Genomic DNA, 72,089 nt, shown 5'->3' with positions numbered 1-72,089 from the left:
TGATTTATCTTCTGTTACTAGTACCAGTCCAGATTCTAAAAGGTCAAAAAGAAAGTCAAAGTCCAAACAGACTAAGACTATTCGAAAACTTAAAAAGGAAATTTCAAAACTTAATAATGTAATCAAAAGTAAAGAGAAATCTCCTGTTAAGAGTACATGTTGTCTTCCAAAGAGAATTGAAAAGTGTTGGAAACCCAAAGTCTGTGAAAGTGAAAGTGTTTTGAAATCTGTCAAAGACAAGTTGATCTGGATTGGTAACAAAGCTTTTGTATGGAGAGTAAAAGATTCTCCTATTGAACCCACTGAAAAGTGGGTTCCCTCCAAGAATTAATTGTGTAGTTGTTTGTGTCTTGTGTAGCAGGGTAGTAAGTGGTATCTGGATAGTGGCTGCTCAAGACATATGACTGGATGCAAAGAACATCTTGTAGAGTTTGTAGAAGAGAAGGGTCCTCCTGTGAGATATGGTGATAATTCTGTTGCAAAGACAGTTGGTTATGGTACTGTGAAAGCTGGTAGTGTTACTTTGATGAAAGTTGCCTTAGTTGAAGGGTTGATGCATAATCTGCTAAGTGTTAGTCAAATTGCTGATGAAGACTGTGAAATAAGAATCAGAAAGAAAGCTGGTATTATTTATGATCCAAAAGGTAGGCCAACACTTGTGGCCTGGAGACATCAGAATGTGTATGTATTGGATCTGAATTCTGTTAATTCTGGTATTGAGACATGTTTGTATTCTCAGACTGTAAATGAGCTAAATTGGCTGTGGCATAAAAGACTTTCTCATCTTAATTTTAAGAATATAAATGAGCTGTCTAAGAAGAAATTGGTGAGAGGTCTTCCACAGCAACCCTTTAAGAAAGATAAGCCATGTTCTGCTTGTATTATGGGTAAACAAACCAAAACCAAGTTTCCTTCAAAAACCCTGGCTACCATTTGTGATCCACTTCACATGCTTCATATGGATCTGTTTGGTCCAATGAATACTAGTAGTTTGGGTGGAAAAAGGTATACTCTTGTGATTGTTGATGAGTATTCCAGATTTACTTGGGTTATTTTCTTGGCTGCAAAGAGTGATGCTCCTGAAGAAATCATCAGGTTGATCAAAAGAGAGCAGGTTCAAAAGGGTATTCTTGTTAAACAGTTAAGAAGTGATCATGGTACTGAGTTCAAAAATGTTACTTTAATTGATTTTTGTGAAGAATCTGGAATTGGTCAAAACTTCTCTGCTGTAAGAACTCCTCAACAGAATGGAGTTGCTGAAAGAAGAAACAGAACCCTTATTGAAGCAGCTAGAACTATGCTATGTCAATCGAATGTAGCTTTAAGGTTCTGGGCTGAAGCTGTAAACACAGCATGTTACACTCAAAATAGGTCACTGATTGTGAAGAAACATGGTAAAACTCCTTATGAGTTATATCACAAAAAGGTGCCTACTATTCATTATTTTCAAGTTTTTGGGTGTAAGTGCTACATTTTAAATCAAAGAGATCAGCTTGATAAGATGAAGCCAAAGTCTGATGAAGGTATTTTTATGGGATATTCTTCTGTATCTAAAGCTTATAGAGTTTACAATCAGAGGAGAATGAAGATTGAAGAATCTATCAATGTTTCTTTTGATGAAAGCTCCTTAGAAATGGATCAATCATCCAATTCTGAGAATTCTGCACTTGAAGAAATGTCTAAGTTAATTTCAGAGAACATTGTTCAGACTCTGGATTCAGAGTCTGAGTCTGATGAACAGTGGTCAGACTCTAAAAATATTATTGCTGAAGGTGTTCATACAGAAGAATCTACACAAGAAGAAGAGATTGTTGTTAATCAAGAGAGTGGCCAATCATCAGATACCACCTCAGATCCCATTGTACCTATCAGAAGATCTTCAAGAAGCATAGTTCATCCAAAGCATCTTGATGATTATGTTGTGGATACTACAGGGTTACCCAAGACTAGTTCTTCTAATCAGGCTGCTGTGTCTGAATCTGCCATAGCTAATTTCTGTTTGTTTTCAAGTTTTCTTTCACTTATTGAGCCTAAGAAGATTGATGAGGCACTAGGTGATGATGACTGGAATGAGGCTATGACTGAAGAACTTACAGAGTTTGAAAGGAATGAAGTATGGGAATTGGTTCCAAAGCCTGATGATAAAACTATCATTGGCACAAAATGGGTATTCAGGAACAAGGTGGATAAAGATGGTATTGTTATCAGAAATAAGGCAAGGTTGGTTGCTCAAGGGTACAGGCAAGAAGAAGGGATAGATTATGATGAGACTTTTGCTCCTGTGGCTAGAATTGAAGCTATCAGATTGTTTTTGTCTCATGCTGCTCACAAAGGGTTTAAGGTATCTCAAATGGATGTGAAGAGTGCTTTCTTGAATGGAGTTTTGCAAGAAGAGGTGTATGTGAAACAACCTCCTGGTTATGTAAGTAAGAAATTTCCAAAACATGTTTACAAATTGAAAAAGGCATTGTATGGTCTGAAGCAAGCTCCAAGAGCCTGGTATGATACCTTGTCAACATTTCTTCTAGAAAATAATTTTTCCAGAGGAGCTATTGACAAGACTTTGTTTGTCAAAAAGGACAAAGGTGATGTGCTACTTGTTCAAATTTATGTAGATGACATTATATTTGGGTCTACTAATCCTAACTTGGGAAAATGGTTTTCTGATATTATGTCAAAAGAGTATAGAATGAGTAATTTGTGTACATTAAACTATTTTCTTGGGTTGCAAATAAAACAAAGTTCTGAGGGTATTTTTATAAACCAGAGTAACTATATTGCTAACATGTTAGACAAATATGGTTTCAAAAATTGTTCTTCTATAAGAACACCAATGAGCATTTCTGAAAAACTTGATAAGGATGAGTCTGGTAAACCCACTTGTCAATCAACCTATAGAGGTTTGATTGGATCTTTGTTATACTTAACTGCAAGTAGACCTGATATAATGTTTGCTACATGTCTTTGTGCACGTTACCAATCTGACCCTAAGGAGTCTCATTACAAAGCTGTGAAAAGGATTTTTAGGTACTTAAAAGGTACCCCTAACCTGGGTCTTTGGTATCCCAAAGACTCAGGGTTTGATCTAATTGGTTACACAGATGCAGACTATGCAGGTTGCAAGTTAGACAGGAAAAGCACTTCTGGTGGATGTCAATTGTTAGGTGGAAAACTGGTTAGCTGGTCTAGTAAGAAGCAAAACTCTGTTGCTACTTCTACAGCAGAAGCTGAATATGTTGCTGCAGGAAGCTGCTGTGCTCAATTACTTTGGATGCAACATCAACTTTTGGATTTTGGGTTGACATTGTCCAACACTCCAATCATGTGTGACAATGAGAGTGCAATTGCTATTACTGAGAATCCAGTGTTTCACTCAAGAACAAAGCACATTGAAATCAGACATCATTTTATAAGGGATTGTGTTGAAAAGGGCAAAGTGTATTTGAAGCATATTGGTACAAAGGATCAATTGGCAGATATTTTTACTAAGGCACTTAATGAAGAAAGGCATTTTTATCTTCTTGGACAACTTGGAATGTTAAATCCATCTAGTGAAATGTTGTCTAGTGATGACTCTTCCGGAGTCTGATGTTTTAATGAGTCTGGATGAGGTAATGCTATTTCAGAGTCTGAGATGGTGTGACTCTGGTGTATTTTTGATGTAATTTTGTGTAAATTATTTTCTATCTTGAGTCAAATAAAGTTTTTTTTTCTTGTTCTGTTTTAGGTAAGTTTATTTTTCTTTATTCTATTTCTTATAATAAAAGGGTCAAAACTGTAACTTTTTGAGGAGGTAAATGGTAAAATTTTTGGCGGTGTCAGAATTATTTAATAGGGTTTAAATTTTAAATTTTTTTTGTCAAATCAGTCGATCATCTCAAAACCCTCATCTGTTTTTCGAAATTCTCTTGCGATTACAATGGCGAACATGAAATTCATCCCTTTTGTTCTGGAACCAACTGAAAGGATGCATCGAGCAAAGGATTTTAGAGGTAATAAGGAGGTACAGGTATCGGTGAACAATAGGGTAGCTTGTGGTAGAATTCCAGAAGGGTTTGCTAATGAGGGATATGAGGAATTGATGCTGTTTATGAGGAATCATCCTTTGAAGGATGCCTTCTTTAAGACAACGGTGATGTATCCTGAGATGCTGGCTGAGTTCTGGTACACTTGTAATGGGAACAGAGAAGCAAGGTCAATTACTGGTACTTACAGGAATGGTAACAACACCTTAACAATTACTGAAAATCATTTAAGGGCTGCTTTAAACCTTCCTTTTAATGAGAATTTTGTTCGAACAGCAGCAAAATCTGCTGTACGAAATTGTTTTAACCTAGTTGGTCAGCCCTTAACCAATTCTAGTGTCAAAATCAGTATGTTCAGTCCAAGGTGGATGTTTCTATTGTCAAATATAATCAGAAGTTTGAGTTTTAAATGTGGGAGTCTAACTGAAATAAATGATTTTGAGGCTCATATTTTTGATGCCATGGTAACAGGGAGAAATATAGACTTTGCACGTCTGTATTTTAATGAACTCTTAGTGCTTACTGAAAAACCTTTAAGAGATCACAATGTGCCATTCATAAGATTTATGAGTCTAATGTTTGAACAAGCAATGACACCAATTTTGTACAATGGTTTGCAAACCTTTAATGTCTATGAGTACAGGTATTTACCTGAATGCAGTGTCAAAATGTTTCATAGGCACATTGTTGATGGTCAAGAAGTCCCTCTTACAGCTGCTATGATGCATTGGGTCAATTTGGGCCGTGCAGACCAACCTGCAGATCCTGAGCAATCAGAATCTGAAGGGGCATCTTCTTCAGGATCTGAGCAATCAGAATCTGAAGAAGGTCACAACAATGGTCAACAACATTCAACAGAATCTGAACATTCAGTTTCTACCCCCCCAATTACTCCACCCCATATTGTCAATCAAACAGAGCAGGCTGAAGATATGGTTGAAGAAACACCACTTCAATCTAACCCATCTTCACCCACTGCTACTGAGCAAATATCTTCATCAAACAACCTTATGAACTCACCAGTTCATACAGAGAATACCACCATACTTGAACCCTTAGATGATTCAGCACCTGTGAATTCACCATTACAATTCACTAGGCAAGATGGTGCTAGTACTGTTTCTTCACCTCTGCTAGAGGTTGTTGCAAGCAGTGCTTTGACCTTAACCAAACCTGATAGGTTAGTTAACTTGGATACCCACATTACAGTTACTGATGCAACCCCCTCAGTTAACTTACAAACAGAGGTCCCAATCCTGGACTCATCAAACCAAATTCAACAACCTACTGAAATGGCCAAACCTACTTCTACCTCAGACTTAAGTCTGTCACTACCTTTCCAGAGCATGTCATCCTTACACACTCTTGCACAGGCTGCCAATGCCACACTCATGTCACAGGGTGTGGTACAGGCCTCAACACCTTCTTTATCCAAGGATTGCTTTTCTTCACAACAGGAAAGTCATGAGGATATACCAACCATACCCACATCTATTGACACTGCAGGTCAGACTGGGGCACCAGTTGAATTGGTTGGCTTGAATAAGGCTTTGACTAATTTGACTAAGAAGTTTGATGACAAACTATCTGTTGTGCAGTCTGATCTTTCTAAAAACTTTAATAATAATTTTGTTTCAAAATCAGAGTTGATGGAGGTGAGGAGGTTGGTTGGGGAGTTGCAGGGTGGTGCTGGTAATTCAAATTCTGTGGTGATGTTTAATGACAGGTTGGATGTATTGGAAAAGAAAGTTGATGGGGTAGAAAGTTGTTTTACAGGGTTTGCTTCTGATTTGGTTACTTTAAAAAAATCAACAAGCTGAAATCTGGGAAATCATATCTTCTCTTCAGGTGGATGATGTCAAAAAGGGGGAGAAAAGAAAGAGAGTTGATGATGCAGAGGTTGCTGGTGATAAGAATAAGAGAGCTGCTGTTGAGGGGGAGAATCAAATTGAGGGGGAGCACATTGTTGTTGATGAGGTTGTGGTTTCAGAAAATGTGGTTGAGAATGTTACTGTTGGTGATGAAATTGTTGCTGGTGGTGTTAAGGATAAGGGTAAAAATGTTGCAGCTGTTGGTGAGATGATTGCAGAATCTGCTGGTGATATTTCTGAAAATCCTGCGGTCTTGAATGATCTGAGAGCTAAGTTGAATAAAAGGTTTAGATTTAGAAGGTATGAAGGAGAAGTGTTGAAGGTTGAAATTGATAGGACTGAGTATGATGGAGTGTGTTTGTTTCTGACTTTATCTCATGCTTCTGATAAAAGATTAAGGGTGAAGTTGAATCAAATATTGAGGTTAGGATTTTGTGAATGGAGAGGAATTGCATTTGGTTTGAGAGGTTGTGAAGGTGACAGGGTGATTTTAAGTGAGGTGTTTAAGAGGATTTTTATGTTTGTGCATCTGGTGTTTGAAGAAGGGTTTATTAGTTTGAAGGATTATGAAGTTTTCTGTGAAGCCTTTAATTTGAGAAAGAAAGAAAGAAGGGTCAAGAGGATAGTTGATACATATGCTGTTCCTGAACATATGGAGTTTATAGATGATTTTTATGTTGAGTATTTGGATGCATTGCTGGTTAAAACTTCTAATGGAAGGAGAATGTTGATTAGAGTGGATCAGTTTGAGGATGCTAATATTGAGCTGCTATTAAGTTTGATGACAAGGTGTGAATCTCTGCAGACCTTACCTTTTCGAAGAAAGTTGTTGATGCACTTGTACAGCAAGATCAGTATGATGAAGAAGATCTCACACATGAAGCATAAGTGCAAGCTGATTGAAAGAGAGGTCAAGAAGTTGATGGGTTAGTAGCTTGAATTGTTTTGACATCATCAGATAGGGGGAGATTGTTGGGAAAGTTAATCTGATGAGTCAAAGTATTTTGCAGATTTTAGAGTCTGATGATGTTAGAGTCTGAGGAGCAGATGATGTTAGAGTCTGAAGTTTTCAAAAGTCAACTGCCGAATGATTTCTTGTTGATAAAGCCATTTGAAGATTCTGGAAGATCTCTTTTATATTTAGAAGATATATGATGATGCGTTTTTGTGTTTATCTTCCAGAATTAATCTCCTTAAGTTTAGCTTTGATCCTTGTATATCTTTTCCTATTTTGTAGAGTAGTTTGTTAAGAAACCAAATCTGGAAGATTTGGTTCTTCTTGTATAAATACACGTTTATGTTTGCAGTTTTTAGACATATATATCAAAAACACGATTGTGCTTAATATATTATTGGTTTTCTTCTAATTCGTGTTCTCTTAATTTTCTGCACTTTAATTCCTATTGTTTGTGTGAAATTAAGAGTCTGGTGTTCATAGTTGAATTACTGTGAACTAATAAGTTAAACGATTTGGGAATAAGTTTCAAGGATAGTTTCAAATAAAGTGATCGGTAAAAGGGAAAACACAAAGTTTTGGGATGATATTTGAGTTGAGAATTCTTTGTTGAAAACCAGGTGTTGAAGACTTTATGCTCAAGAATTGGAGTAGAATGTTACGGTGAAAAACAGAATATCATGGGGCGAATCAAGGTGTAACTTCATTTGGAACTAAGCAAGTAATCCGAGAGGCACAACCTTAAACGAACTAAACGACTTGCCTGCAGAAATATAGCACTTCCGATGCCGAGCAGGGACTTAGATGGCTCGGCATGGACGCTGGGTTCGAAGGGCATCTTCACTACCAAGAAACTGTCATGTTTGATCGACTGGTGCTCATTGTCTAACACTGAAGTAACCTGCAGGTACCATGTGTAACAATCTCATTCCGTTAAAGTTAGGAATATTTGTTTGGAGGGCAAAGCTACAATGACTCCCGGTAATAACGCAGCTTGACAAACGAGGTATAGACTTGGGTCGGTCCGTTCCCCCACTTTCGATGAGGACATTGAATCTATTGAACAAACACTTATCTTTCTTTTGCAAACACGCATATGAAATATGGGATAAAGTGTTTAAATGGTGGAATATAGGTCAGGTAATCAACCTCAACATTCATGACATGTTCGAATGTAAGAACTTGAGGATTAAGACAAAGAGTGGTATCAAATTATGGAAAGCTGTCGAATGGTTTGTGGGTTATCAAAATAGAAACCAAAAGATTTTTAGTAACAATTGGTGGTGCGGTGCGGTCCTCCTAAACAAAATACAAATTAAAAGTTTTGAGTGGATTCTCAACCGTACACACTTAAAAAACTTAGACCGGAATCAATGGCTCATGAACCCGTCATTTTTTATCTGAACTTGTGAGAAGCTGCTGAGCGCGTCCGTTTTGTGTCGAAACAAGACACTGTACATAGGAGATATAGTTTTGAGTTGTTAAATTATGTATAGTTTTATAGCTGTTTCAAACATACAACAGGTGTATAGTCATTCAAGAGCTTTGTTGATCTTCTTGAAGCAAGTCCTCATGTTTATGCAATTCTTTTCTTATTTTAGTGAACACATTCCATTTGCTTTAAAAAAAAATGGGCAATGGTAAATAGTAAAAGTGATATTGTATTACTTTATTGAGAATTTCGACATTTTATGTTATCTTTTTATCTATGTTGCCTTTTTAGATTATTATCACATTTATCACATTCATATGCCACACAAATATTTGATCTTACATAATTTAAAATAAACTTAAACAATTTTAGTTTTGCAATTGCTTGTATAAATTTTTTTGTAATAAATATACGATTAGTATTTTAAGCAATTTGTAGTATCATGAACAACAAGCCTGTCACAAACCTAAACCACCACAAAATCAAAAGGAGATGGAAAAAAGACACAAATTAAAATTTTAAATAAGAAAATAAGTTTCATTGTTAAATTTTAAAGTGGAGTTTGGGCCTTGATTCGAGCAAATTAAAGCCCAATAGGCTGAAGTACTAGGGTGGTTGGTGACTGGTGTACATGTTCTTTTTATGTGGACTGGACTGTTGGGCTTACCAAAAGCCAGGGTTGTGTGTGTGTGTGTTTTTTTTTTTTTTTTGTCAGCAGCTATGATAAACTAGTTTTATGAGCCCGTGTGTTGCACGAAAATGTAAAAATTAAAGAAATTATCAATTATAAGTGAATCGTTTTATGAGCCCATGATGTGAGGATATGTTATATATTTTTGCGATTGGCTTATAGTTTTTAGTGTTTGTGCGTTGTAAGAAAACGTAAAAAGTAAAGAAATTATCAATTATAAGAAACAATCATTTTATGAGCCCGTGATTTGAGAATCTATTATATATTCTTGCAATTGATATAGATTTATTGAATGAGACGTATTAAGTTGGATGAGAATATTGATATTGATAAGTATAACATGATATATATAAAAGTTATAAAACAACAAATTTAGCAATTCATGACGATGTTTGTTTCTTGATTTTTTGAGTTTTTTTGTTTAGAATCAACCACTTTAATCAAAATCAAAGTGTATCATATAAGTTAAATGAACATATTAATTGACATATATTTAGATACTAATACTAATCTTAAGAGATGCAAATGTCTTGCTAGAGAGATCATTTAAAGATTTATCAAATAAATATTTAATTAGGCAGGAAAAATAAATATAATGTAATGTATTCAAGTGATGTGCAAATTTTAAGATTTACTCCTTTTAACAACCTAGTACATGTTATTTTTTTTATATTTTATATTAATCAAATGGTTAATGAATTATATATAAAATCATAGTTCTGAAATGGATAATAATTTGGCCGGCTGGTGGTAGCTACAGAAACAAAGAAAATATATCACTCAAAGTTGAAAATACTACGAAATAATAGATATTGAGCTATATTTACATACCAATTTCTGTGTTATTAGTAATATAATTATAATTATCTTCATGATAAAATAAAATTAAAATAAGATTCTCAAAACTAATATGGTAATTTTTTTCTATAGAAAAATATGGTAAGTTTATTCTAGAGAAAAATATGGTGTATAGAAAAATATGGTAAGTTTATTTATGAGAAAAATATGGTTGTTACACGTGGCATAATTAAAGGAGGTAGTTACATGTGGCATAATTGAATCTGATAATGACACGTAGGATTTATAGCACGCGCTTTATATGATGTATAGAAGATAGATAGATAGATAGATAGATAGATAGATAGATTCACTAAATTTATGTATACAAATTTTAAATATACAATGCATAAAAATACTGAATTTATAAAAAAATTTAAGTAGATATATATCAATGGCTTGACCACTGATAAATCTACTATCAAAACTGGTAAATATATAAAATTATGCATATAATATAAGTTTATATATATCATCATCCATTGCAAAATAGGGACCATCTGTGTTTGTAGCTTTTTTTTTTTTTAAGCGTGTTCTGTGTATTGTAACATTTGACAAAATGAAGAATAGATTTAGGAATAAAAAAATATATCATCAAATCTATCACAAGTATATTAGTTGAGTAAAAACGTAAAAGGATAACTTAGACATATAGTGATTTTACTAGTGAAATGACATGTGAAATCACGGATTTTATTTAAACGAAACAATTAATAACATTTTTAGGTATTTAGTGAACGTAAATGTTAAATTCATTTATTTTAATGACTGATATTTAGTGAACGTAAATGTTAAAGTCATTTATTTTAATAACCCGTTTGACTAAAAAACTTGTCGTTGTTTTTACAAATATATAGAGACATGTATTTTCGCATACATATGTAACATAATTAATTTCGTAAAAAGAATCCATATTTAAATTTTAAATTATATAATAATTATAATTATAATTTTTATATTAAAAGTAAATAATAATAATAAAGTTCGTTCAAAGTTGAGTATTTATATTTTTAATAATAATAATAATTATTATTAATAATAAATACTTTTTAATTTTTAAAAAAAAATTAAAATTAAAATTTAGAAGATATTAGTATTTTATTTTATAAAAGATTTCGTATTATTTTTTTAATTAAATTAATATATAATTATGATATCATTATTATAAAAATTAAAAAATAATTAGCTTAATGATGACATCATCATTTTAGAGCTTTATATGACTATATAGATATAGATTATTATTATTATCATTGTTTTATTTTATTTTTTGTTTTTGACAAAATAACAATTCGTATTAAATGAGAGAACCTTTATCGATTAATGAAGAATCTTAACTGACAAAATAAACCGAATTAGCTCGAAACAAGTAAATGTCACAAAACGACGCTAACTCCAACCAAACCAAACAAATACCAAAATTGTTAACACAAAGCGAGCATATAGCCAAGATCTAAGCCACTAAACAAGTTAGGAGAACAAATAGATGCCAACATACAAACTAAGACTTTAACTCAAATTTAGAAAACAACGAAACACCACTAAAAACGTAAAATAAAGAGGGTCTTTTCAGTTCCTTTCATCCGGGCGATTGTAAACCCATCAACCTTGGAATTCTTTGACGGTATTGTAGTACTGACCATCAAGTTTAGAGTTCAAGTAAGTAAAAAAAAAAAAAAAAACTACAAAACTAGTACAACCGGTGTTGGGAAGGCCGGTTTGATGATGTCACCATCAAACCGGTGTTGGAAATGCCGGTTTGATGATGTAGCCATCAACCGGTGTTGGGAAGGCCGGTTTGATGGCTTACGTTGATTTTTTTTTTTTTTTTTCCCCGCCAAAAGCTCATTTAATTGAACATGCATCAAGTTAGTTACGGAGTATCAAACATGCATGTATCAAATAGTTTACGTTAGTTTAATATATAATTCTTTGTATATATACAAACTTTATATGGGATAGTTAAATTATATAGCAAAATGAATACAAATACACTGTTTAACAAAATTTTTAAGTGAAGATTTTTATAATAAAATTTACCTGGTGTTTGCTTGTGGGTTCTCATTGCCCTTTTCGTGTTGACTTTCATTGTCTGTATCACTGTATGCTCACTCGTCATATGATACGTGCTCAAATAAACATTAGTAGAAATTAATTAAAAAGGTAAGTTTGTTAAAATTCCCCTATAGTATCAGATCACCCGTTGCCCTCGTCTCTTACATGAAGATTAAAATTAACATATTCACTAGTAGAAAACAATCAATTAGAGACGACATTTTTCCCTCATTGGGGACGACATGTCGTCTCCAATAACAATTTGGGACGACATGGTCGTCCACAATGGGTCGTCCCAAATGATCCGTCGTGAAAACTTTTTCGGCACGTCCTCATTTTTTTCTGGACGACCGTGGGTCCCACTTTGACTTTTCTGTTGACAGATGAAGAGCCTTTTTCCGAACGACTTTGGGGGACGACATGTCGTCCCTAAAGAAATAATATTAAAATATTGTCGTATTGCCAACAAATTAAAATAATTATTAAATAAATTACATGAGGACGACCTTTAGGAATGACATGTTGTTCTTAAAAAAATTAATAAAATACTAATAAATATTAATATTTCTTGGCAAAACATTGGGGACGGCCATGTCGTCCCCAATAAGCTGCTGTATTATTCAGGCAGTTTTAAATCTGCTGTATTTCCAGCCATTAAAACGGCACATTTATAAAAAACAAAACCTGCTGTACAAAACATAATATATAGTCCAAACACAACCATAACATTAATTAAAAACATGTCTCCAAGTTATACAAACCGAGTATCTAAAGATTACATTACGAAACAAATTAAAGTTTACGAACCAAATTTCGAGTATCAAACAAACAGAAACAACACACTTACCTTTGTTCTTCATCATCTTCTTCTTGGTATACTTCATCACCTTCGCTTTCAAACTCATCATCTTCGCCTTCACGTTCACCCTCATTACCTTCGACTTAACGTTCACCCTCATGATAATCTTGAGTTGAATTAGGAGATGGGAAAAAAGATTGCCATTGTGTGGGATAGCCATACCATTATACGCAAAGTATTGTATACGGTGGCCTTTTACAATCGTCGTCGTTAGTGTGTTGAAATGTCCCGTTCATATTGATTATAAACGTTCCATATTAATTGATTTCGTCGCGAGGTTTTGACCTCTATATGAGACGTTTTTCAAAGACTGCATTCATTTTTAAAACAACCATAACCTTTATTTTATCGATAAAGGTTTTAAAAAAAACATTACGTAGATTATCAAATAATGATAATCTAAAATATAGCGTTTACACACGACCATTACATAATGGTTTACAATAAAAATGTATTACATCGAAATAAGTTTCTTGAATGCAGTTTTTACACAATATCATACAATCATGGACTCCAAATCTTGTCCTTATTTTAGTATGCAACAGCGGAAGCTCTTAATAATCACCTGAGAATAAACATGCTTAAGACGTAAAAAAAAATGTTGGTGAGTTATAGGTTTAACCTATATATTATCAAATTAATATAATAGACCACAAGATTTCATTTATTCAATAATCTTACACTCGCAAGTGTATAAAAATCATTCTATTATGAACACCTGGTAACCGACATTAACATAATGCATATAGAATATTCCCCGCATACTCGCAAGTATGTCATAAATTGGCAATCGCAATCACCATATAAATCGAAGTATTAAAGCATTCCAATTTTCAGAATGGGGTTTGTTAGGCCCATAGATCTATCTTTAGGATTCGCTTCAATTAGGGGTCATTTCCCTAATTCTTAGGCTACCAGACTTGAAGGGGCAATATTCGGTTTAATAATCCAACCATAGAATGTAGTTTCGCATACTTGTGTCTATTTTGTAAAATATTTATAAAGCTGCATGTATTCTCATCCCAAAAATATTAGATTTTAAAAGTGGGACTATAACTCACTTTCACAGATTTTTCCTTCGTTGGAAATAAGACTTGGCCACTGATCGATTCACGAACCTATAACAAATATGTACATATATATCAAAGTATGGTTTAAATATATTCACAACATTTTTTATTACGTTTTTATGATTTAAGTTTGTTAAGTTAGCAGTCCTCGTTAGTAACCTATAACTAGTTGTCCACAGTTAGATGTACTGAAATAAATCAATATATATTATCTCGAATCAATCCACGACCCTGTGTATACAAGTCTCAGGCTAGATCACAACTCAAAGTATATATATTATTTTGGAATCAACCTCAACCCTGTATAGCTAACTCAAACATTACTGCATATATAGTGTCTATGGTTGTTCCGAAATATATATATAGATGGGTCGATATGATATGTCAAAACATTGTATACGTGTCTATGGTATCCCAAGATTACATAATATGTATAATACAATATAAATTAGTTAGGATATGTTTAGTCTAGATTTGTTACAAAATTTTCGTAGCTAAAACTAGCAAATTTATCGAATTTTGTTTTACCCGTCATTTCTTCGTTTCAAATCCGTTTTGAGTGATTCAGGTTGCTATGGTTTCATAATGAACTGAAATTTATGAAACTAAACAGAAAAAGTATAACTTTATAGTCGGAAATACAAGTTACAAGTCATTTTTTAAAGAGGTAGTCATTTCCGTCGAAAGAACGACATCTTGATGACCATTTTGAAAAACATACTTCCACTTTGAGTTTAACCATGATTTTTGGATATAGTTTCATGTTCATAATAAAAATCATTTTCCCAGAAGAACAACTTTTAAATCAAAGTTTATCATAGTCTTTAATTATCAAACCCAAAACAGCCCGCGATGTTACTACAACGGCGTATGTCCAGTTTTACGGTGTTTTTCGTGTTTCCAGGTTTTAAATCATTAAGTTAGCATATCATATAGATATATAACATGTGTTTAGTTGATTTTAAAAGTCAAGTTAGAAGGATTAACTTTATTTTCGAACAAGTTTAGAATTAACTAAACTATGTTCTAGTGATTACATGTTCAAATCTTCGAATAAGATAGTTTTATATATATGAATCGAATGATGTTATGAAAATAATTACTACCTCATGTTTAGTAGGTAAACCTACTGGAAGTGACAAAAATTGATCTAGCTTCAAAGGATTCTTGGATGGCTTGAAAGTTCTTGAAGTAGAATCATGACACGAAAACAAGTTCAAGTAAGATTATCACTCGAAATAAGATTGTTATAGTTATAGAAATTGAACCAAAGTTTGAATATGAGTATTACCTTAAATTAGAAAGATATCTTACTGTAAATAAGAAAGATTTCTTGAGATTGGATGATCACTTGAAATGGATTAGAAAGCTTGGAAGTAGACTTGTAAACTTGAGAGTAATCTTGATTTTATGAAACTAGAACTTATAGAATTTATGAAGAACACTTAGAACTTGAAGATAGAACTTGAGAGAGATCAATTAGATGAAGAAAATTGAAGAATGAAAGTGTTTGTAGGTGTTTTTGGTCGTTGGTATATGGATTAGATATAAAGGATGTGTAAGTTTGTTTTCATGTAAATAATTCATGAATGATTTATAATATTTTTTTATAATTTTGTGAGATATTTCATGCTAGTTGCCAAATGATGGTCCCCACATGTTTAATGACTCACATGGGTTGCTAAGGAGCTGATCATTGAAGTGTATATACCAATAGTATATACATCTAGAAGCTGTGTATTGTACGAGTACGAATACGGGTGCATACGAATAGAATTGTTGATGAAAATGAATGAGGATGTAATTATAAGCATTTTTGTTAAGTAGAAGTACTTTGATATGTGTCTTGAAGTCTTTCAAAAGTGTACAAATACATCTTAATACACTACATGTATATACATTTTAACTGAGTCGTTAAGTCATCGTTAGTCGTTACATGTAAGTGTTGTTTTGAAACCTTTAAGTTAACGATCTCATTTAATGTTGTTAACCGATTATTTATTATATCTAATGAGATGTTAAATTATTACATTATAATGATATTATTATGTATGAATATATCTTAATATGATATATATACATTAAAATGTCGTTACAACGATAATCGTTACATATATGTCTCGTTTCGAAATCCTTAAGTTTGTAGTCTTGTTTTTACATATGTAGTTCATTGTTAACACACTTAATGATATACTTAATTATCATTTTATCATGTTAAACATAGTGTATCTATATCTTAATATGATTCATATGTATTTAGTAAAACGTTGTTATAACGATAATCGTTATATATATCGTTTCGAGTTTCTTAATTCAATAATCTCATTTTTATGTATATCACTCATTGTTAATACACTTAGTAAGATAATTACTTATCATAATCTCATATATATATATATATATATATATATATATATATATATATATATATATATATATATATATATATATATCATGTAGTTTTACAAGTTTTTAACGTTCGTGAATCACCGGTCAACTTGGGTGGTCAATTGTCTACATGAAACTCATTTCAATTAATCAAGTCTTAACAAGTTTGATTGCTTAACATGTTGGAAACATTTAATCATGCAAATATAGTTTTCATTTAATATATAATCATGGAAAAGTTCGGGTCACTACAGTACCTACCCGTTAAATAAATTTCGTCCCGAAATTTTAAGCGGTTGAATGTGTTGACGCATCTTCTGGAAATAAGTGCGGGTATTTCTTCTTTATCTGGTCTTCACGTTCCCAGGTGAACTCGGGTCCTCTACGAGCATTCCATCGAACCTTAACAATTGGTATCTTGTTTTGCTTAAGCCTTTTAACCTCACGATCCATTATTTCGACGGGTTCTTCGATGAATTGAAGTTTTTCATTGATTTGGATTTCGTCTAGCGGAATAGTGAGATCTTCTTTAGCAAAACATTTCTTCAAATTTGAGACGTGTAAAGTGTTATGTACAGTCGCGAGTTGTTGAGGTAACTCAAGTCGGTAAGCTACTGGTCCGACACGATCTATAATCTTGAATGGCCTGATGTATCTTGGATTTAGTTTTCCCCGTTTACCAAATCAGACAACACCTTTCCAAGGTGAAACCTTAAGCATGACCATCTCTCCAATTTCAAATTCTATATCTTTTCTTTTAATGTCCGCGTAGCTCTTTTGTCGACTTTGGGCGGTTTTTAACCGTTGTTGAATTTGAATGATCTTCTCTGTAGTTTCTTAAATTATATCCGGACCCGTAATTTGTCTATCCCCAACTTCACTCCAAAAAATCGGAGACCTGCACTTTCTACCATAAAGTGCCTCAAACGGTGCCATCTCAATACTCGAGTGGTAACTGTTGTTGTAGGAAAACTCCGCTAACGGTAGGTGTTGATCCCAATTGTTTCCAAAATCAATAACACATGCTCGTAGCATGTCTTCAAGCGTTTGTATCGTCCTTTTGCTATGCCCATCAGTCTGTGGATGATAGGCAGTACTCATATCTAGACGAGTTCCTAATGCTTGCTGTAATGTCTGCCAAAACCTTGAAACAAATCTGCCATCCCTATCAGAGATAATAGAGATTGGTATTCCATGTCTGGAGACAACTTCTTTCAAGTATAATCGCTCCAACTTCTCCATTTTGTCATCTTCTCTCATTGGCAGAAAATGTGCTGATTTGGTGAGACGATCGACTATTACCCAAATAGTATCATAACCACTTGCAGTCTTTGGCAATTTAGTAATGAAATCCATGGTAATGTTTTCCCATTTCCATTCTGGGATTTCAGGTTGCTGAAGTAGACCTGATGGTTTCTGATGTTCAGCTTTGACCTTAGAACACGTCAAACATTCTCCTACATATTTAGCAATATCGACTTTCATATCCGGCCACCAAAAGTGTTTCTTGAGATCTTTGTACATCTTCCCCGCTCTGGGATGTATTGAATATCTGGTTTTATGTGCTTCCTTAAGTACCATTTCTCTCACATCTCCAAACTTTAGCACCCAAATTCTTTCAGCTCTATATCAGGTTCCGTCTTTCCGAATATTAAGGTGTTTCTCCGATCCTTTGGGTATTTCATTCTTCAAATTCCCTTCTCTTACAACTCCCTGCTGCGCCTCCTTTATTTGATTAGTAAGGTTAGTACGAATAATTATATTCATAGCTTTTACCCGCATAGGTTCTCTGTCCTTTCTACTCAAAGCGTCGGCTACCACATTCGCCTTCCCCGGATGGTAACGAATCTCGAAATCGTAATCATTCAATAACTCAATCCACCTACGCTGCCTCATGTTTAGTTGTTTCTGATTAAATATGTGTTGGAGACTTTTGTGATCGGTATATATAATACTTTTGACCCCATATAAGTAGTGCCTCCAAGTCTTTAATGCAAAAACAACCGCGCCTAATTCCAAATCATGCGTCGTATAATTCTGCTCGTGAATCTTCAATTGTCTAGAAGCATAAACAATTACCTTTGTTCGTTGCATTAATACACAACCGAGGCCTTGCTTTGAGGCGTCACAATATATCACAAAATCATCATTCCCTTCAGGCAATGACAATATAGGTGCCGTAGTTAACTTTTTCTTCAACAATTGAAACGCTTTCTCTTGCTCATCCTTCCATTCAAATTTCTTCCCTTGATGCGTTAATGCAGTCAAGGGTTTTGCTATTTTGGAAAAATCTTGGATGAATCTTCTGTAGTGTAGTGACCCGGAAAATTTCGACTAATTTTAAACCAAACTCTCAATACGATTTAATATCTTTGACACGATAAGCAAAGTCTGTTAGGTTGAGTCTCAAAATTTTTGAACTGTATTCATATATTCATTTGACCTTCGACTGCTCTCGACGATTCACGAACAATTAATTGTAAATAGATATGTGTGTATGTATATATAAATAATAATTCAAAATATAATTTGAAATACTATATGTTATTGTTATTAATAATTTAATTATATAAAAATAGGATATTATAATAATTATTATATAAAACTTATCTACATATAAATAAAGTGTATTAAAAATAAATATTAGATGATTGTAATACTAGTTTGATGTTCCGATTGATATTAAACAAGTTAAATTTGAACTTTTATAATTTTAAAATAAACGGTGATCTGAAACTGAGTTCTATAAATTTTAGGCTTACTAAAAACGTATTTAGGATCTAGTTATTAAATTTTAACACTTTTTATATTTTACCCAAAATTGAGAGGGACAGTTGATGTAATTTTTATATAATAAATTAATCATCGAATTTTATACCATAATGACTGAAATAAATAAAAGAATTTAATTTAAAAATTTGGAATTTTTCTGAAAGACTTTTATCCGCCACTAATTATCAACGGGATACGAAATAATAGCCCGTGAAAACTGTCGGTAGAAAGAAAACAAGAAATCAGGCTGCTGAACTATTTCATTTCAATTCATGAATCATTGGTTGGTTTTACTATTTGTCCTTTTTGTTTCTTACTTCACTGAAAATAAGTTTACGGAGTATATATAATATACATATTCTTATGCATTCCATACAAAACCAAAACTTGCATCACTATCTGTATTTTTTTTGTTTGATTCCTTCTGTCTAAAATTTGTTACACTTATCCATCAAACTTTTAAACTTTCTGCATTTTGTTTCTTATATCATTATTTGAGTAATAGATATAGATATTTATATATATTGTGGGATAGGGAATATGCATATACATAGGTACAACATCTTCTGCTTCTTTGATTCTCCCTCTAAACTGAATCACCAACCTACAATCATTCCACCAGCACCACTCTTACTTCTGATTGTTTAACCAATAACACATTACAAACTCATTTCTCTTCTTTTGCTTTTGACCTCACCCATGAGACAAAATAAACCAACACTACCTTGTTATTGTTTAATCACCAACACTACCCTGTTATTGTTTAATCACCAACCCAAATAAATCCTTAACAGATCAATGTTTCTATTAAGCCTCCGGTCGACTCACACCATCATCAAGAACACCATAACTCCAATAACCATTTAACCATCGACTCTTACTGTTTCCTGATGGCTGAAACAAGTCACCAAAAAAAATCTACAAACCATCTTCGGTTTATAAAACCCACCACCTTTCACACCTCAATCCCATGATTCATATAACCATTAAATTATTGTTACCTATTTTGTTGAACCAAGAACACCTTCCACCACTCAATCCACCATCGAGCTCCAACCTCTCCATCACCAGGACAAACAACCGGTAATACCCATCTCACTATCCCCACTCTCTCTCATTCTCTCTTCTCTCTCTTACATTTATACAACTCGTCAAAATTCTTTGCTTCAAATCATCATCGAACACCTATGACAACTACTATATTTCTGTTACAGCTGTAGCCGTGTCCCCAAAACCACCCAAAACCCGTCACCACAAATCGATGCTACTAGTTTCTGTTTTGACCCACAACACAAACCCACTTGATTGAAACCCAACTCTTTGAACACTCTTTTATAACTATAGTTTACAGTCGTAAACCATACTATGTAACCCACCGTCACCTCACCCATTTAGCTTATGTTGCTTATTTTCTTTTCTGTGATGATAACGAACCTTGGAGGACTGTTGTATATTGTTTCTTCTTCGACTGAATTGAATCAAACCTCAAAAACCACGAACTAACCTGCAACTGTTTCTATTACTGATCGAAACCTTCAATCTTCTTGTTTCTCTCTTACCAGCTCAAACACCACCTGCTAGTTGCTGTTTACCGCTACTATATTATGTTTCTATTTTAAATCTCGAACTCTTGCTATCGATATTGCTGCTGCTGCTACAGTATACCTATAAGAAAGATGATGAACAGCTGGGTAACGTGAAGATGATGATGGAAAGTTGTATGATAATGACCATTTGTTGTTTCTCTTTCCAGACAAAACCCCACAATCCATTAGTGGGTTAAAATGAAATATGCTAACGGGATTTTAATCCATACCTTTATAACTTGGCCCAACTTCCTTGTATTAATTCTAAAACTCGGCCCAACTTTACAAGGCAGTCAAGTTCCATAACCCATATTCAAATAACACGTTAATATAGTAATGGTGATGAAACGATGATGGCGATATGGTGAATCACAGAGATAATGACTGTGAAAAGATGAACAAACGAGGATGATGTCGTGTAGATTAGATGATGATGAAAAGGTTAAGTGGGTTTGAATTTAAAAGAAGAAAAAGGAAACAGAAAAGAAAGGGTTAAATAGATTTAATTCAGGATTAATTCATAAAAAAAGTAAGCGAAGCAGATGGTTAAGGGTGTGGGTGATTAAGCGAGAGGTCTTGGGTTCGAGCCCGGGCAGTAGCGTTTTATTTTTTTTAAAGCTCCTTTCTCCAAAGGTTGTACTCTTTATTTATTATTAGTATTATTATTATTATTACTTTTAGTAATATGATTCTTATTATTATTGATATTATTAGGATTATTATTATTATTATTATTATTATTATTATTATTATTATTATTATTATTATTATTATTATTATTATTATTATTATCATCATCATCATCATTTTTTATTATTATTATAAGTATTATTGTTATTAATATCATTTTTAATATCACTATTAGTAAAAATATTATTATTATAGATAATATGGTTATTATTATTACTACTGTATTATTATCATTCTTATTATATAAGTATTAAAATTAAAAGTTTTATTAAACTTATCATTTATAATAAGATTATCTTTATTATTAAAACTATCATTATTACTATTATCCTTAATAGAATTATTAATATTATTATCATTATTATTGTATTAGAATTATAATTATTTTTTATCATTAATAACATTATTTTAGTATTATTATTAATATATTAACAAACAGATGATATATATATATATATATATATATATATATATATATATATATATATATATATATATATATATATATATATTTTTAATACATATAACATAACAAAAATTAATATTCTTATTTATTTAAAATATATAAAATGAGTACATAAAACATATAAGGTATTAATATGATAATGATATAGCTAATAAATTTATATATATATATATATATATATATATATATATATATATATATATATATATATATATATATATATATATATATATATTATATAAATTTGTTCGATTACAATTATATGTGTTAATATATATACATGATATAGGTTCGTGAATCCGAGGCCAACCCTGCATTGTTCAATATAGTCATATGTATTTTTACTACAAAATACATTAGGTGAGTTTCATTTGCCTTTTTACCCTTTATATTTATGGGCTGAGAATACATGCGCAATTTTTATAAATGTTTTACGAAATAGACACAAGTAATCGAAACTACATTATATGGTTGAATGATCGAAGCCGAATATGCCCCTTTTTGCTTGGTAGCCTAAGAATTAGGGAAAATCACTAATTTTGAGAATTAGTGCACGCCTAATTGACGCAAATCCTAAAGATAGATCTGTTGGGCCTAACGAACCCCATCCAAAGTACCAGATGCTTTATTACTTCGATGTTGTTTTATCATGTCTGAAGGATTTCTCGGAATGATAGGGGATATTCTTATATGCATCTTGTTAATGTCGGTTACCAGGTGTTCACCATATGAATAAAATTTTTGTCTCTATGCATGGGACGTATATTTATGAGAACTGAAAATGAAATCTTGTGGTCTATTAAAATGATGGAAATGAATGTTTATGATAAACTAATGAACTCACCAACCTTTTGGTTGACACTTTAAAGCATGTTTATTCTCAGGTATGAAAGAAATCTTCCGCTGTGTATTTGCTCGTATTAGAGATATTACTTGGAGTCATTCATGACATATTTCAAAAGACGTTGCATTCGAGTCGTCGAGTTCATCAAGATTATTACTAAGTCAATTATAGTTGGATATATTATGAAATGGTATGCATGCCGTCAACTTTCCATGTAAAGCAAGTTTGTCTTTTAAAAACGAATGCAATGTTTGTAAAATGTATCATATAGAGGTCAAGTACCTCGCGATGAAATCAACTATTGTGAATCGTTTGTAATCGATATGGACTTCGTCCAGATGGATTAGGACGGTCTCTACAGTTGGTATCAGAGCGGTGGTCTTTGCGAACCAGGTCTTGCATTAGTGTGTCTAACTGATAGTTGTTTAGATACATTAGTGAGTCTGGACTTCGACCGTGTCTGCATGTCAAAAGTTTTGCTTATCATTTCTAGTCAGAAATCATCTGCTTATCATCCTTAGGAAATTACCTGCTTATCATTCTTAGTCTAGACATGTCTTACTGCCTCTATTGCATAGACAGTGTATAGATAAATTCATATCTTAGCGTATCTGTTATTGTTACCTTTGCCTGACAGCTTCCGTAGATTCCTCCGTAACTTATGGGATTTTAGTATTATGTATGCATATGTAAAGTATGTATTGAAGGGTACTAATCTACATCCTATAATCTATTTCTTATCGAAAATCCTTCATCTGATCGTACGAGGTGAATTCCTCAACCAGTTCGAGTCCCTCAGATTCCGATAGCTATTCCGATAGTTATTCCGAGAGCTATTCCGACATGGATATTCACCTAAGCTCTGAAAGTAGTGTAAATGAAATGAATCAACCAAACTAGTCATTATCTATTCTGGATGAATTGGGGCTGGGTTCGTAGCCTACTTAGTTATTGGAGACAAGAAGAAGGTGATCCCTTTCATCCACCATATTGTCCTCTTAGCGAAGAACCTGAAGCATTTATCGGTGAACCCATTCGAAACACCATTTCCACACTCATTTCCAGGGCATCTCGTCATGACTATATACTATCTCAAATTCTAAACCTTATTCATTCACTTGTTCCGACCGACAATCATCCCGAAATAATGGAAGAAGTCAACGAGCTCCGTGCTCGAGTAATCAATTTGGAGAATATGGTGCAAAACGTACCAGCTTCAGCAATATCACCGGAACCAACAGTACCAGCAACATCAACACCAGTACCACCAACAAACCCAAGTTCAACATCTCACACCTCAACATCTCTTTATGTACCTCGAACATAATCATCAATCTGTGAATCGTTCTACATCATTTATCTTCGTTCGACATGGCGATTATGTAATCTCTAATGTTTTAGAGACTATATATTCTTGTTCTAACGGTAAATCAAATGAGTTTAATATTATATTGACTCATTAAATCCATGATTACATATGAAGATAATATATATATGAAAGTATATTTCCATAAAGAGTGTAATTAAAAATTCTTTCGTACAAACTGTTAATGGTGAAAATATTTTAACGGGTAGGTAATACCCGAGGAATATTTAGATTTCACATTAATAAGTTACACTGTACATTCTTCGAATCTGATTCAACAATTATTTACTATCCTACTTACATCTACCGATATACGAATCAGTTCACCACAGAATAACCATTTTCATTCAATTTCATATTTGGATTTTGACCTATCAGAATCCAACAAGTGGCATAATGAAGAAAACATTTGACAAAATAAAATTTGTTAGAAACAGACAAATTAACTATGAGGAATTTTGTTAAGAATTCACGCTAACAAAATCCTAGCTAACTGTTCCTAGCTAACTGTTAATTCCGTATTACATTTATTTATCGCAATTTATTTATCGCAATTTAATTCTCGCAATTTTAATTCTCGCAATTTTACTCATCGTCATTTAATTTCTGTAATTATTTTACGCACTTTAAATATCGGAACACTTATACAAGGTTTTGACATATCATATCGACACATCTATATATATTATTTGGAATCACCATAGACACTCTATATGCAGTAATGATCGAGTTCTCTATACAGGGTTGAGGTTGATTCTACAATAATATATATACTTTGAGTTGTGATCGAGCCTGAGACATGTATACGGGTCACGATATGTATTAATTAATTTGAATATTATATATTAAACTGTATATGATGTAACATCCTCAATCGGGCCTAGATGTAAGATTACTAGATTGCCCTTAAGTTAGTATTGTGTTATTATATGCTTTTATTTTTATTTAATGTTTACTATTAAATAATAATGTGGTTAGGACCAGGTTGTGACAAGGGTCACAGAACAGGTTTGTTTATTTATTTTGGACTTCGTTTGGGTTGCCAAATGACGTACGAAAGATATCAGATAACTGATAAATACCCGTGTGTCACACAGTGTGGGATTTTAACCCACTTTTGATGACTTGTGTAGTGCATTTCTTGCACTTTCCAGACCCTTCCCAAATATTACCCCCGTACCTAAATTCTTCCCTTTTGAAACCCTAATTGCTAAAACTAGTTCTTGAGCTCAAATTGTTCTTGGAATCGTGTTCTTTGTTGTCTACTGATTCTAACAAGGTAAGAAACATGTGTTTTTGTGTTCAATTCGTGGTTAAATTCATAGTTTTGTGTAAGTTTTGTAAAAAGCTTGATTTTGTGTCAAAACCCATGAATTTGATGTTGTTATAGTCCAAACTTTGTGGGTTTATAGTCTATAACATGTAGTGATTGAGTTGTGGTAAGTTTTGGTGTCGAAAATGAGCTCTAGATCGAGTTTTGGCGATTTTAGCTTGAAGTCCGTAACTTGTGTTCAGCTTCTGAAGAAGATGAACACAGTCGGCCGACTGTCGGTCGACAGTCGACCGACTGAGGGTTGAACCGGCCGATTAACGAAGACAACCGACCGACTGAGATTTACATTCGGCCGATTGATGTAATACCAAGTGAGTCGACCGACTGAGAAGGTCAGTCGACCGATTGTGTCGACAGTCGATCGACTGTAAGAGTCAGTCGACCGACTGAGTGTACAGGGCAGAATATTTTACCAAAGTGTTGAGTTTTAGCCGTTATGCTGCCCGTTTGTATATTGATGATTTTGATGTAAATTTTGAAAGTGCACAAGTGTTAAGGAGAAAAATTTTAGCGGACAGTTTTTCTGACAAAAATTTTTATATTGTGTTATTTGGTGTTAACGGACAGAAACTAACTTGTGTATATGTTTTCTCAGGAGAAAAGGAGAAAGAGAAGGTTCAGTGATTAGATAGCTGAATACCTTCTCGTTTGCTGGTATTTGGTGAGTGGGACTAACTGGAGAATATAGTATATTGTAGCATGTTATATTATGATTGCCATGCTTGTTAGATATACTTATTGTTGTGATTAGTTAGTACCTTGTGATGACTGCATGTTAGTTGATGCTTGTCTGCTGGAGCCCAGTGCATCCCTATCTTGTGGTAGCCTAATTCGATAGGAGAGATCAACCTGCGGGTTGGGTTCCTCATGTGGTAGCGTATTTGCATCCGTGTAGTATATGTTTGAATGACGCGTACATCGCGTGTGGATGATTTATGCAGCACGGTATGTAGGAGGAACTTCCGGTAAACCCCAGCCCGATCAACTGGAGGTTAATGGTTTGGCCGAACCGCCGGAGTCTCTGTAGACTGCAATACTGGGTGATGTTTGTGTGTTAGACTATGTGACATGATTAGTATAACACTTATGTATACTATGGCCTGTAGTTAGTCGTACTCACTTAGCTTCGTGCTAATTCCCCTCCATCTCCTCCCTGCAGGTTGTTAGCTTTTGTAGATAGTGCTTTTGGGAGAAGACGGGCATGATGATGTTATGTTTGACAGGGTTAACTCTGATGTGGTCTTTTAGAATATGAACCGTGTACCTTTGAAAATAGAATGTATTTACGTCTCTTCCTATTAATATGTAAATTGTTTTAATGACACGTGACATCGGTTTGTACAAATGTTGATATCGTAATTAATTAATATTATGCTTCCGCCACGTATAAAAAAAAAATAGCGGTGTCACATATGAATTATTGGACTGTTAACTGTGGACTATCGACTGTGGACTAATAACATTGGACAATTAAAATAAATTAAAATATTGATAATAACATATGAAACTAAACATTTCTTCAAGTTTGCCACTTGATTTCATCTTAAACCTCATTTGTATCTTGACGATTACAAACTACGTTCAAACCTTTCATAATTCTTGAAAACACCTCAATCGAGAGGATGAACCAGCCCCACTTCATCTACGGAAGGAGAGATTTATGCATATAGCTATACATCTGAAAAACTCTCGGAAACTGAGTAAACGATTAACACGTAACCGTTCTAATTCCTTAGTGTTATTATTACCCAAAATAACTTGTTAATCCCTTTCAAAGTAGCAAATTTTGTCACAGCTCCAACAAGTCAACTTCGACTTTTCATTCGAAACAACCTTATTATAACTTTGATATATATATATATGCGTGCTCTTTTATTGTTACCAGGGAATCTTTCATATTCCACCATATTACCATCAGCGTTTAATCATCTAAAAATACAAATCTCTTGAAACCACCTCAGATTGATAATCGATGATTCAGATATGGCTGCATTAAATGCAGAGGAAACAGTAAAATTGTAGATGGCCTAAATAGCCAAGAGTTTGATGATAAATAATGGAGTGTTGGGAACGCTCGATAGAAAAATTGATATAGAAAAACGGATTAGGCTAACCATGAAGGAGACCAAGGACAAATACAAGGACTAAACCCTATATTCAAAGAATCCAGGTAATTCTGGATCCGATGAAATCTTTAGAGAATATCTTGCTCCGAAGTCATGTTAAAATCTTGCGGAAATTTTTTTCTTCATCAACCTTCGAACTTAGAAATTCCAAAATATCATCATAAATATCTTTGATATTTCTGAGGATATTTTCATAAATATTCTCGTTCGAAAATATATACCTCTTCGTGCTATCTGTATTCCATTATATTGAAAACTTCTGTAAAATCTAAGTATAAACTATGAATGAATTATGGAGAAGTGTTGGGAATTAAAGCATGGGTTAGTATAATATAATGACGCCCGGCCAACGTGATTATATTACAATAAGTCATGCCGAGTTTCTAATGAAACGTGATGATGGTTCACAGTAGATCATACCATCATCATGTGTCATGTTACATAACTCTTTCATTCTACTTAACCTCCGAACATATCAAGAAAAATATATTCTTGATAGTTCTATCTTCTGTAATTCTGGTAATTTAACCAATCAAATCGTGCTATTACAAATTCTTCTGCTTAGTATATTATGATCATTCAAAATTTCATACATATGAATTCTGGACCATTATTCGCTTGACTTGGAGTCGGGAAGAGAAAACAAGAGCATGGAGCTCCGAAATATAAAGGAAAATATAAATCCAATCACAAAAACAGAAATCACAAACCGTGTATATCAATGCGTATAGCAACATAAAGACGCAGGAGAATTAAAAACACTATAATCCCAAGGTAATCATAGGCGTAAACAGATTCCTCCGGTGGTAAATGAAAAAGAAGAATGACAGAAGCGATAGTCAGGAAAATAACAAGGATCAGAACTGGATTAAGCATTTTCACAATCTTTTGGATGTAAAAAAAAAAATAGGAATGGTGAGAATAATGGAACGGAAGAGTTTAATTTATAATGGAAAAATCCGACAGAGTAATTGAGGTAGATCACCGTATCTAATTATAGAGATCTTAATTTCCTTATTCGCCGAAGAATCAGATCTTATAGATTTCGAAGATTTTATTTAATTCCTTGCATCTCGGAAATCAATCGTGACTACATCACCGGTTAAGACAAATCTGCATTTACTAATTTCACACTTTTGTGATAGCTTCATTCGTACTCTTCGAGTAATAGAATTATCTTATCCATATTACTCAACAGTAATAAAACTCTATTTATCAGCTCATATTCGCCATGAAAACATTTTTATTGTTAGCCATGACGACCACACTCAAATTTTGGGACGGAATTTCTTTAACGGGTAGGTACTGTAGTGACCCGGAAAATTTCGACTAATTTTAAACCAAACTCTCGATACGATTTAATATCTTTGACACGATAAGCAAAGTCTGTTAGGTTGATTCTCAAAAATTTTGAACTGTATTCATATATTCATTTGACCTTCGACTGCTCTCGACGATTCACGAACAATTAATTGTAAATAGATATGTATGTATGTAAATATAAATAATAATTCTAAATATAATTTGAAATATTATATGTTATTGTTATTAATAATTTAATTGTATAAAAAGAGGATATTATAATAATTATTATATAAAACTTATCTACTGTGACGATCGCTTCAAATCTATATGGACGAACACGTCATTCATTGATTTCATTGCGAGGTATTTGACCTCTATATGATACGTTTTGTAAACATTGCATTCTTTTCAAAAGGTAAACAATAAATGAATATCAATTTCTAAGGTTTTCAACGTTTGATGATTTCTACATATAGACAATCACCATAAATAATAGTTTACCATAATACATCCGTTGACAATGAAGTCAAAATAAGATACACGGTGATGATTTTGTGAATGCAAAGTTTTCTTGAATAAAGCATGTATGACTCCATGCACATAGCTTGTATCACATATAAGCGAACAGCGGAAGACTTCTAGAAACCTGAGAATAAACATGCTTAAAAGTGCCAACACAAAGGTTGGTGAGTTCATAGTTTTAATGTTGCGCATAATCTGTATATAAAGGTGAATCACAAGTTTTCAGTTGTTTCATCCAGAAACGTTTATCAAAATATTCTACGAAATTGAGCACCCTGGTAACTAAACTTAACGTATATATAATTTGTACCCTTTGTATAATCATCTTAAAAATACACGCAAACCAACGTGTACGCTTCTCAAATAGCATACGTCCGTTAAAAGGCTAGTGCTCTAGCTCGGACGGGGATATCAAGCCCTATGGATCCATATACTACTACTCGTGCCCACCAGTTCTTATAACTGGCAGTTAACAGTTACCAAAGCTAAGGGATTTTCGGTTCAAACTCAGTGTAGAATTTAGTATGTACTTTGATGTCAAAGCAGAGGGGTATAAAATAGTTATTAATTTTAGCAGGAAATACTATTAAATACGATACAATTTTACACAAGATATTTATTTATTTATAGAATGGATATACTTAAACCTTGCTACAACACTTATAGGCAGTGTACCTAATCGTACAGTAGTGTAGTTTTTAGTAAGTCCGGTTCGTTCCACAGGGAAATCTTTAAACAAAGCTCAACGCTATATTAGTTTACTTTTATAAAAATACAAATATATATATATAGGTAATATTATTATTATAAAGGGGGGTTTTTTACCGTTTAATGACCGGTTTGTCGATTTTAAGACTTTAGTCGCAGTTAAAACCTAATGTAAAATATAAAATAAATACAAGACTTAAATTAAAGCGTAAAGTAAATAACGATAATGAAATTGCGAATAATAAAAATGCGATAAAATAAAATTGCGATAATTAAAAAGTACGATAATTAAAAGTGCGATTAAATAACAAATAATAAAAGTGCGATAATTAGAAGTGCAATTAAATATAAAATAAAGGAAATTAAATATGAAATAAAAGAATTATGCTTATTTAAACTTCCGTAATCATGATGTTTGACGTGTTGATTTTAGTTTTATTCCCATGGGTTAATTGTCCTTTGTCCTGGATTATTCAATATGTCTGTCTGGTTTTTGTCCATAACAGTCCATCAGTCATAAATATAAATTGCGAGTGTCCTCATCAAATTATTATTATACCCGAAGTTAAATATTCCAACTAATTGGGGATTCGAATTGTAACAAGGTTTTAATACTTTGTTTAATGAATACACCAGGTTATCGACTGCGTGTAAACCAAGGTTTTACTACTTTGTTAACAATTACACCAATTACCCTTGAATGTAATTTCACCCCTGTTTTAATTATTCTAGTGGCTATTAATCCATTCCCGTGTCCGGTTAAATGAACGATTATTCGTACATATAAATACCCCGCCCATCGTGTCCGATCGAGTGTATATGGTAATTTATAGGGACGCCCAATTGTAAATCTTTATATTAACATTAACAAACTTTCATTTAGTTAAACAAATATAAAGCCCATTAATAGCCCATAGTCTAATTTCCACAAGTGTCGTTCTTTTGTCCAAACCCCAATTATGGTACAAAGCCCAATTACCCAATTTTAGTAATTAGCCCAACATCATGATTACTTCGTTTTAAATAAGCATAATAATAACTTAGCTACGAGACATTAATATAAAAAGGTTGAACATAACTTACAATGATTAAAAATAGCGTAGCGTTACACGGACAGAATTTCGACTTACACCCTTACAACATTTGCTAACATACCCTTATTATTAGGATTTAAAATTAAAATTAAAATTAAAATATAAATTATATATATATATTACGTATATATTGAGAGAGAGATTGAAAAATAGAATATGAAATTTGATCAGAATTCGGTTTGCTTTATAGCCAGAGTTGAAAATTGGGGCTCCGCGACTCGCGGCAAAATGCCCTTCAAACTCCGCGAGTCGCGGAGATAGAAATTACAGCTCAGTCCTTGGAGTTTTCTCTGCCGACGGTTTTATATATATAAATATAATATATATATAATTAATATAATTAATTATATATTATATTATATTTATATACATAGTTAACTTGTAATTTTTAGTCCGTTGCGTCGAGCGTTAAGAGTTGACTCTGGTCCCGGTTCCGGATTTTCGAACGTCCTCGCGTACAATTTAATATTTTGTACTTTGCGTTTTGAATCTTGTACTCTTGTGATTTCGAGACGTTTCTTATCAATAATTGGAACCTTTTTGATTGTCTTTTGTACTTTTGAGCTTTTTGGTCGTTTGCGTCTTCAATTCGTCGAATCTGTCTTTTGTCTTCACCTTTTATTATTTAAACGAATATCACTTGTAAATAGAACAATTGCAACTAAAAGATTGTCTTTCTTGAGGAATAATGCTATGAAATATATGTTCGTTTTTAGCATTATCATACTTGTATCCATTGCGTTTAAAATAAAGTGCATGTATTCTCAGCCTAAAAATATATATTGCAAAAGCAATTAAAAAGGGATCAATGAAACTCACGCATATAAATCTAGAATTTTCAGTATTTATAAACAGTCGCATGTATTCTCAGCCCAAAAATATATTGAGTAAAAGGGATCATATGAAACTCACCTTAGCAGCATATAAAGTCGTTCACTAAAATGTGATCGAAACACGGATTACCAAATAACCGTAGATCTCAACGTATCAATATTGTGATTTAATATTATAGGAAGGTACGTAGACGCAACGGAGATGATAAACACTAGGTTTGTCTTGCAAATAGTACCCATGAATATTACCCATAACCTTCATAGTTATAACTCATACTTTCCTTAGTTCTATCCTGTTCGAAAACCATTTTGAAAGTGACACGCTCATGACCTCGTCGTAGTATTTTATGTATAATACTACTAATAATAATAAGATTAATAATAATATTAATCTTAATAATACTTTAAATAATAATAATAATAATAAGATTAATAATAAATATTAATCTTAATAATAATAATAATATTAATTATAATAATAAAAATATAAATAATAATATAGAGTAAAAAGAGAGTGAAATAGATTTAGGATATAAACTGGCCAAATGATCGAGCTTTATAATGTCTCCTGGAAATTCCTGCCATGCTATCACATGGCATATGTGAGGGGAACCCATGCGATCGCATGGCCCCTGGTGACAGCTCAAAGTTGCTTATTTTCTTGCTTGTCGACATAATATTATATAATATATATAATATATTTAATTTAAATAATTAATTATATATTATATTAAATTCACATGCATAGTTGACTTGTAATTTTTGTTCCGATAAGTCGTACGTTGTCACTCGACTTATGTCCCAGTTCCGGTTTTTCGAATGTCCCTTCGTACGCTGAGAAAACTTGTACATTACATTTTGGGACACGTACCTTAGTCAAAATATAGCCTTAAATTATCCCTAAATTATATCACTCAAATATAACTTATACATTTGAGTGTTTTGGTCATTTACTTCTATAAATCATCGTCTCGCTATTTGTTAAAATACATTTTAAAATAGTGTTTACTGTAGCAAAGTTACTGTAGCAAGTCAATTTCACTGTAGCAAATAGCGATTTTCGAAAACACTGTAGCATTTTGGGTACTGTAGCAATTTGAAAATACTGTAGTAAATTAGTGTTTTACTGGTTCATCTTAAACGCTTTATTTAACTTATCTGAATATCAATCGAATCAATAAACGAATGTTACTATCGTTTACTAAATAACTTGAAATTATATATATGTATATATCTTTTTAATATATATAAATCAGTTTTTAAATACACATTGGAAGTTATTTATAAATAAATTTTAATAATAAATATTTCAACTTATCATATATATTCAAATAGATATTTAAACCAATAAGTTTAATGTACGGTATCAAACAATTAATACATTGTTACCTTTTCAAGTTATAGTATATATATATCTATTTACATATAATTGTTCGCGAATCGTCGAAAACAACCGAAGGGTATTTAAATATATAAAGGTAGTTCAAAAATTTTGAGATTCAGTTTTACAGACTTTGCTTATCGTGTCAGAAATGTTAATCATACAAAGATTAAGTTTAAATTTGGTCAGAAATTTCCGGGTCATCACATCTACATATAAATAAAGTGTATTAAAAATAAATATTAGATGATTGTAATACTAGTTTGATGTTTCGATTGATATTAAACAAGTTAAATTTGAACTTTTATAATTTTAAAATAAACTGTGATCTGAAACTGAGTTCTATAAATTTTAGGCTTACTAAAAATGTATTTAGGATCTAGTTATTAAATTTTAACTCTTTGTATATTTTACCCAAAATTGAGAGGGACAGTTGATGTAATTTTTATTTAATAAATTAATAATCAAATTTTATACCATAATGACTGAAATAAATAAAGGAATTTAATTTAAAAATTTGGGATTTTTCTGAAAGACTTTTATCCGCCACTAATTATCAACGGGATACGAAATAGTAACCCGTGAAAACTGTCGGTAGAAAGAAAACAAGAAATCAGGCTGCTAAACTATTTCATTTCAATTCATGAATCATTGGTTGGTTTTACTATTTGTCCTTTTTGTTTCTTACTTCACTGAAAATAAGTTTACGGAGTATATATAATATACATATTCTTATGCATTCCATACAAAACCAAAACTTGCATCACTATCTGTATTTTTTTTGTTTGATTACTTCTGTCTAAAATTTGTTACACTTATCCATCAAACTTTTAAACTTTCTGCATCTTGTTTCTTATATCATTATGTGAGTAATAGATATAGATATTTATATATATTGTGGGATAGGGAATATGCATATACATAGGTACAACATCTTCTGCTTCTTTGATTCTCCCTCTAAACCGAATCACCAACCTACAATCATTCCACCAGCACCACTCTTACTTCTGATTGTTTAACCAATAACACATTACAAACTCATTTCTATTCTTTTGCTTTTGACCTCACCCATGAGACAAAATAAACCAACACTACCTTGTTATTGTTTAATCACCAACCCAAATAAATCCTTAACAGATCAATGTTTCTATTAAGCCTCCGGTCGACTCACACCATCATCAAGAACACCATAACTCTAATAACCATTTAACCATCGACTCTTACTGTTTCCTGATGGCCGAAACAAGTCACCAAAAAAATCTACAAACCATCTTCGGTTTATAAAACCCACCACCTTTCACACCTCAATCCCATGATTTATATCACCATTAAATTATTGTTACATGTTTCGTTGAACCAAGAACACCTTCCACCACTCAATCCACCATCGAGCTCCAACCTCTCCATCACCAGGACAAACAACCGGTAATACCCATCTCACTATCCCCACTCTCTCTCATTCTCTCCTCTCTCTCTCTTACATTTATACAACTCGTCAAAATTCTTTGCTTCAAATCATCATCGAACACCTATGACAACTACTATATTTCTGTTACAGCTGTAGCCGTGTCCCCAAAACCACCCAAAACCCGTCACCACAAATCGCTGCTACTAGTTTCTGTTTTGACCCACAATACAAACCCACTTGATTAAAACCCAACTCTTTGAACACTCCTTTATAACTATAGTTTACAGCCGTAAACCATACTACGTAACCCACCATCACCTCACCCATTTAGCTTATGTTGCTTATTTTCTTTTCTGTTATGATAACGAACCTTGGAGGACTGCTGTATATTGTTTCTTCTTCGATTGAACTGAATCAAACCTCAAAAACCACGAACTAATCTGCAATTATTTCTATTACTGATCGAAACCTTCTATCTTTCTGTTTCTCTCTTACCAGCTCAAACACCACCTGCTAGTTGCTATTTACCGCTACTATATTATGTTTCTATTTTAAATCTCGAACTCTTGCTATCGATATTGTTGCTGCTGCTACAGTATACCTATAAGAAAGATGATGAACAGCTGGGTAACGTGAAGATGATGATGGAAAGTTGTATGATAATGACCGTTTGTTGTTTCTCTTTCCAGATAAAACCCCATAATCCATTAGTGGGTTAAAATGAAATATGCTAACGGGCCTTTAATCCATACCTTTATAACTTGGCCCAACTTCCTTGTATTAATTCTAAAACTCGGCCCAACTTCACAAGGCAGTCACGTTCCATAACCCATATTCAAATAACACGTTAATATGGTAATGGTGATGAAACGATGATGGCGATATGGTGAATCACAGAGATAATGACTGTGAAAAGATGAACAAATGAGGATGATGTCGTGTAGATTAGATGATGATGAAAAGGTTAAGTGGGTTTGAATTTAAAAGAAGAAAAAGGAAACAGAAAAGAAAGGGTTAAATAGATTTAATTCAGGATTAATTCATAAAAAAAGTAAGTGGAGCAGATGGTTAAGGGTGTGGGTGATTAAGCGAGAGGTCTTGGGTTAGAGCCCGGGCAGTGGCGTTTTATTTTTTTAAAGCTCCTTTCTCCAAAGGTTGTACTCTTTATTTATTATTAGTATTATTATTATTACTTTTAGTAATATGATTCTTATTATTATTGATATTATTAGGATTATTATTATTATTATTATTATTATTATTATTATTATTATTATTATTATTATTATTATTATTATTATTATTATTATTATTATTATTATTATTATTATTATTATCATCATCATTTTTTTTATTATTATAAGTATTATTGTTATTAATATCATTTTTAATATCACTATTAGTAAAAATATTATTATTATAGATAATATGGTTATTATTGTTACTACTGTATTATTATCATTCTTATTATATAAGTATTAAAATTAAAAGTTATATTAAACTTATCATTTATAATAAGATTATCTTTAATATTAAAACTATCATTATTACTATTATCCTTAATAGAATTATTAATATTATTATCATTATTATTGTATTAGTATTATAATTATTTTTTTATCATTAATAACATTATTTTAGTATTATTATTAATATATTAACAAACAGATGATATATATATATATATATATATACATATATATATATATATATATATATATATATATATATATATATATATATATATATATATATATATATATATATATATATATATAACATAAAAAAATTAATATTCTTATTTATTTAAAATATATAAAATGAGTACATGAAACATATAAGGTATTAATATGATAATGATATAGCTAATAAATTTACATATATATATATATATATATATAAATTTGTTCGATTACAATTATATGTGTTAATATATATACATGATATAGGTTCGTGAATCCGAGGCCAACCCTGCATTGTTCAATATAGTCATATGTATTTTTACTACAAAATACATTAGGTGAGTTTCATTTGCCTTTTTACCCTTTATATTTTTAGGCTGAGAATACATGCGCAATTTTTATAAATGTTTTACGAAATAGACACAAGTAATCGAAACTACATTATATGGTTGAATGATCGAAGTCGAATATGCCCCTTTTTGCTTGGTAGCCTAAGAATTAGGGAACATCACTAATTTTGAGAATTAGTGCACGCCTAATTGACGCGAATCCTAAAGATAGATCTATTGGGCCTAACGAACCCCATCCAAAGTACCGGATGCTTTAGTACTTCGATGTTATTTTATCATGTCCGAAGGATTTCCCGGAATGATAGGGGATATTCTTATATGCATCTTGTTAATGTCGGTTACCAGGTGTTCACCATATGAATGATATTTTTGTCTCTATGAATGGGACGTATATTTATGAGAACTGAAAATGAAATCTTGTGGTATATTAAAATGATGAAAATGAATGTTTATGATAAACTAATGAACTCACCAACCTTTTGGTTGACACTTTAAAGCATGTTTATTCTCAGGTATGAAAGAAATCTTCCGCTGTGTATTTGCTCATATTAGAGATATTACTTGGAGTCATTCATGACATATTTCAAAAGACGTTGCATTCGAGTCGTCGAGTTCATCAAGATTATTACTAAATCAATTATAGTTGGATATATTATGAAATGGTATGCATGCCGTCAACTTTCGATGTAAAGCAAGTTTGTCTTTTAAAAACGAATGCAATGTTTGTAAAATGTATCATATAGAGGTCAAGTACCTCGCGATGAAATCAACTATTGTGAATCGTTTGTAATTGATATGGACTTCGTCCAAATGGATTAGGACGGGTCTCTACATGTAGTATCCAGTCAATCCTAAAAATTGACTTATATGCTTCGGAGTTTTTGGGGTTTCCCAATTTTCAACGGTTTCAATCTTTGCCGGATCCACTTGAATACCTTCTTTGTTCACTATGTGACTGAGGAATTGAACTTCTTCCAACCAAAATGCACACTTTGAAAATTTAGCGTACAGTTTTTCTTTCCTCAACAACTCTAGCACTTTTCTCAAATGTTCTTCGTGCTCTTGATCATTCTTTGAGTAAATAATTATGTCATCGATGAAAACAATGACAAACTTGTCAAGGTATGGTCCACACACTCTGTTCATGAGGTCCATGAACACAGCTGGTGCGTTAGTAAACCCAAACGGCATAACCATAAACTCATAATGACTGTAACTTGTTCTGAAAGCAGTCTTCGGAATATCATCCTCCTTCACCAGCATTTGATGATACCTAGAACGTAAATCAATCTTCGAATAAACTGATGAGCCTTGTAGTTGATCAAATAAGTCGTCGATTCTCGGTAGTGGATAACGGTTCTTGATGGTAAGTTTGTTCAACTCTCGGTAGTCGATACACAACCTGAATGTACCATCCTCTTTTTGACAAAAAAAGGAGCTCCCCATGGTGATGTACTTGGTCGTATAAAACCACGCTCTAAAAGTTCTTGTAGTTGGCTTTGTAGTTCCTTCATTTCGCTGGGTGCGAGTCTGTATGGAGCACGAGCTATTGGTGCAGCTCCTGGTACAAGATCTATTTGAAATTCAACGGATCGGTGTGGAGGTAGTCCCGGTAATTCTTTCGAAAATACATCAGGAAATTCTTTTACAACGGGAACATCATTGATGTTCTTTTCTTCGGTTTGTACTTTCTCGACATGTGCTAAAACAGCATAGCAACCTTTTCTTATTAGCTTTTGCGCCTTCAAATTACTAATAAGATTTAGCTTCGCGTTGCTCTTTTCTCCGTACACCATTAAGGGTTTTCCTTCTTCTCGTACAATGCGAATTGCATTTTTGTAACATACGATCTCTGCTCTCTCCTTTTTCAACCAGTCCATGCCAGTTATCACATCAAAATTCCCTAACTCTACTGGTATCAAATCAATCTTAAACGTTTCGCTAACCAGTTTAATTTCTCGATTCTGACATATTTTATTTGCCAAAATTAATTTACCGTTTGCTAATTCGAGTAAAAATTTATTATTCATAGGCGTCAATGGACCACTTAATTTAGTACAAAAATCTCTACTCATATAGCTTTTATCCGCACCCGAATCAAATAAAACATAAGCATGTTTTTCATCAATAAGAAACGTACCCGTAACAAGCTCTGGGTCTTCTTGCGCTTCCGCTGTATTAATATTGAAAACTCTTCCGCGGCCCTGTCCATTAGTATTCCCTTGATTTGGGCATTCGTTTCTGATATGACCCGACTTTCCACATCCATAACAAATAATGGCAGTATTATTTGTTCCGACATTATTTGTTCCTTTATTCTTGTTAGCCATTGGTCCTTAAACTTCACACTTCGTCGTACCATGACCCTTTCTATTACACTTAGTACACGATGTCGTACAAAGCCCACTCGGATGGTATCCTTCACACCTCTGGCATGGTTTCTGCCTTTGGTTGTTATTGTTGGGATTGTGGTTGTTGCGATTGTTGTTGTTGTTGGAACGGTTATTATAGTTGTTGTAGTTGTTGTTGGGATTGTTATTGTTATTGCAGTTAAAGTTGCGGTTGTGGTGGTAGTTATTGCGTTTGTAATTGCGATTATTGTTGTTGTTGTTGTTGTATTGGTGACTCTTGTCACTGTTTTCTTCCCACTTCCTCTTGACTTGTTTCATGTTGGCTACTTCGGTTGCTTGCTCTTTAATTCTTCCCTCAATCTGATTTATGAGTTTGTGAGCCATTCGACTTGCCTTTTGTATGGAGGTAGGCTCGTGTGAACTCACATCTTCTTGAATCCTTTCTGGTAACCCTTTTACAAATGCGTCGATTTTCTCTTCTTCATCTTCGAATGCTCCCGGACACAATAGGCACAACTCTGTGAATCGTCGTTCGTACGTGGTAATATCAAACCCTTGTGTTCGTAACCCTCTAAGCTCTACCTTGAGCTTATTGACCTCGTTTCGGGGACGGTACTACTCGTTCATTAAGTGTTTGAATGCTGACCACGGTAGTGCGTAAGCAGCATCTTGTCCCACCTGTTCTAGATAAGTGTTCCACCATGTTAACGCAGTACCCGTGAAGGTATGTGTGGCATACTTTACTTTGTCTTCTTCAGTGCACTTACTTATGGCAAACACCGAATCAACCTTCCCAGTCCACCGTTTTAATCCGATTGGACCCTTGGTTCCATCGAATTCCAAAGGTTTACAGGCAGTGAATTCTTTGTAGGAGCATCCTACACGAGTTCTCATGGCGTTAGTTCCATTGCTGGATTCAGAGTTATTGTTATTTTGCATCGCAGCCTGTACTGCGGCTATGTTTGCTGCAAGGAAAGCACGGAAGTCTTCCTCGCTCATGTTCAAATTCTGACGAGTCGTCGGTGCCATTTCCTTCAAAAATAGCCCAAAAGAATTAAGTTAATCATATAGAATATTAAGAGTAGTCAATAGTATTTCGTAGCATAATATGAACTCATTTATAAAAGCTTTTTCTTCATATTAGCGTTTTATAGTTTTAATTCGGGTAGTACCTACCCGTTAAGTTCATACTTAGTAGCTAATATACAATTCAACTACTACAATTCTATATGAAAAACTGATTATAATAATATTTAGCGTTCAAACTTTTATACAATATTTTACAAACTTACAATACCGCTATTATACATATAGTATGAAATATAGCACACAATAACTTTGATACAAAATAGTTGTGACAACAATCCTAGTTAATACGCAAGTCGTTCAGCAAAGGCAATAAAAACACGTAATTCATAAGTCCAGAAACAAGTCATGCATTCTGATTTTACTAAGACTACTTCCCATCCTTGGTCTTGTGGAACATAACCGTTGTGGCCGTTGACAAGACAGCATGTTGTAACGTCCTCAAAGGGACGAGGTTTTCGTAATGCCCAACAGCCCCGTAATAATCTAAAAAGATTGTTTCTCACCCCAACTACTGAATCCGTCACTTGTGGGAAGGTTTTATTTAAAAGTTGTAATCTGATGTTCTTTTTCTCACTTTGGTGAGAAGCGAACATCACTAACCCGTAAGCATAAGATGCTTCTTTATGTTGCATGTTAGAAGCTCTTTCTAACTCATGAAATCCTATGTTGGAATATGTTGAGTCAAAATAGGTTCTTAACCCGTAGCGTAAAATTGCATTTGGGTTTCCCGCATTTAACGCTTTAAAGAAAACACGGCGTAACTTATGGTGTCCCCAATGTGATATACCCCATCTTCCAAATGAAAGCCTTATATAAATTAAGGCATGCCTGGAACGTTCATCAAATGTTCTACACACTAATTTCGCCGTAAATAATTGTGCCGATGAATTCTGACCGACTTTAGACAAGATTTCATCAATCATGTCCCCGGGTAGGTCTTCTAAAATTTTTGGTTGTCTAGCCTTAACATCCATTTTTGTTTTAATACTGTAAAAATAGACGAGGGTTAGATTCGTAAAAGATAATTATCAAATAATACAAGAAATTTTCACATACAACAAAAAAAGTACAAGCACACTTATTTTACACCTCATGATTACAACTCTTTATTCCGACTCACTAGTTTCTTCCTCTTCGGACCTGTTTCGTTTTGCTAATTTTCTAGGGATATATGATGTTCCTCTAATACGAGCCGTTGTTTTCACAAATGGTTTAGAAAAACCTGGTGGCTTAGAGGTTCACGGGTTATTGTTATAACTTAAGAAATACGGGTGTTGACGATACGTATAAAGTTCATCGGGGTTGGAATCAGGTTTCTCTATTTTGATGCCCTTTCCCTTATTATTTTCTTTTGCCTTTTCAAATTGGGTCGAGGTAATTTCTATAACATCATCGGAATCCTCATCGGGATCCGATTCATCGAAAAATTGGTAATCTTCCCAATATTTTTCTTCCTCGGCGGAAACACCATTGACCATTTTTAACTTTGGTCCATTGTTTGAGGATTTTCTTTTGTTTTTCTGTGGTTCCTAATATTTTCTCCTCCGGAACCTCTTCTTCTTCCGGTTCCTCTTCGGGAATTTGTGAATTTTCCCAATATATATTCGACTCTTCATGTTAAGAGATTAATATATCACATAATATTTACATGTTACAATTTGTAGTTTCCAACAAAAAAAAATTAAGCAATCATTTTAAAAAAAAATTACGGTCGAAGTGCAGATTTACTAATGCATCCTAACAAACTCGATAAGACACACTAATGTAAATTTTCTGGTTCTCTAAGACCAACGCTCTGATACCAACTAAAATGTTCCGTTCAAAATGATTATAAACGTTCCATATTAATTGATTTCGTCGCGAGGTTTTGACCTCTATATGAGACGTTTTTCAAAGACTGCATTCATTTTTAAAATAACCATAACCTTTATTTTATCGATAAAGGTTTTAAAAAAAAATTACGTAGATTATCAAATAATGATAATCTAAAATATAGCGTTTACACACGACCATTACATAATGGTTTACAATAAAAATGTATTACATCGAAATAAGTTTCTTGAATGCAGTTTTTACACAATATCATACAATCATGGACTCCAAATCTTGTCCTTATTTTAGTATGCAACAGCGGAAGCTCTTAATAATCACCTGAGAATAAACATGCTTAAAACGTAAAAAAAAAATGTTGGTGAGATATAGGTTTAACCTATATATTATTAAATTAATATAATAGACCACAAGATTTTATTTATTCAATAATCTTACACTCGCAAGTGTATAAAAATCATTCTATGATGAACACCCGGTAACCGACATTAACATAATGCATATAGAATATTCCCCGCATACTCGCAAGTATGTCATAAATTGGCAATCACAATCACCATATAAATCGAAGTATTAAAGCATTCCAAATTCCAGAATGGGGTTTGTTAGGCCCATAGATATATCTGTAGGATTCGCGTCAATTAGGGGTCATTTCCCTAATTCTTAGGCTACCAGACTTGAAGGGGCAATATTCGGTTTAATAATCCAACCATAGAATGTAGTTTCGCATACTTGTGTCTATTTTGTAAAATATTTATAAAGCTGCATGTATTCTCATCCCAAAAATATTAGATTTTAAAAGTGGGACAATAACTCACTTTCACAGATTTTTCCTTCGTCGAAAATAAGACTTGGCCACTAGTCGATTCACGAACCTATAAAAATATGTACATATATATCAAAGTATGATTTAAATATATTCACAACATTTTTTATTACGTTTTTATGATTTAGGTTTGTTAAGTTAGCAGTCCTCGTTAGTGACCTATAACTAGTTGTCCACAGTTAGATGTACTGAAATAAATCAATATATATTATCTCGAATCAATCCACGACCCTGTGTATGCAAGTCTCAGGCTAGATCATAACTCAAAGTATATATATTATTTTGGAATCAACCTCAACCTTGTATAGCTAACTCAAACATTACTGCATATAGAGTGTCTATGGTTGTTCCGAAATATATATATAGATGGGTCGATATGATATGTCAAAACATTGTATACGTGTCTATGGTATCCCAAGATTACATAATATGTATAATACAATATAAATTAATTAGGATATGTTTAGTCTAGATTTGTTACAAAATTTTCGTAGCTAAAACTAGCAAATTTATCGAAATTTGTTTTACCCGTCATTTCTTCGTTTCAAATCCGTTTTGAGTGATTCAAGTTGCTATGGTTTCATAATGAACTGAAATTTATGAAACTAAACAGAAAAAGTATAAGTTTATAGTCGGAAATACAGGTTACAAGTCATTTTTTAAAGAGGTAGTCATTTCCGTCGAAAGAACGACATCTTGATGACCATTTTGAAAAACATATTTCCACTTTGAGTTTCACGATGATTTTTGGATATAGTTTCATGTTCATAAGAAAAATCATTTTCCCAGAAGAACAACTTTTAAATCAAAGTTTATCATAGTCTTTAATTATCAAACCCAAAACAGCCCGCGATGTTATTACAACGGCGTATGTCCGGTTTTACGGTGTTTTGCGTGTTTCGAGGTTTTAAATCATTAAGTTGACATATCATATAGATATAGAATATGTGTTTAGTTGATTTTAAAAGTCAAGTTAGAAGGATTAACTTTATTTTTGAACAAGTTTAGAATTAACTAAACTATGTTCTAGTGATTACATGTTCAAATCTTCGAATAAGATAGTTTTATATATATGAATCGAATGATGTTATGAACATCATTACTATCTTAAGTTTAGTAGGTAAACCTAATGGAAGTGACAAAAATTGATCTAGCTTCAAAGGATTCTTGGATGGCTTGAAAGTTCTTGAAGTAGAATCATGACACGAAAACAAGTTCAAGTAAGATTATCACTCGAAATAAGATTGTTATAGTTATAGAAATTGAACCAAAGTTTGAATATGAGTATTATCTTGAATTAGAAAGATATCTTACTGTAAATAAGAAAGATTTCTTGAGATTGAATGATCACTTGAAATGGATTAGAAAGCTTGGAAGTAGACTTGTAAACTTGAGAGTATTCTTGATTTTATGAAACTAGAACTTATAGAATTTATGAAGAACACTTAGAACTTGAAGATAGAACTTGAGAGAGATCAATTAGATGAAGAAAATAGAAGAATGAAAGTGTTTGTAGGTGTTTTTGGTCGTTGGTATATGGATTAGATATAAAGGATGTGTAAGTTTGTTTTCATGTAAATAATTCTTGAATGATTTATAATATTTTTTTGTAATTTTGTGAGATATTTCATGCTAGTTGCCAAATGATGGTTCCCACATATTTAATGACTCACATGGGCTGCTAAGGAGCTGATCATTGAAGTGTATATACCAATAGTATATACATCTAGAAGCTGTGTATTGTACGAGTACGAATACGGGTGCATACGAGTAGAATTGTTGATGAAAATGAATGAGGATGTAATTGTATGCATTTTTTGTTAAGTAGAAGTACTTTGATATGTGTCTTGAAGTCTTTCAAAAGTGTACAAATACATCTTAATACACTACATGTATATACATTTTAACTGAGTCGTTAACTCATCGTTAGTCGTTACATGTAAGTGTTGTTTTAAAACCTTTAAGTTAACGATCTCATTTAATGTTGTTAACCCATTGTTTATTATATCTAATGAGATGTTAAATTATTACATTATAATGATATTATGATGTATGAATATATCTTAATATGATATATATACATTAAAATGTCGTTACAACGATAATCGTTACATATATGTCTCGTTTCGAAATCCTTAAGTTAGTAGTCTTGTTTTTACATATGTAGTTCATTGTTAACACACTTAATGATATACTTAATTATCATTTTATCATGTTAAACATAGTGTATCTATATCTTAATATGATTCATATGTATTTAGTAAGACGTTGTTATAACGATAATCGTTATATATATCGTTTCGAGTTTCTTAATTCAATAATCTCATTTTTATGTATATCACTCATTGTTAATACACTTAGTAAGATACTTACTTATCATAATCTCATGTTAACCATATATATCCATATATATATATATATCATCATGTAGTTTTTACAAGTTTTTAACGTTCGTGAATCGCCGGTCAACTTGGGTGGTCAATTGTCTACATGAAACTCATTTCAATTAATCAAGTCTTAACAAGTTTGATTGCTTAACATGTTGGAAACATTTAATCATGCAAATATAGTTTTCATTTAATATATAATCATGGAAAAGTTCTGGTCACTACATGTGTTTCATTAATAAGTTTTCAGTAAGTTTGTATGATCTTCATTTTATGTTCGTCGTTGAAATGTGCGTTTAATTCAGTAAGCTTGTATGATATCCACCTCGTCGTTATCAGTGTGATTTAATTTCAGTAACTTTGTATGATTTTCGTTTAATGTTCGTCGTTATAATGTAATTTAATTCAGTAACTTTGTATGATGTTGCTCGTAGTTGAAATGTTTTAATTTCAGTAACTTTGTTAGAAATCGAATATAACTGCGATTTTTCATTCATTTAATAAAAAGTACAATAAAATATTAAAACAACGACATAATTAAACTAAAACACAATAAAATATTAAAAAACGACTTAATTAAACTAAAACATAATAAAAGTTTCTTCATCTTCGAAAACTAAATAAAGAGAAATGCAATTAGAACGCCAACTCAGGGTTTCTTTTATACCGTTCAACTGATCCTCTGTACGGAGATATGTAGCGGACAATTCTGGAACACAGTCATCTTCGTAATACAAGACGTCCGTGTGTTCGAACGGAACCATTTCCTTCAAAAATTATAAAAGGTCCTCTAAACCTACGTCGCAATCGTCAATTTCTTTGAACGTAGATTTCGAACTACTCGTATAATCGTAAAGTTTCATTTCATTTCGGAATTTACTTCCGTAATACACTTCCAATGAGACAATCAACGGCGGAACGGTCAACATTTTCGGTGTGTTTGATGTGTGTTTGATGTTAGTAATGTTGTTGATAATGGCGGGTGTGTATACATATGAAAAAATCTGTCAAAAAAGTCGTTCCCGAAAGGTTTTAGGGACGACATATGGCGCCAAAATTCTCACTTTTTTGGAGCCAAATTTTTTTTCACCGACAAAAATTAAAAAACGAAATTTTATTTTGAGACGACATATAGGGACGATATGTCGTCCCTAAAAAATTGGCGCGATTCTTTTTTGATTTTTGGAGCCAATTTTTGACACGAGAAATAATTAAAAAATTAAATAATCTTTCGGGACGATATGTCGTCCCTAAAGAAATGGTCAAACTTTTCATGAAAAACTGCCCAAGTGTTTTGTCCTTTAGCGTATTTTTAGAGACGCACACTTGTCGTCTCTAAAAGTGTCGTTCCGAATTAGCACTTTTCTTGTAATTGTCCTATATAAAGTTTATAATAAGAATCTTCACTCAAATTCTTATTATACAATGTATTTTACTGTTCTAATTACGTGAAGATTTTATCTGTGTTTATTTGATTTAATATTGATTGTCCTATACAAAGTTTGTATATACAAAGAAAAATATATTAAGCTCACATAAATTATTTCTTACATGGATGTTTAATAACTAACTCAATGCATGTTAAATTAAGATGAGTTTTTAACAAAAAAAAAAAAAAAAACAGCATAAGAAAAAAAAAAAAAAAAAATCAACATAAGCTATTAAATCTGCCTTTCCAACACCGATTTAATGGCTACATCATCTAACCGGTCTTTACAACACCTGTTTGATGGTGACATCATCAAACCGACGTTTCAAACACCGATTATGCTAGTTTTTACGTAATAATTTTTTTTTTCTTACATACTTGAACTGTAAACTTATTGGTTATAATTACATACTATACTGTCAAAAAAAATTCAAGCTCGTCATGTAAACACTTTTACCTTTACGCGAGAATGACAATTGAAGAACATATCCAACATAATGACAACAATCTACCATATGGATCAAAACTATGTAAGTACAAGCAAGTAAATTGTATTGAAAATAAGAATAGGATGCAAGAAAAGTAAAATGAGCATGGGACAGCGATGTATGTAATTAGGCACGCCAGTGACCATGCGGCAACCGGGTCCAGTTGAGAAATCAATTATTAAACGGTACGTATAAAATAAAATGGAATAGAGTAGTGGCCCAACACCACACTAACTCTTCCAAAGACTTTTCAGCTTCTGCCTCCTCTCTCATGTACATTCAACTAAATCCCAGATCCCTAGAAAGAATTTACACAGCAGTAGTTGTCAAGTACTACCATTTTGCACACATGCATCATTTAAATACTCCGTCGTTCGTTTACATGCACTCACAAGTTGACTTCAACCTTCATTCCAACTTTTCTGTATGCACTATATATCTTATCATTATACCTAGCTAAGAACTTAGCATATATACTAGGTTTAGTTGACAATTTAGATTATGGTTAAACGTCAAAGCTAGCTGATATGTAAAACTATGAGCTAGTGAACATATTAATAAGTCATAAAACCTAGCTAATGGAAGTAAAACTGTGTAAAACTGTATATATGCAAGTGAACATAGTCATAAAATTACTTTAATAATGGAAGATAAATTGTTGAATGCAAGCTAGCGCGGAATAATGACTTAAGAGCATTTCCACTTTTCGTCATTGGATTATTTGTTATTGAGTTTGTGATCGTGACATGAATGGGAGCAATTCGTTATCACTTCACCATTCTTCATGTCAATATATAGCATATTGGATCAAGGATGTCATCGTTCCCATTGTTTAAATCAGTACTACATTTTGCCTTTATATTTGTACTATGTTCACATAAATTAATTTAGTGGTAGAGAAAGGGTGTCATAGATAGATGATAGTGATATGTTATGAGTGGAAATACTGAGGTGGCAATCATGTGAAATTCCATGATCCGAACAAAAATTATGTCATGGTTGAAAATGGTCTACGTAACCACATACTTGATCTCAATCATTAGACATTTATTATTCGGATGATCGATAAGAAAGAATTTACAACTATGATCCCCTAAGTCACCTTCTTTTGTAGAGATAAGGATTCATTGATCATTGTCATAGTCACTACAGAAATAAGAGAAGAGGCGACACTAATTATTTGCGACGCTCCAATATTGACGCAAAAAGCATGCTAAATGACAAAATATTCAACGTTTTACATAGTTTTGGTTAAACTTTTATTTTGCGGCGCTCGTCGTCGCAAAATATCATCGCAATTGTTTTTTATTTTATTTTAGATTTAATTTGCTCAAACAATAAGATCTTTTTTTAACAGCAGTTTGAGATTATCCAGGGGACTTAACCACCCACGCGATCATTTTTCATAGTTACATAACCAGCTCCCAACTGCTGTCTCGGAGGAAACTCAGACCAATCCGAGTGCATGGACGGTAAAACCCCTCATCCCTAACCCCACAACGCAATGTGCGAAAGGCGACCTTGGGTGGAATTCAAGATCAAGGGATATATTTCCAGGAAAAATCGACGAGTGTTTGATATGATGGTTTTTGAAATGGTAATGGTGACTCTAGTTATTAGTTGAAACATCACCTCATGAGTTCTATAGTACTCTAAAATCTAAAATCAATTGATAATATAGGAAAGTTCTCATGTACATATATGTACACATTAGTTTCTTTCAATTTCGGATGTGGAACACCCATTAACCGATTATCTCCAATAGAGGCTCTTCAGGAAACAACAAGATTGAGTGAGTCAAGTTGGAGATAATCGATTAATAGGTGTCCCACGTATGTTTAGGGAAATTAAAAGAAATAAATGTGTGCATATAAACCTAGGAAACCTCTATCTACTATCAATTGATTTTAGAGTACTAACAATATACTATCAATTGATTTTAGAGTATTATTAGATACATGGACTTGTGTGTACAACATGTTGGTGGCTATTCGATTCTACAAGTTATGCACAATATACATGACCCAAAGCAAGACATGGACATAATCTCATACAAATAGATCACAAAGGCATGCCATGATATTATATCGAAATGCTAATATATGCCAACATATAAGTCTTTCATATGTTAAAGATTAACATTCGTCAGCTACGACATGCTAAAAGTACAAGCAATTAATTAGCTTAGATAAATATATATATCCTCTATCTTACACATGACATAGTCATATGAATGTCAATAAGAAATATAGTTTCTTAATTTCACTATGTAATCAAGTTTCATTATAGATAAATAATTAATTACTTAAAAGGGTTGGTGTAATCTTTGCTTCCTTCACTTGGCATCGAATTCCACTCCCAAAGTCTTTCAGGAAAAGTCACTTGAACTTCTCCTGCCAAATTATTAAGCGCAAGAAGCGCTTGTTGATGTTGCAGTTGCGGTTGCAGTTGTAGTTGTTGTGACTGGAGTTGCAGTTGCGGTTGTTGCGAAAGCAAATTACTAGTAAATTTGTGTTGATAATTATTCTGAATATGAAAAGCTTGAGAAGCTGGATTATTGACACAAGCTTGTTGATAGCTTATAATTCTATTTAGATCATCGACGTTGCTGGGGAATATGGAGGTGGATGAAGGGAGTAAAGAGGCGGTTTGTGGCGGAAGTGTTGTCGCAATAGGCGGAAATGAAGTTATAAAGTTGTTGTAACAATGATTAATAGGGCTTGAAAGGCCTAGAGCAGTTCCAACAATGTCGGTAGTGCTACTACCGCTGGTTTCGCTTAATTTGTCATCGTTTTGGTTTGAACTTTGGCTTTCGGAAGAGTGAAAGTTTAACAAGTTATGGGAATATTGTTGTCTCTTATCAGAAGTAGAAGGTCTTGATGATGTAGCCCTAGTTGTTGGGAGTGTTCGAGGGAGAGACGGGTGATCTTCGACTCCGGCTCGTTTGTAAACCCTACAAAGTGAGATCTCAGCCTGCAAAAAAACAAATAGAATTGCCATTATTGGTCATATAACTTGCATTAAAAGCTAGCGGTGATTATGATGAAGAGAAAGAGACATGTACATTTATAGCTAGAGGTGATATTGGTCATCAAACTGTATAAGAAAATAAATACTAACAGACAATCATTTGATCTATTTCCATTATAACTTATCTTAAATCTTCATGCACTACAAAAAACTTAATTTCATAGTTGTTTTGTTCAGTACTCCTCTCATGCTATCCAAGTTTGTTTTAAGACTTTTCATTAGGGAGCTGATATTTACATTCATTAAATTGATAAATCCACTTATATAAATGATTAACATGTATGTACGATACATATACTTAATGTATTAATGTATGATATAGTTGATTTATCAATTTCTTGAGTGGAATTATCACTTCTCTTTCATTAATTAGATGCAAATAATTTCAATTAATTTATTTTGTTATTGAAAAAAATCAAGATTGATCGATTCATTTGATCCGTTTTCGTGGGAAATATGAGATTAACTAGCTAGTTAATGTGTACCTTTTGTAACCTTTCCGTTTCATGTTGTGGCAGGCGGTACTCATTCATAATCCAACTCGTTCGAACGCCTTTGGGAGCTTTTCCGGAGTAAAAAACAAGTGTTTTCTTTAACCCAATGGACCTAAAGTTCTCGGTTCGGATCATTCTATCAGCTCCAGTAGCTTTCCAGTAACCTGAAGTTGTCACACGGTTTGGGCGATCCCCATTGCGGTACTTTTTATCTCGTGGAACATAGAAAAACCATTCTTTCTCTCCAATTGCAGCCAATGCTATAATTAATCACATAGCACATAATTAAGGATATTTATGGATGTTTACGTATACTATAACTTAAATCTAATCTGATATGTCAAGATAAGTAATTTTCTACAGGAATCAAGAGAAAGAATGAAGTACAAATTTGATAAATTTTTAAGCTAGGACAAATAATAAGTTTATTGAACAAATAATTTTGTAAATTTCTTGACATGCGCAATTACCAGATTACGTACTAATCAATCAAAGCCATGTACAAATAAGAGAAGATGAATCTCAGTTATAGAGGTACATTGGATATTTTATGATAGAATTCAAGCAGACTTAATCCAGATATTTAAGTTAGAACACGAAGTAATGCGCATATATAATATAATGTTGCATTGTTCAAATAATCGACAATCAAGAGATCACCTAACCGGGTGTAAATCAACTAAGAAAATTCAATGGTGATGGATCGATGATGATGACAATAGGTGTAGTTAAGCTAGTTCATGATAGAACTATCCTGAAAGTTAAATATCATTCTAGAAAACAATGTTACAAATTCAATTTTCGCAAAGTAAAAGAAGAAGATAACAAATTAAAGCCAAATAACTCTACAAATTTCCGCAAAAATAGATACATGATAGTTAACATGACGAAACTGATCATCATGAACAAGTGATTTGGTCAATTGCAAATACTTAAGAATCTAAAGACTGGGGAAACTCACTTAATTATAACAAATTAATTAAATTCCCACAAATATATATGATGAAGAAAAACCACACAATTACTATATCCTAATTTGCTTAAAAAAAAAGTCAGACTCCGGTCAAGATGATACATACTAACGTACTATGATATATATGATCACATACATAATTTTGCAAATTTCAATCACCAATGAATCAAAATAACTAGAGACTGAACGAGTATATATATATATATATATCATGATGATGAACACATGATTTTTCAAAGTTCATGAGTTAATATATATATTAAAAATAATATATAATCAAGATATATAACCGTACGTAACCAACAAGATTCTAGAAAATACCCTAATCAAAGATATGAAGAAGAATGATAATCATGGGATATAAAGATGATGAGAAGCTAGCTTTTCGTTAAATTAGGTTAAATCAATAACAGAAATGAAGAATCGATCGATCCGAATAGATGCTACGATCTATATATAACAAACCATATTAACCGATTTAATAAACAGATGAAATAAAGAAACACAAATTAAGATCTCAAAGCTAATTGAATTGATATATATATAGTAAGCAGAGTTGTTAGCTAGGTTTTCAAGTAAAGAAGATATATACAAAAAGAGATAGATATATGATATGATTAGTAAATTGAAAGAAAGTGTATGTATAGCAGGAAATTGAGGATAGGATAAAGGATATAATGATTTGATGATAATAATAATAATAATTATAATGGGCGCGAACGTACCAGGAAGCTCCCAAGGATCGTAACGATAAAGATCAAGAAAAGTGATGAGTTCAACATTGAATCTTTTGCCCTCTACCTTACGGCGAAGGTAGAATTCAACAAGTTCTTCTTCAGTTGGATGAAATCTAAAACCTGGCATCACCATGTCGTTTTCATGATCATCATTACCATTATTATTATTATTATTATTATTCATATTAATATTATTATTAATGTCCTCTTCTTTATTCTTACTGCTGCTCATCTCTTCTTCTTGCACCTGGTTGTTCATTATTTATTTCTCTTACTATACTCCAATAAACTACTGATTGGTCTTTCCTTTTATAAATGCCAATTATTATTATTTATTATTATTGTTCACATTTTTTACTTTTCTTTTCTTTTTTAAATGGATGGAAAATGACCCATATACGTACAAAATAGGAATTGACTTGTTGAAGGTTTACATTTTTTTAGTACTTAGCTCCTACGTACTAGTATAACATAACTTGTGTCGACTTCCTTACCCTAATTAAACATCCTTAATTCCATTTTAGCTTTTGTCACGTAATTTGAATATACATAATACTTTTAAGTCTTAATCAGGGTTAATTTACGCACAAGATTTAACTAATCTATTTTAAAAAAAAATCAGCTAGCTTACTAATATTTATATTTGTCTCAAATTCAATTTCCAATTGAAAAATAAAATCAGGAATTTATTTCATTAAACTCTTCAATTTACCTTATTTATAACTAATAGATTTGAGAAGGACATAGTACGGAGTAATAAATAAGTGATACAAAGACAACAAACTACCATTATATGATTATAAACTTTTAACTCGAAGTTGCCGATGGTAATAACTTAATTGAAAGTTGTTATTCTTGTTGATCAATTTTTACATATGGTTCTCATTGGTGTGTAGTCATGAGCTAAACACTCATTTGTTTGTGGTGAAGGGTGGTAAATAATAAAATATGGAAAGATCTACAATGTTTATTGTGGGGCAACAAGATGTAGAGGTGGTTTAAGATAGAAAATGACATTTCAAAAAGAGATAAACAGGGTGGACAATACTACCCGTTAGCGGTGGGTTAGGACCTTCCTTCATTCTAGCATTTATTGATGTAACTTTTTAAGATTATATTAACTTTGATTTGAAACTAACTAATAGTTTGTTATTGTTATCTTATCTTTTAGCATTGTATTTTTCAATTTGATTTTGCAACAAATTAAGGAGTGGTGGCTAGTCACTAACTATTCACATATTATATGCACGTTATTACATGTTTTTTTGTGAAACAAAAATGACAAGAAACAAGAAATATATATGTGGAATTTTGTTGTGGTGTCTACCTTTATTTTTTGTTTGAGTGTGGGTCTGCAATAGTCAAGTGAAGCCCGTGATCATATCCGATCATAACCACAAGTGATATTTTGTTCTCTTTGTATATATACTATTTTTCCTTTAAACTTCATCCCATTGTAAATAATTATGTAATCCAAATCAAAACCCTATCATCACCAAATATCTACCATCTTCTCTCTCTCTCTCTCTCTCTCTCTCTCTCTCTATATATATATATATATATATATATATATATATATATATATATATATATATATATATATATATATATATATATATATATATATATATATATATATATATATATATATATATATATATATATATATATATATATATTATATTAAAAATAAATTAAAAACATATATTTGTCATATTTTATCAAAAATATTAACCTTTTCGATTTAGTCTATAAGTTTGGATTGCAACCATTGATTTGGATTATGATGTTAAATTTATCTCTCTATTTCAAATATTAAGTTGAATTTTAACTATTGATTTGATAATTAACGATGTAAATCAAATTACTATCTTATTCTTATTATTTTATTTATTTATATATTTATTAATTATATATTACTCTGTATGTATTGAATTATTAATTATAATTTCTGTTCATATCCGAAGAGGACGAATTTAAACTCAATGATGCATGCATTTAACCTCACTAAATCTATGTGAGTGTAAGATTTGAACAAATGACATATTACGAGGAACCGCTACCCGCAACTAGGCCATCTTGAGGGTTTAAATTTGATGTAGTGTTGGAGCAACTAAAATATAGCTTTTCCAAAAACATAATCAAAATTTAAGAACAAACTAATATGTAATAAGTTACGGAGAGTATAAGTTATTGCATGTTTTACTTTTCTTTTGGTTTATTAACTGAATTATTAATATACATAAATTATTAGAAACGTGTAACCATCAATTATCTTCAAAGGTCGAAAATGGAATCCTGAAATTCAGGTGAACACGTTTGAATGGATATCGCATTGTATTCGAGACAAAAAGATCAATTGGCATGATTGGTTAACGAATTCAAAAATATATGCATATTAGTCGAGCATGATGGGCGCTCGTGGAAGCTTGCTGCTTTCTGCAGTTGCCTTCATTTTTTATTTTTAATTTGTTTGTAAATTCGAGTTTTGTTGTGTGTATATCTTCGTGATCTATGGATGGGTCTAATCTTATGACTAGCCATATGTAACATTGTATTCTTGTTCATTGATAATAAAAAATTTACTTGCTTTTCCAAAAAGAAAAAGAAAAAAAATATCATATATCATCAAACTAGCTTGTCTTATGTTAATTAGTACTCGTTGTTTGGAAAATAAACATGCATGCATGAGATGTCAATGCATGCATGAACTAGTTTCATATACATGTAAGTTTTCATATACAAGTTTGCAATGAAAAAGCCAAACGGTGTCTCATTAGATTTGAGACACAGATCGATCGAGATGTTATAATCACATGGGTCATCTCCACATGCATGATCCATCTTTCTCATTTCAGCTTATTTTGTACTAGTATACATATACATTTGATTATTAATTATATTTTTAAGTCCGTATTGTCAATTTAAATAACTACTCCGTATTTGAATATATGAAGAAAAAATTGTGTATGTATGTATGTATGTATGTATATATATATATATATATATATATATATATATATATATATATATATATATATATATATATATATATATATATATATATATATATATATATAGTGGTAGGATCAAGAGGGAAGTAACCAATCGGGAGGAAGCGGGGGAAGCAAAATTTTTTTTTTTTCGTTTTTTGAAAAAACTTTGTTCACGAACATTATAGATGAGATGAAAATATGAACATTTAGTAGAGACACTTTGTGATAACTGTTTTTATTTTGGCGGGAAAACGTTCGAAGAAGTAATATATAACAATTATCGTGTTTTTCGAGCGTATGTTGAGGTTTTAGCTATTGGGGTTTAGATATTAGGGTTTATAGGGTTTAGAAATTTAGGGTTTAGGGTTTAGATTTAGGGTTTAGATTTAGGATTTAGATTGAGTTTTTAACACGAACGGTTTAGAGTTTAAGGTTTCGGGTTTAGGGTTTAGGGTTTAGGGTTTGGTGTTTTGGATTTATGGAATAAACCCAAAACACCAAACCCTAAACCCTAAACCCTAAACTCTAAATCGGGCTAAATTTTACTTTACAAAACATGAAAAAAGACGTTCATATTCTTCACGAACAATATTATCTTGAATGTTATTTTTGTCGATCGTTTTCCCGCCTAAATAATAACATTCATCATGAAGTGTCTCTTCTAAATGTTCATATTTTCGTGTGTTCTTGATGCCGGGAAAAAAAATTCCATAAAAAACGAAAAAATTTTTTTTGCTTCCCCCCGATTGGTTACTTCCCCATTGATCCTGCCCATATATATATATTTATATATATATATATATATATATATATATATATATATATATATATATATATATATATATATATATATATAGTGGGAGGATCAAGAGGGAAGTAACCAATCGGGGGGAAGCGGGGGAAGCAAATTTTTTTTTCGTTTTTTGAAAAAACTTTGTTCACGAACATTATAGATGGGATGAAAATATGAACATTTAGTAGAGACACTTTGTGATAAATGTTTTTATTTTGGCGGAAAAAAACGCTCGAAGAAGTAATATATAACAATTATCGTGTTTTTCGAGCGTATGTTGAAGTTTTAGCTATTGGGGTTTAGATATTAGGGTTTAGATATTAGGGTTTATAGGGTTTAGATATTAGAGTTTAGAAATTTAAGGTTTAGGGTTTAGATTTAGGGTTTAGATTTAGGATTTAGATTGAGTTTTTAACACGAACGGTTTAGAGTTTAGGGTTTAGAGTTTAGGGTTTGGTGTTTTGGGTTTATGGAATAAACCCAAAACACCAAACCCTAAACCCTAAACTCTAAATCGGGCTAAATTTTACTTCACAAAACACGAAGAAAAAAAACGTTCATATTCTTCACGAACAATATTATCTTGAATGTTATTTTTGTCGATCGTTTTCCCGCCCAAATAATAACATTCATCACGAAGTGTCTCTTCCAAATTTTCATATTTTTGTGTGATCTTGATGCCGGAAAAAAAAATTCCAAAAAAAAACGAAAAAAAAATATTCTTTGCTTCCCCCCGTTTCCCCCCGATTGGTTACTTCCCTCTTGATACTTATAGTGGTAGGATCAAGAGGGAAGTAACCAATCGGGGGGAAGCGAGGGGAAGCAAAAACTTTTTTTTTTCGTTTTTTGAAAAAACTTTGTTCACGAACATTATAGATGGGATGAAAATATGAACATTTTGTTAGTCCCCTTTGGAAGGATGATCCGATCGGTTCTTGTAGTGTTTATGGGTTTAGGAATACTAGAAAGAATATAGAGAGAATAAGAGTGTGTGGAATGATACTTGCAATATTATGATAACTCAACCTACACAACAAAGAGTGAGAAGGTGGCTTTATATAGAGCAACCTCCTAAATGTTACATGAGATGGTTATAAGTAAAACTTAGCTTAATACAATAAGACACACGTAAAATACAGTAAAACCTAACGCCACTAAATACGACAATAAAGATGGTCAACAATCTCCCCCTTGGCGTTGGTTTTCAAAAACTATAACCTTCCCGTGATGGTTCTCTTGTAGTGACTTTTGTAGCCTTCTTGTGGGTCGTGATTTCTGCTTGATGTGTTGGAGTCACGTCTTCTTTCAGAGTGAAATTTGGTTCGTAGATTTTGGAATTATGAAGCCTTTGATGCTATTAATCTTGAACACAAACTTTGGCACATGTGAAAAACCGATCTGAGAGTGTTATGATTGATTTGATTTACCTACAATCTCCCCCTTGATTGTTAGTCTCTTTTGATTTGAATTATCTTCTTTTGTACATACGAAGAGGTCTTGAAATGATCTTTCATTGTTGGGTAAACCTCTTTTGCTCCCCCTCAAATAATGATTCGTCCCTTTTTTTTTTTTATGTTCGCCAGAGAGAGAACGTGTACTTGCTAAGAGAAAACAAAGGGATTAAGGTAAAATTTGATCCTTAGAGAAAACAGGATCTTTCAGAAAAACGTTTTTGGTTTTGTAAAAGTCAAGACAGTTGTTACACTAGACAGGTTTAAAACAATCATGCTAGTTGTTACACTAGACAAGTTTTCTGAAACCAAAACTTTTTTCGGAATTGACCTCACCGGAATTGGGTTCTCCGGGAGTTACCTCAGCGGATGACGAGGATGACTGATAACCGAAGTTTCAGTCGGCGTTAGTAAACTATCCGCCCCCATGATTAAAGTATCATGGAACTTGGTTGCGGGTTTCCCGCTCTTGGTTATACCAAGCCTTCCAACAGTACCTAACACCGAAGTGTCGGTCGAAATCGATGTAATGTAGGAAGATGTTACATCGCGTCCTGAAGTCATTGATATGTCATGAGGTGACACATCTCTTTCAGTTGTTGCACTCTCTAAGGAGTGTGTGTTATCAGGCTTAATGGCTGACTGATCGTTAAGGTGATCATCCTTCCGGAGGTCTGATAAATCTACCAAGGTAAGCCTAAGTATTGTCATATTGCCTCTCCGTTGAACTAGACAAATCTCCCTTATAAAGATAAGTCTGACCTCTGGACCCTGTTTGAGGTCCCACCTTCTACAATAAGGTGTTGATAGAGGATTTCCGGCCGATACGCAGGGTTCCTATTCATGGTTTTTCGAAACCCCTTCAGCAGTTCGAGACTCCAAACACTTAATTTGCATCAAGTTGTTGGGTCATTCCACTTTTGAGGCAGTCATTTAGACACATCCTCCTGAGGTAGTCACTAGGACACATCCTCCGTCATTTGATGACTATTTTGTTTGAGGCAGTCATCTAGACACATCCTCCTGAGGTAGTCACTAGGACACATCCTCCGTCATTTGATGACTATTTTGTTTGAGGAAGTCATCTAGACACATCCTCCTGAGGCAGTCACTAGGACACATTCTCCGTCATTACTGACATTTGAATCTTTAAACTCCCCCTTGATAGTTGCACGTTTTAGCTTTAGTTTATTGAGAGAGTTATGTGTGTAAATATGGGTTTTACACTGTTATTTGTGCAAAAGCCATTTTGATGTTTAACACCACTTTGAAGTGTGTTTGACACCACTTTGAGATGCGGGTTCTAGACAGAAGTATGTAGAAGCCATCAGATTTTGCGAAAATTCGTTCTTTCTCCCCCTCAAAATATGTTTTACTTTGTGAAAACCTATTTTGAAAAATAAATTTTGCAAATTTAGTTTTTAGAAAACCTTATTTGAAGAGCGGGTCTCACATTGTAATTTATGTGAGAGCCATTATGATTCTTATTGCTCCCCCTAGGCACATGCCATGAATCTATATGTCAGAAAAATCTACCATGCCTAGTTCACCCACTAGGTATTTGAACGTGAGTTCATCTAAGGCCTTGGTAAGTAAGTCAGTCAACTGATTTTTGGTCGGGACAAAATAAAGTTCGATGTTGCCTTTTTCCACGTGGTCCTTTATGAAGCGATAGCGGATCTCAATGTGTTTAGTGTGCGAGTGTTGGACCGGATTGCTAGTGATAGCAATGGCACTCTGAGAGTCACAGTAGATCGGAATTTTGTCAATTATAAATCCATAGTCACGTAGTTGGGTTTGCATCCACAGAACTTGTGAACAACAACTATAGCCGCGATGTATTCATATTCGGCTGTGGAAAATGAGATGCAATTCTGTTTGCGAGATGACCAACTGACTAGCTTTCGACCTAGAAATTGTACACTTCCTGAGGTGCTTTTACGGTCAACTTTGTCACCACCATGATCAGTATCCGTAAATGCGGTCAGGTCGAATCCAGTTCATAAGGGATACCATATTCCTAGATGAGTGCTACCCTTTAGATAACTAAAGATTCGCATTACAGCTTTGTAGTGGGAATATCTAGGGTTAGCCTGAAATTGGGCGCACAGGCACACATCAAACATGATGTCGGGTCTACTGGCAGTCAGATACATCAAAGAACCTATCATGCTCCGGTAAAGGGTTTAGTCAAATGGTTGTCCATCGAGATCAGCATGCAGAGTGTTGTTGATAGACATTGGGGTTCGGGATATTTTCATGTCGGGAAAATTAAACTTTTTAAACATATCAAAAATGTATTTAGATTGTCCGATGAAAATTCCATTGGGAAGTTGTTTAACTTCTAACCCCAGAAAGAAATAAAGTTCTTCAAGCATACTCATCTCGAACTTGGTTTTCATGAGTTCAGAAAACTCATAGCACAAAGCGGGGGAAGTAGAACCAAATATGATATCGTCGACATAAACTTGGATCAACAAAATGTGATCCTTTTGTTTTCTTATGAAAAGAGTAGTGTCGATGGTTCCACGAGAAAAACCGTTTTTGAGCAGATATGCAGAGAGGGTTTCGTACCAAGCCCTAGGTGCCTGTTTTAATCCATAAAGAGCCTTTGACAACAAGTACACATGGTTTGGAAATTTTCGATTTACAAAACCTTCAGGTTAACCAACATAAACTTCTTCTTGGAGCACGCCGTTTAGAAAGGCTGTTTTCACATCCATCTGATAGACTGTAAACCGCTTGTGGGCAGCATAAGACAGAAATAGTCGAATGGCTTCAATTAGTGCGATGGGTGAAAATGTTTCATCGTAGTTAATCCCTTCTTGTTGTCGATATCCTTTTGCAACCAAACGTGCTTTATTGCGAATGACAATGCCGTGAGTGTCCTTCTTATTCTTGAAAATCCATTTGGTATCGATAATGGTTTTTCCGGCCGGTCGTGGGACAAGATCCCAAACTTCAAGACGATCAAATTGATGAATTTCTTCTTGCATGGTGACAAACCAGTCAGGGTTTTGAAGTGCATCACGAGCCGTGCAAGGTTCCACATTACTCAGAAAGGCAGAAAATAGACATTCATTGTTTGAAGCACTACGGGGTTTAACAGACGAAGCGGGATCATCGATGATTTGATTGATTGGGTGATCTTTAGTCCACTTGGATGAGTGAGGGAGAGGTTCATTATGCGCATTATCCAATGAAGTATCTACATAAGTAGAGCTAGTAGACGTAGATAATGATCCCAATGACAAAGCTTGCGGCTGTGGATTATGTGTTATTGGGGGAAACTGAATGTACAACGTGGGGTTGGTAATGGAAGTAGTCAAGGATGTCCTTCGAGAGGCTATATCATCAAGAGATGTATCAGCATGAGAGGATGAGGAAGAGCTTGATGGTTCCATGTTAACATCATGATTGGCACCATTATTAGTCAAAGGAGGTTCTGTGATTTCAGCGATAGGAACCAAAGGTGGCTCGGGATCTGATGTTTGATTGGGGAAAGGATTGATAAATGGTTCACGTTCATGGGATTCAGTGTCATGAGCAAGAACTGTTTCGGGGGAATTTGAGTCATTGTTTACAAGGGGAGGAGTCTCTATTGTTGAAGCTCGTTTTGCAATAGGAGGGACTCGAGAAGAAGATGACGCACAAGTGTCAAGGTCATCCAGTATAAAGAACTCGTCGGAGTCTTTTTCAACGGATGGCGATTCGCCCATAACTATTGGAGTAGAAGTACCAATAGTCATTGATTCAGGAGCAATCGGCTGTGGGGTAACCGTGGGATTGGGCGAGTTGGAGGAACGATTGGTTCGAACAACACGTCGAGGTCATCCGAGGTTGCGAGTGGGACATGTCTGATTGGAGATTCAGGTGTCTTTAGGTTGAGATCGGATCGAGAACCGTTGTATCCAAGAACCATTCTGGACAACTCGTCAATCTTTACATTGGTGCTTTCTTTAATGGTACGAGTTCGACGATTGTAAACGCGATAAGCTACACGATCCTGCGAGTAGCCAATGAAGATAGCTTCGTCACCATGAACATCAAACTTCCCTAGATTGTCTTGATAGTTTAGTACATAACAGACGCAACCAAAAATGTGAAAGAATTTGATATTTGGTTTCCGATCAAAGAGAAGTTCGTATGGAGTTTTGTTGAAACGACGGTTGATGATTGAATGATTTTGTGTGAAGCATGCTGTAGATACCGCTTCAGCCCAAAGAGATGGAGGCAGTTTAGAGTAGACAAGCATTGTCCTGGCTGCTTCAACGAGGGTTCGATTTCGTCTTTCAACAACGCCGTTCTGTTGTGGTGTGCGGGCGGCAGAAGTTTGGTGCGTGATACCAGTATTGGTAAGGTATGAATTAAGAGTTGAATTTTAAAATTCAGTGCCGTTATCAGTACGAAGGATTCGCACGAGTTTGTTTGAGGATAGTTGGATTCTCTTCAAGAAATCAATGATCACTTTGGGAGTTTCAGATTAGCTTTTTAGGAATTTCACCCAAGTGTAGCGAGAGAAATCATCAACTATCACCAGAATGTATTTTCTGCCACTAAGGATAGCGATACGCATTGGTCCACAAGTCCATGTGTAACATGTGTAAAGGACCCGTTGTGCTGTGCTCGGTTTTTGATTTGTGAGATGATTTATGTATCTTACCCATAGCACAGGAAGGACATACGTGTGCAGAATCAAAGGATATGAGTGGAAAACCATCAACTAGATTATGAGATACCAATCTATTGAGGTTTTAAGTATGAAGGTGTGACATTCGATGATGCCATAACCAGGAGGTTTCAGAAGTTGCTTTCGAAACCAAGCAAAGTGGTTGCGGATTGGAGGACACGTTTTGCATGGTGAGGGAGTAAAGAGTAGATGTGCGTTTGCCTACGAGGAGATCTTCTCCCTTCATAGTTTGAATACAACATTTTGATCTCTCAAAGATCACACGAAGGTCGCTGTCACAGAGTTGACTGACACTGAATAGGCAATAGCTAAGTCCTTTCACATAGGATACCCGTTTGATTGTGACACTGTTTGTTACGTAGTCCCCATATCCTTCAATTGCCGCGATTTCATCGTTCCCAAAATGTACTGTACCTAAAAACTTGTTGACATAGTTTAGCAGCATCGACCTATCACCAGTCATGTGTCTGGAGCATCCAGAATCCAAGTACCATACACATGCTGGGATAATCTGCAAAACAGAATTAAGCACAGATTTTAGGTACCCAAATTTTCTTGGGTTCCTGATTAGTACGCAATTTCATAGAGTTTAGCACAGCAAGTCTCACAAGTGAATCATTTAACAAGGCTTTAACATTCATTACAACACACGAATCATGTTTTTGGTGACCAAAATACAAATGTCTATTACATTTAGAACATTTAAATGAGCATGACTGAGAAGCTGGACTCGATGACGCTTGGGCTGTTTCAGTCTTGGGTTTCCACTCTTTCAAAAGGCTTTGTTTTGATTTAGGTCCTGTGAAATTTAAAATCTTAATGTTAGACTCAGTTTGAAAACGATTCATATTATGTTGCAGTGATTGTCTAGCTATTTATGCACGCTTGCGATGATTTCGCTTTTGAGTCTTTGTTAAACCACTAGTTACCTTGTATTTAACATTATCAGCGGCAGAAACCAACTGAAGTTTGGAGTTTTGGAAATTTGATTGTTGCGGGTTTTTAGTGGTTTTAGACTCTTGATTAAATGACCTACCACTCCTGTTTTGAACAGTTTTGGAGTGGTTGGTAGTTCTTTTCTTGGAAGCGTTCAAGGAACCACCACTCCTGTTCTGAGTAGACGGTGCGGGGTGGTTTCGAACCTTCTTTGCAGAGTGGACAGACTCACCCCATTCTAGGATTATTCTTTGTATGGGGTTGTCTGGTTTCCTTAGCAATCTGGCGGAAGATGGTGGTTTAGGATGGGCAGCAGTTTGGACAACCAACTTTTCTTTTCGTGAAGATGCGTTGGGATTTTTCAAGATGGTAACTGCTGGGGTCTTTGCAAAAGTAACCTGCTTTTTAATCGTCTTGGGTGTAGACGTTGAAGCATTGGGCAACTCGGACTTAGTAGCTTGGGTACCAACTGACACATTTGGTTTTGAAGTGTCAATGGAAGCTTGTTCAGAAAACATTCTATAAGAACCAAGCACATAAGGATTATTTGGGACCATGCATTTTCTATCAATAATGGACACATCAGATTTAGCATAGATTGTATTGTTACACAAGTCCATAGTTTTCAAGAAATCACATTGATCATGCAAAGTAAGATTTTCCTTTTCAAGTAGTTTCAATGAACTTTTCAAATCCTTAATTTCTAGACAGAGATCTTCTATTAAAACTAAGACTTCTCCCTTTTTAAAGTTGGAGGTGGATTCCACTTTAGGAACTACATGCATTTTCTCAATCGTTGCTAGAATTTTCTTATAAGTCTCACATTTAATCTGTAGATCTATGTTATCTCGTTCTAGCTTATCAACAAATTGAGTTAAATCATTATCACCATCCTGAATTCCTAATGGCAGAGGTTCTTTCTCAGGTTGGGCTTCTACCTTAACTTCTGGAATCTTGGGTTGAGACTCTAAGAAGTGATCTAGTGATTTGGACCTAGATGATTCTAACCTACGTTCAACAATGTCAAACTTGGTCAAAAGAGAATCACTAAAGTCGTTGAGTTCTTGTGCTAGACCTTCACAATTGATGGAGTCATTCACGGATTTTGGGTTTGAGTCCCGTGATTCAGTGTTCTTTGAAATCAATTCACAAAAATTAACAACTTGATTTGCAATTTGATTCTCAAGTTTATGAACATTAGAGGCCAGTTTGTTGTTTTGGGATTCAATGACAGAGATTTGGTGTTGTAAAGCCTTAATGATTATTTGAAATTTGAGTTCATTGTTAAAATATTTGATTTTATTTTGATCAAGTTCGTCCTCCAGACTGATGATGTATCTTTCTAAAACCAAGGCTGGTAAATAGATTATACGTTTTTAGGACTATTTTGAGCATTCAAACTTTCAAAATCTTTTCTCATGTATGTAGCATTTAATTTGTCATAAATTAACGACACCTCACGTTTCATTTTTGTTGATCGATTGGCTATTCTCTCCTCAATCTCACTTTCATTGGTAAAAGTGAGTCTCTCTGGCAAACCTATCTTAATGTATCTACCATCATATAAACTAGGTTCGGCTTTGGAGATCTTGGACTGTATTTGAGGATTTTCAAACCCTAACCCCTGGTGTTTTTGGTAGGAGTTTTTGGGTCGGTTCAGGAACAAAGCTTGTTTAGAAATGTGGCCATCTAAGACTACTTTTGCTTGGTCAGTTTTGTAAAGTTTCTCTTCAAATAAAGTTAGTTGGGTTTTTAAGTTTAAGTTCTCTGTAACTAACTTAGAGCATTCAGAAGTCTTCTCGGCCAGGTCATTCAAAGGCTTTCTAGTTTTCTGTTCTACAGTCTCTAGAAAAATTATCCTAGAATCATTAAGATTCTTAAGTTCTTTTTCAGCGTTGTTTACTTTTTCCGTGAGAACTGCATTCCTCAGTTTAAAATCTGTCCTTTCTATCCGTAGGGGTTTCACACTACTTTCTAGCTTATTAAATTCGGTTATTTTATCAGGTAGTTGTTGTTGTAACTTTATGTATGTATCATTTGATACCTTTGATTCCAATTCAGATTTTAACCTAGAGTTCTCGTTTTGTAGTCCTTTAAGTTTACTAGCAAATGATCTAAGGTTTTTACTCATTTTAGCAAAGCTATCTACATACATATCGGGTAGTACAGGAAACACACTTTCTTCATTAATAGGCACAAATTCAGTTTCAATGGGATGTGCAATTTGGACAAGTGGGGGTGTTGTATGGTCTACAGGGCTATCTACAAAGTCATCATTATGAGCAAGAGGTGTTTCATGGCAAGTTTGCAATACATCAGATATAAGCTCAGAAGTATTATGCACAGAGTTGTAATATTCATGAGTAGTATCAGTGTATAGTTGTACCTCTTCCTCATAATCGGAAGACTGGTGATCTGTTGCTCCGGTTGATTTGGTGATGTTTGTTAGCTTGACCACATTAGCTTGATCTTGCTCTTGTTCACTGTCTGAACAATTTAACCGCACATCATCCGAAGCTTTTAGAACCTTTTCTTCTTCAACATCTTGAGCCATCAACATCTTCTGTCTGTAGTATTCAACATCTTTCCTTTTTGGGAGTTTGCATTCACGTGCATAATGACCTGCTTTACCACAATTAAAACATACATTATCTGAAGCTTTGGTTTCAGGAACTCGGTACTGAGATCGTGAAGCCTCGGGCCTCTTATAGTAAGAAGAGCTGGAGGATGTTCTGTTGTTGTTGTTGTTGTTGTTGCTTTTGCTAAAACCGCCAGATGATCTCCTCAGGTTCAGTTGTTTGCTGAACATGGCAGCAGCCTTGACACGATCTCGATGTTCTTCATCCACATCAGAATATGTGTCTTCATCAGATGATACGACCTGTTTAGCTTTGGTGGATTTGGGACGGCTTGATTGAGCCTTTGAAGAGGTCTTGCTGACATACAGTGCGAGTGGATCGTCCATTGCTGTTTCAGGGCCTTTTCTAGCATACTGGACTTTTAGGACCTCAGGTTGATGATTCATCAATCTTCCAACAACTTCATGAATGTTGTACTTCTTGGTGTTCTTTGAAGCTCGGAAGTTGTTCCCATATGGTGTCCAGTCTTCGTTTAGCTTTTTCAGGAACTTCATGTTCAATTCCTGATTAGTCTTTGGCAACCCCACCTTTCTTAGTTCGTTGATAACTCCACAGAACCGCTTGTAGCAATCTTTCAACAGCTCATCAGGTAACTGAGCATAGTCCTCATATAGGGCAAGAGCAATGTCGATTTTGGTTTGTTCAGATTGACTGTATCCCTCTTGCTGACGAGTGATCTCATCAAGTAGCTCTTTACCTGATTTCAAAGAACTGATTGTTTTGTACATGTCTTGAGGAAGTGCTTGCATGATGATGCTCCTCGAGTCTATATCAGCTTGTGCCCTCTTGGCTCTGTCACCTTATAGATCATAAGGTTTTAGGACTGCTCCGGTTTCAGGGTGGAGATACACCTTTGGGCCGTTGTTGAATGAGTCCCATAGATCCTTAGATTGGTCTCCTTTGCCATCGATAAAGTTGTCGAATCTCCCTTTCCATTCGTTGAATTCACCCTCGAACAACATGGGTGGACGAGTATCCGATCCCACGTTCAATGCATCATGATTTGCCATTTTAGCTGTAAGTGGATTAGTACAAACAAATATATATGGACAGGTATATATGGACAGGTATATATGGACATGTGTTCAACAAAGCTTTGTTTCGGATGTATTACTGAAGGTACACTCTTAATTATCAATAAACGTCAAATAATAAAAAAAGAATTATCACTTTTCTCCCCCTCAAAATATGATTCTCTTGAGTCAAGTTTTGAAAATGACGTTTCGTTAGTTTCCGTTAACTCTCCGTTAAGTATCTTTTAAGTGCACGTGTTTGAATTTCCCTCCAAAAATTTTCGTCAAAAATTTGTGTCGTCAACTTTTGAGAAATGAACGTAAGAGTTTTCGGGAGGTTGAGAAAAAATTTTTGAAATTTTCGAAAAATTTTCGTCAATTTTCGTTCAAAATTGCGCGTTTTTGGATGATTTATCGCTCCGAAAAACTTTCTTTCGTGAAAATTTAAAACTCGCGTAAAAACGTTCTTTTTTTTTAAATGATCAAAGGTTTTCGGGCAGCAGGTTTTCGTGCAGGAGGTTTTCGAACAACAAGTTTTCGAACAAGAACAGTATGATTTCGTACAATAAGTTTTCGAGCACTGTTGCTGTAAAGTTTTAGAGCAAAGTTTTCGTGCACTTTTTAACGAACTTTTCGAAACCCAAAATAAGGTAAAGTAATGTTGAAAACACTTTTCGAGCACACTGTCAAAGATTGTATTAAAATATTGAAGCCTTTGTCATATTTCAATAATCATGGACCCTTTTAATTATTAAATAATTAAAATCCTTTTCTTTCTGTTAACCACTCATGTTAGTGCCAACTTTCAATTAAGTGCATATGCCTTTTGGCTAAATTTTATAATTGAAAATTACCCAATACTTACCCACTCCTAATACTTTATTCGAAAGCCAAAAATCAAGGAAGATCCCGTGATTTATTAATCGAATGCATGCGTGACTAGTGAAGTTCTATTTTAAAAAAAATAAGGAAATAATCAAGTTGAGCCGTGTATCATCATCTCTTTTTCCTTTTTGACTATAATTATTTTCAATTGGTTATTTGCTTGTAATCTATCGGCCAACAGACAAAAGAAAAGAAAATGTCCCTATCTTCTTTTTAATTATCATTTCCATGATCTATGATCATAAGCATGTTGTAGGCCATAAATTCCAATAAGTTCCACTAGCAACTTGATAAAGTGCAAGTTGATAAAGTCTCCAATCAATTATGTGATACAACTTGTCATGTGGGTCAAGAAGCAAAACCATATAATTAAAATATTGGGAACCAAAATAACAGTAATTTCGATGGGATTGTTGGTTTGTGGTTTCACGAAGTAAAACAGAAATGAAACAGGAATGATGCAGCTGTACATGGAAGAAATTGCTCGATCAGTGGAAGAAACTGCATCAGGTTCTCCGTAGTACCATCATCAAATCGCTTATACAAAGATAGAAGTAGTAAATAATTACGGCAGCAACAAGTTGCAGGTTGTCGTGATGTGGTTGTTTAGTGATGATGGTTTGGTCCTCGTTTAACAACACTCATATAGCAGCAACAACAATTTAGTGTAGTATTTGAGTGGGTTTGTGGTGTTGTGTTGATTCTCAACGAAACAGGAACAATAACAAGTAGCATGTGGTGGTTCATGTAACAATAGCGATAAGATGAGGTTGATTATCGAAGGTAGTTTGATTGGTGGTGATTTCGTGGAGAAGGAGATGGTGATCGATTAAAGTGGGTTTGAGGTGGTGAATGTGGATGTCGATATGGTGAGGGTGAAGATGGTTAAATTGATCCTTTTAGTGTTCTAAGGTTTGTTTGTTCACAAATTTAACCAATCTAACAAGTTTAAACATATATATATATATATATATATATATATATATATATATATATATATATATATATATATATATATATATATATATATATATATATATATATATATATATATATATATATGAAGTTTTTAAGTTTCACAGTGAGTTTTAACTTGTATATGTAAGAGATGAACACAAGATTGAGATGTTTTAACAAGTTCAAGTTTGAAACCACATGTACATGAGGTTTAAACAGACTGGTTCAAATTGAGCATAATTTCTAGTGTTTTTTTTTTTTTTTAAGCATATATATGTTATGAAATATGTAACAAAAACACTGAGTATATGTATATGTATTCAGTTCGAGTTCAATATCAAGTGGTTTTTAAGATAATTATGTTATGATATGCATACAAAAACCAACTAGAACAAGATGAGTTGAGTTATGCAAGTTACCTAAACCGAAGTAGAACACAAACACGTCTATGAACACGATGGAAAGCTTCGAGCCTTGGATCTTCTAAACACGATGTCTAGTCAAGCTCTTGATACCAATTGTTAGTCCCCTTTGAAAGGATGATCTGATCGGTTCTTGTAGTGTTTATGGGTTTAGGAAGACTAGAAAGAATATAGAGAGAATAAGAGTGTGTGAAATGATACTTGCAATATTAAGATAACTCAACCTACACAACAAAGAGTGAGGAGGTGGCTTTATATAGAGCAACCTCCTAAATGTTACATGAGATGGTTATAAGTAAAACTTAGCTTAATACAATAAGACACACGTAAAATATAGTAAAACCTAACGCCACTAAATACGACAATAAAGATGGTCAACACATTTAGTAGAGACACTTTGTGATAAATGTTTTTATTTTGACGGGAAAACGCTCGAAGAAGTAATATATAGCAATTATCGTGTTTTTCGAGCGTATGTTGAGGTTTTAGCTATTGAGGTTTAGATATTAGGGTTTAGATATTAGGGTTTAGAAATTTAGGGTTTAGGGTTTAGGGTTTAGATTTAGGATTTAGATTGAGTTTTTAACACGAACGGTTTAGAGTTTAGGGTCATAAACCCAAAACACCAAACCATAAACCCTAAACTCTAAATCGGGCTAAATTTTACTTCTCAAAACATGAAAAAAAAACGTTCATATTCTTCACGAACAATATTATCTTGAATGTTATTTTTATCGATCGTTTTTCTACCTAAATAATAACATTTATCACGAAGTGTCTCTTCTAAATGTTCATATTTTGGTGTGATCTTGATGCCGGAAAAAAAAAATTCCAAAAAAACGAATTTTTTTTTTTTTGCTTCCCCCCGATTGGTTACTTCCCCATTGAGTCTGCCCCTATATAATATATATATATATATATATATATATATATATATATATATATATATATATATATATATATATATATATATATACAAGGTTGCAAAATTCGCTATTCGGGGATTAATCGGTCGGGACTTTGAAATGATTAATCGGCAATTCGGGGATTAATCGGATTGTATTGTATACATTTAAATATTAAATTTTAAAATTTATATGTGTAAATATAGAAAAAAATCACGAATATAAAAATAAACTTTAACATAATTGTCTAAAATTATTTATTTTGCTTCAAAACTATAAAGTTCTAGTTTAAATTCATGTTAAAATGTTAATCATTTTTTACTTTGACCGACTTTGATTACCAAATTCGATTTTGACCCATCAATTGACGTTGGGCATTTAATTAAACGGATTTTTGGAAATCGGAACAGATTGCTCTTAAAAATGATTAATCGCAGATTAATCGGCGAGTAATCGGGTTTTTTACAACACTGTATATATATATATATATATATATATATATATATATATATATATATATATATATATATATATATATATATATATATATATATATATATATATATATATATATATATATATATATATATATATATATTGATGATGATTGACTCGGTAAATAAAAAGGAAAGGACTTATTATACCAACAAAATATGGGACACTTATTATATATACCTAACACAAATAAATGATACAGTTATTTTGGGACGAAAAAATTATTCATTTAAAAGAAACTAGATACTCTAGTTTGTATCATACTCAGTATATAATTAATTAAGATTAAGATACTATAAAATATACACATCGCGTTGTCTCTGTATAAGAGAAGATGAAAAACTTATTATAAATAAACTACGTAGTAGTATATTTGCAGTTGACTTGTGACTGAAATGTTAGGATCTAGCTAGGTTATTGTATACGAGTCTCCAGAATTAAGGATCAGTTTTTCTTGTTCTTTTTCAACGCAAGAGACGGTAGTAGAAAATAGAAATGTCTAACTTGAATCGGTATAGAGTGACGGATTTAGGATTGGTGGTCACTGGTGTCACCGGTTAATACCTTAAAAAAATTTCCATTACATCGCGTATTTTAGTGTGTCCTGTATCACCGGTAACACACTAGATCCGCCCCTGGTTGTATACAACCAAAATATAAGTCATTCGTATATTTTTCTTTTTTGTTTATATTTTAAAAAATTCAAATGCTGCTTACGTATTGTTTCGTCAAGAAGTTGATTTTATTCTCTTTTCATTATTATTATTACTAACTTAAGACCCGCGAATTTGCGGGATTTTTTTAGGGGCGACTAAAAATTTGAATTGTTTTTATATAGTATTTGTTAGGTTGTAAAGAAATCAAGCAAGTTTTAGTAGTAATGTGGTATTACTAATAATAAAGTAAGAAGGTTATAAACTAAAAAAAACCAAATAACATAAAGTTGAAAACTACAATACTGAAAAAGGTGCACTTTGCAGTTAATAAATTGATCTAGTTTCCCACATATTACTCCATGATTGTAGTCTCTTATCATGTTGATGAATTGTATATAAAGCGATAACTGTTTGTTTTACAATGAGTATACTTCGAACGTTCTTTAAGGTAAGCGCGCGTAATCTATTTGCCTGCAAAAAATTAAATTTAAATTAAGTAACATTAGAACATCGCATGAAATGAATAGATCACATTTATACATTAGCAATTAGTATGTAAACATGTAACAATATGAATGTTGAAGCGAAATATATTCAATTCACCTTATCTAAATTGTTTTCAATAGTAGATAACTTTCCAATATGCTCAAACATGTTATTTTTATTGTTGGACATCGCAGCATGATCTCCTTTGTTAACAAAAGACTTTCACGAAAATATATCGGATAAATCTTTTTTCAAATTTTCATTTGTTATTATTGCCTCTGCTTGCATAGTTAATACTTTCATCGATTCCATTTTATCGCTTTGATTTGGTGAAAATTCAACGTGGTTAATGGGTAACTGTAAATTTTGAAACGTAAGAAAGCATCATAAATGACTACTTGAGTGGTAAAACAAATGTTAGTAAAACAATATATAATTGAAATTTTGCTACAACATTTTCCATTGGAAGAGTAAATATAATT

General features: G+C 33.2%; 1 protein-coding gene across 1 annotated transcript; it reads right to left on the bottom strand.

Annotated features, from left to right (window-relative positions):
- Positions 1–49,158: 49,158 nt before the first annotated feature.
- Positions 49,159–52,468, bottom strand: LOC139890767 (uncharacterized). Its single transcript, XM_071873679.1, has 3 exons — positions 52,272–52,468; positions 50,565–50,833; positions 49,159–50,022 (listed from the first exon to the last, which is right to left on the bottom strand). Exons 1-3 carry the CDS (start codon positions 52,465–52,467, stop codon positions 49,351–49,353), a joined length of 1,137 nt encoding a protein of 378 aa, XP_071729780.1. The 5' UTR covers position 52,468; the 3' UTR covers positions 49,159–49,350.
- Between the last annotated feature and the right edge of the window lie 19,621 nt (positions 52,469–72,089).

This window comes from Rutidosis leptorrhynchoides, chromosome 2 (genome assembly GCF_046630445.1).
Source record: "Rutidosis leptorrhynchoides isolate AG116_Rl617_1_P2 chromosome 2, CSIRO_AGI_Rlap_v1, whole genome shotgun sequence".
NCBI lineage: Eukaryota > Viridiplantae > Streptophyta > Magnoliopsida > Asterales > Asteraceae > Rutidosis > Rutidosis leptorrhynchoides.
Note: the sequence above shows the minus strand (reverse complement) of the source record. Positions and strands in the feature narration are given on the sequence as shown.

Coding starts and splice junctions, on each gene's coding strand:
- LOC139890767 (XM_071873679.1), bottom strand. CDS start 52,467: ATGAATAATAATAATAATAATAATAATGGTAATGATGATCATGAAAAC. Junction 50,834..52,271: donor CGATCCTTGGGAGCTTCCTG/GTACGTTCGCGC, acceptor GATTAATTATAG/CATTGGCTGCAATTGGAGAG. Junction 50,023..50,564: donor AAACGGAAAGGTTACAAAAG/GTACACATTAAC, acceptor GTTTTTTTGCAG/GCTGAGATCTCACTTTGTAG.